Source organism: Peromyscus maniculatus, chromosome 4, assembly GCF_049852395.1.
Source record: "Peromyscus maniculatus bairdii isolate BWxNUB_F1_BW_parent chromosome 4, HU_Pman_BW_mat_3.1, whole genome shotgun sequence".
Classification (NCBI taxonomy): domain Eukaryota; kingdom Metazoa; phylum Chordata; class Mammalia; order Rodentia; family Cricetidae; genus Peromyscus; species Peromyscus maniculatus.
The window spans coordinates 9,877,193-9,945,522 of NC_134855.1; the positions used below are offsets into that span (position 1 = coordinate 9,877,193).

The 68,330-nt window shown below is 53.7% G+C and overlaps 4 protein-coding genes across 9 annotated transcripts in view; 1 reads left to right on the plus strand and 3 right to left on the minus strand.

Moving 5' to 3' along the window:
• Positions 1 to 2,520: 2,520 nt before the first annotated feature.
• Positions 2,521 to 32,095, minus strand: Ptpa (protein phosphatase 2 phosphatase activator). Of its 2 annotated transcripts, XM_006983425.4 has the most exons (10): positions 31,487 to 32,095; positions 27,328 to 27,425; positions 25,136 to 25,222; positions 19,281 to 19,406; positions 15,676 to 15,793; positions 13,814 to 13,913; positions 12,723 to 12,847; positions 11,317 to 11,417; positions 7,053 to 7,160; positions 2,521 to 3,920 (listed from the first exon to the last, which is right to left on the minus strand). In XM_006983425.4, the coding sequence occupies exons 1-10, from the start codon at positions 31,515 to 31,517 to the stop codon at positions 3,843 to 3,845; spliced, it is 972 nt and encodes a 323-aa protein (XP_006983487.1). In that variant the 5' UTR covers positions 31,518 to 32,095; the 3' UTR covers positions 2,521 to 3,842. The 2 variants fall into 2 exon arrangements, with proteins under 2 accessions (XP_006983487.1, XP_042130893.1); XM_042274959.2 differs by lacking the exon at positions 11,317 to 11,417 and having other exon boundaries at positions 2,528 to 3,920; positions 31,487 to 31,727.
• Positions 32,096 to 32,210: 115 nt separating this feature from the next.
• Positions 32,211 to 47,048, plus strand: Crat (carnitine O-acetyltransferase). 2 transcript variants are annotated; one of them, XM_076568992.1, is made up of 15 exons: positions 32,211 to 32,459; positions 33,887 to 34,024; positions 34,668 to 34,931; positions 38,102 to 38,220; positions 39,393 to 39,446; positions 39,917 to 40,082; positions 40,265 to 40,439; positions 40,982 to 41,160; positions 41,570 to 41,670; positions 42,946 to 43,065; positions 43,162 to 43,284; positions 43,387 to 43,522; positions 43,874 to 43,936; positions 45,042 to 45,179; positions 46,182 to 47,048. In XM_076568992.1, exons 2-15 carry the CDS (start codon positions 33,998 to 34,000, stop codon positions 46,395 to 46,397), a joined length of 1,881 nt encoding a protein of 626 aa, XP_076425107.1. In that variant the 5' UTR covers positions 32,211 to 32,459; positions 33,887 to 33,997; the 3' UTR covers positions 46,398 to 47,048. The 2 variants fall into 2 exon arrangements, with proteins under 2 accessions (XP_076425107.1, XP_076425108.1); XM_076568993.1 differs by having other exon boundaries at positions 32,322 to 32,459; positions 34,728 to 34,931.
• A 1,526-nt stretch (positions 47,049 to 48,574) lies between these two features.
• Positions 48,575 to 56,818, minus strand: Dolpp1 (dolichyldiphosphatase 1). Its single transcript, XM_006983423.4, has 8 exons — positions 56,620 to 56,818; positions 53,337 to 53,437; positions 53,052 to 53,136; positions 52,860 to 52,959; positions 52,608 to 52,706; positions 51,987 to 52,115; positions 51,547 to 51,636; positions 48,575 to 49,918 (listed from the first exon to the last, which is right to left on the minus strand). Exons 1-8 carry the CDS (start codon positions 56,693 to 56,695, stop codon positions 49,882 to 49,884), a joined length of 717 nt encoding a protein of 238 aa, XP_006983485.2. The 5' UTR covers positions 56,696 to 56,818; the 3' UTR covers positions 48,575 to 49,881.
• Positions 56,819 to 65,674: 8,856 nt separating this feature from the next.
• Miga2 (mitoguardin 2) overlaps positions 65,675 to 68,330 on the minus strand; it is a 29,452-nt gene continuing 26,796 nt past the window's right edge. For all 4 annotated transcript variants that reach the window (XM_006983418.4, XM_042274956.2, XM_042274954.2 and 1 more), the window contains 3 exons: positions 68,179 to 68,232; positions 67,575 to 67,691; positions 65,675 to 67,352 (listed from right to left, as the gene is read on the minus strand). In XM_006983418.4, coding sequence (XP_006983480.2) covers positions 67,143 to 67,352; positions 67,575 to 67,691; positions 68,179 to 68,232 — 381 coding nt within the window. In that variant the 3' untranslated portion in view covers positions 65,675 to 67,142. The remainder of the gene's footprint in view (positions 67,353 to 67,574; positions 67,692 to 68,178; positions 68,233 to 68,330) is intronic.

Genomic DNA, 68,330 nt, shown 5'->3' on the forward strand with positions numbered 1-68,330 from the left:
AGATCTTGTTTTTACTAGCTGGGCATGATGGTGCACAGCTCTAATCCCAGCACTCAGGAGGTAAGTAAATCTCTGTTGGGCGTGAGGGCAACCTGGTTTATGTAGTGAGTTCAAGGCCAGCCACAGGGCTATATAGACACCCTGTCTTAAAAACAAGCAAACAAATCTGTGCTTTGTCTGCATATAAGCACACGTGTGTAGTACCCATAGAGACCAGAAGGCATTGGATCCCCTGGAACTCAAGTTATAGAAAGTTGCGAGCCACCATGTGGGTGCCAGGAACTGAACACAGGTCCTCTGCAAGATCAGCAAGACTAACCACTGAGCCATCTCTCTGGATCCTTACTTTTATTTGAAAAGGTATCTTACATGTATGAGTGCTTTATCTACATGCATGATTGTGTGCCACATGCATGCAATGCACACGGAGGCCAAAGAGGGCGTCAGATCCCCTGGAACTAGAGTTACAGATGGCTGTGAGCCCCATGTGGGTGCTAGAAGCCAAACCTGGAGCTTCTGGACCTTAACCTAAGCCTTCTCCAGGCCTAACCCTTATATTTATTTATCTATTTTTATTTTATGTACATTAGTGTTTTGCCTGCATGTATGTTTGTGTGTGTTGGATCCCTTGAAACTGTAATTACAGATAGTTGTGAGCTGCCATGTGGTTGCTGGGAATTGAACCCAGGTCCTCTGAAAGAGCAGCCAGTGCTCTTAACCACTGAGCCATCTCTCTGGCCCCTAGCCCTTATTTTTAATTACATGTATATGCATGCATCTGTGTGTGAGTATGTGCCCATAAGTGCAGGTGCCCACAGACAGATGAGAAGATTGCTCCATATGAAGATATATTTTTTAAATGTGACTGTACAGCTTTCAAGTAGATAGCATTTTCAAGTAGATAGTGTGGTGGTTGACATGTAAATGGCCCCCATAGGCTCACAGGGAGTGGCACTATTAGAAGGTGTGGCCTTGTTGGAGTCAGTGTGGCCTTGTTGAAGGAAATGTGTCACTGGGGGTGAGCTTTGCAGTTTCAGAAGCTCAAGCCAGACCCAGTGGCTCTTTCTTCCTGCTGCCTGCAGATCCAGATGTAGAACTCTCAGCTTCTCCAGCACCAAGTCTGTCTGCATGCTTCCATACTTCCTGCCACAATGATAATGGACTAAACCTCCGAACGAACTTGTAAGCCAGCCCCAATGAAATGCTTTCCTTTATAAGAGTTGTTGTGGTCATGGTGCCTTTTCACAGCAATAGAAACCCTAACTAAGATAGTTTGGACATGCCTGTGTGTAACAAAAACCATCACCCCCTATTAATTTCTTAATTACAATCCACTAAATAATGCTGTTCTAGCCGGGCGGTGGTGGCACACGCCTTTAATCCCAGCACTCGGGAGGCAGAGGCCGGCAGATCTCTGTGAGTTCGAGGCCAACCTGGTCTACAGAGTGGGATCCAGGACAGGCACCAAAGCTACACAGAGAAACCCTATCTCGAAAATAAATAAATAAATAAATAAATAAATAAATAAATAAATAAAGCTGTTTTTTTCTGGTATGTTGTGGTCACAAACACACAGCTATTGCCTGGGAAACAGATAAGCCATTAATTAGTGGTTCTCAACCTGTGGGTCTTGATCCCTTTGGGGCTGAATGACCCTTCACAGAGGTCACCTAAGACCATCAGAAAACACAGATATTTACATTATGATCCATAGCAGCAGCAAAATTAGTTATGAAGTAGCAATGAAAATAATTTCATGCTGGGGGTCACAACATGAAGAAATGTATTAAAGGGCCACAGCATTAGGAGGGCTGAGAACCACGGCTCTAGACCATTATTATGGTCTATTATTATGCATTATTATGCCTGTTTTTTTTTGGACCAAGAAACTGAAGCTCCGAAAGGTGAAGTCCAGCATTGTGGTTTCCCTCCATTGTAAGCAGCTGGCCTTGGGCTTGAAAGCCAGTGTGCTGGACTCCAGAGACTAGAATTTGGGCACCCAAGGGTGTCTGGAGGAAGAACAAGGGCTGGGCTGAGGCTCCTTTTCCTGCCTCTGTGCAAAGCCTCCAGGGCCAGCTGCAAGGCTTCTGGTCTCAGGACAGGCACTCTCTGGGCTGCCCGGCGTCTAAGGAGTCCACTGTCCAGCTATACTCAGAGGATGGGCCACACCTAAGAACCACGGAGGGGCTGATGGGAGTCCAGAGCCACTGGCTGCAGGAGGGCACACACATGTTACAGTGACAACATAGCACATGTTATGTGCCAGGCCTAGACTCGGGGTCACCAGCGCCACTTGTGATTGTACCCTCTTCTAGATGACGGTGCTGGGGTTCAGAGCAGCTCAGAAACCTACCCACAACCTTGCCGCTGGGAGTGAGCAGGGGGAGAGCTGGGACTTGACTCCTCTTGTCTGCTTGAGTCCCTGCCACACATCCATTCCCACAAAGTCAACCAATGGGGAGGAGACCTGCCGGGGAACGGTCACTCAGACGTGTCAGGAAAAGATGTCTCACACAGGGGCCAGGTGTAAAACAGAGGCTTTAATCCAAACAGCAAGGGAGGCGCAGGCCTAGGGACCCAGGGACAGGCGAGGGAGAGGCGCAGGGCTAGGGACCCAGGAAGGTGGTGGCCTGGCCCTGGAAGGGAGGCTGGCACTGGGCCTTTCCTGGGGAAACTACCTGTGACACTGATGACTTGAGTCCCAGCTCTGTGCAGAGCATTGCTAAGCTCTGGCCAAGCCCCTGGGCTGTGCTCTCAGTGTCCACCCCCCAAAGGCTCCGTGGTCACAGGCACAGGGGGAGCGGTGCAGGACAGGAGAGTGGCAGGGAAGCCTGCAGGGACCAGCTCAGCCACAGCACTGGGGGAAGCTGCTGACTGGGCGAGGTCCCCCTCAGCAGTCCTGCCCATTCTGAGTCTGTGCCCAGGACCAGGGTACACTTGCCTCATCTCATAAGGGTCGGAAGAGGGCTGCCGCCTCCCCCGCCATCTCACAGCAGCCCCAGGCCGACCCACAGGAGCAGAGCAGCAAGCAAGGGCCTCAGGTGAAGCTCAAGGCCACTGAAGCAGGGAGGAGGGCAGCACTGGTCAGGCCTAAGACTGACCGGAGGAAACCAGGTTCTCCACACACAACAGCCCTAGTGCCTCCCTGAGTCTCTACCATTCTCTCCCTGCCGGAGACAGTTCTGGAAAGACAGTCCTCCCCCATGCTACAGGCTTTCCCAGGAGCTCGGGAAGTTTCCATAGCTAGGCTACCCCCAGGAGGGGAACAGTACTAACAGTCAGGAAACCCGGCAAGTCCAAGGGCCAGGGAACAGAAGCCAGAATGAGGATGGGCGCAGGTAACCTCAGGGCCTATGAGGCTACCTTGAGAAGGCCAACCTAATCATCTGGCCCTCAGCCCCCCCCAGCTGCTGACAGCCTCAGCCTGCAGCCCCACAGCAGACAGCCAGTGGAAGGAACACAGCTCGGGGAGGCTGACCAGCCGCTCCAGAGGTGCAGCATTCCTCTCTGAAGGAGGAGTCCCATCATGGGAAAAGGGAAGCAATGGGAAGAGCAGGCCGCCCTTGTCTCCACATGGGCCTGGGCAAGAGAGGAAGGAAGCAGGGAGGGCAGGGGTGGGCAGGGGCCCTGAGACCACGTCCCAGCCCCTCTTCTTGCTTGCCCAGCAGACGGACAGTCAGAAACTGGCCACACTTCGGTCAATTTCCCCGACTCAGGCCCTGTTCAGCACCCATCTCAGTAAAGAGCGTCTCATCAAACAGAAAGAACACAAGGTGGGTGGAGGGTGCCGGGTCAGAGGGGACAGGAACCTGGCCAGGGTGGCTCTGGAGGCTCAGGCTCTCCTAGCCTGATGTGACAGGATGGATGGGCAGCAGGCTCCCGAACTTGAAGTGCTGGATCACAGGGAACTTCTCCAGGCACTGGGGAAGGAGGGAGACCGGGGTGAGACTGGGCTGGCCTCGTGCATCCCAGGGACCCAGACAGAAGCCACTTCTATGGGGAATCCATGAATGCTCTGAAGTCACCCAGTCAGAGCAGCCCCTGGCCTATCCAAGGAAGGGTGATACCTCCCATTCAAAGACACACACACGGTGGAAGCCAAGACGGGCACAGAAAGAGAAAAGACCCCACACCCCCACACCCCGGTCCCGCCCCTAGAGGTGTGGGGACATCTGAGCGCGGCCGAGAAGAGGCTAGGACCCGTTCTCGGGAGTCTCTGGGTCTCTTTAATGTGACAATCGGAGTGGGGCCCACCTCTGGCAACAGCTCCTGTGGAGGTCAAGACAATAGCACTGATGGTAGGCAAAGGGCTGGGGACTTCCTGAGCCCAGTTCAGACCCCTGGCAAGAAGTAGAGAGCCGGAGCCCAAGCCTGACCCTATCTCCTCGCCTGCCACAGGCCGTCATCACAGGCCCACTCTCCCAGGCAGGAGCCCAAGCCAGGGCGTGAGGATAGGATGTGCCTGGCTGGCCTGGCCTCCTCCTATACTTTGGCCTCAGACACAACCCTCAGTGTGCTAGGGACCTGTAGGCTGTTGGGGAACAAGACTTCTGGACTCAGAGGAGTAACCTGACTGGCTCCCTTCCCTCTCCCCAGAAACCAGCTTCAGAACAAGCTCGAGGGGCACACACAGGACAAGTGGACAGGACTGAACCCCAAAGTGGAGCATGGCCTGAGCACAGCAGGGAAGTGCAGCATGTCCCTAAGGGAGGAGCAACATGTCCAGGCCTGAGGCAAGGCAGCTGCCATGGTGCTTATGTCATCAGGAAGTGGTGGGAGTTTGGAAGCCACCCCCACCCCCAGGGCTTGGAATTCCAGAAAGGGTCAAAGGTCAACCTGCCTCAAGCGCTCACAAGAAGAGAAGCCAGAAAGGCAAGTGGGGGAAGGGCAGAAATTGTCCTCATTTTGTCCACAGGACAGGCAGAACCTGAGCTTGAAAGAAGCCGCAGGGCTGAGGAAGTCCAAGACCCCAGGGCAGGAGAAACATCGAAGAGGGCCTTTCGTCCAACAATACTGGCCAGCTACTGTGCCTGGGCTTCAGAAGCTTGTCACCTCCTGACCCCAGCAGAGTCCAGGCTGGGTGGTCTGTGATTCAAGGAGAGGTAGGACTCTCCAGGTACAGTGGTAGCCTTCAGAACAGAAAGACCCCCACCACACAAGGCCCAGAAAACCCCTGATACTTCTCTTCAAAAAACCAGGTCAGGCAACTGGACAGTGAATTGCATATCCTGAGGCTGTCTAATGCCATGCCTGATTAGGCCTCTGTTGGCAGCTCAGGGTGCCATGGCCTTGTACTTCAAGTCTAGTGAGCCTTAAATGTCTTCCCTATAGACATTTGGGCTGAAAAAGTAGGTCCTTTCCTGGGCCCTCTGGGCAGGGGCTTATAGCTCTTCATAGAGATAAAAATCCCAGCAATCAGGAGGCAGAGTCAGGTGAATCTCTGAGTTTGAGGCCAGCCTGGTCTAAAGAGAAAGCCTGGTTCCAGAGAAACCCAGTCTTGAATACCACCCCCCTCAAGAAAATAAAACACACACACAAACTGGGTCCTACAAAGCCTTGAGGTCCTCACGCCTATCAGCAAGCTGAAGAATTAATTACACTACAAATCCAGCCTTGGCATAGGGGGCCTGAGCCAGGCAGGGGTCGGCTCCCACCTGCCACATACACCAGGTAAAATGTCTGGTCTTCAGTCACACTGACCTTTCCTTCAACAACTAGAGATACCTAGCAATCCCTTCAGGACTTCAAGTTCAGGTCCAGGCTGCCAAGGCCTGTGTATCATGCCACCAGCTTGTACCTTATCTGCAGATCTTCTGCCTCTGAAAGGGGGACAGGGTTGCAGGCCTTCCCTTAGAAGACAGGTTTGAAGACACACAAGGCCAGCATTTAGGACTCGAAGCAGGAGGCAGCTGGAGTCCTGCCTTTGATATAAGGGGAGCCACACACCTCCACGCTGACACTTCCCTGCAGTGGTGTGGACCAGCAGCAGGTCAGACTTTTCTGTATTTCCCACTGGGAATCTGCAGAAATAAGGCTATAGAGACAGGACCAAGGGGGTGCCCAGGTGCTGGACCTGGCCTGCTGAGCAGGAAAAACTCTGGGCAGCTCCAAGAATGGCCTCCCAGATGAGAGGTATGTGGGCTGAAGCATAAACATAGGATGTGAAGTCTAGAGGAAGAGGGTCAGGAGGGAAGACAGAAGAAAGCTGGCCAGGCCCAGACCTGGTGGGACCATGTTCTATTAACCACTGCAGGGCCAATCCAAGGGCACTAGGCAAGCGGGAAACATCTGCACTACCAAATCTGGCTGGCCTCTAGAGCCTTTCCCGCTGTCCTGCCTCTGATGATAGATAGGGTGAGCTCTGAGCCCAGTGAAACTTGACTTCTCCAGAAGAGAAGGGATGATGTCGTCAAGAATCAGAGATGGGCATCAGTAGGACAATACCAGGGCTGGGGGGCAGGCGGGGCCCGCGCAAGGTCCAAGACCAGGAGTTCCAAGGATTAGTGTGCTCAAGCTGTGGGAGGGGCCATGGGGACGGAGAAAGAAGGTAAGAGTCTTCTCCCCGTTTCTGGGGAGGAGAGGATGGAGGAACTAGGGAGGCCCCTTTCAGCAGGGGGGTTCCCCAGCCCAGACCTGTGAGCTGAAAGCAGGAGAGAAGACCTATTCCCTTCCCATTAAAGAATGCCAGCAACCACCGCTGACCACACCCTCTTCCCAGCCACCTTCTCCAGGAGGCTAGCTCAGTTCCGATAGTGGGTCTAGGATCACACCCACCCCAAGGATACCCTAGTCACCTTGGGAGAGACGTTCAGGTTACCAGCGCTTTGGGGGCCTCAGGTCATTTGACAGAAGGAGAGCCTCCGACTTCTCTAGCAGCAAGGCTGTGTCAGTCCCTAAGCTACACAGGGCTGAGGTGGGCCTCTGCCCAGTGCCTGTGACTACTGCCCATCCGGTTCAGAGGTCTCCACGGTTCCGAAAGAATTAGCAGTCCTGAACTCACCCCCAGGACTAAGTGACAGCCAGGGCAGGCAAGCTGGCCAGACCCCACTCACCTCCGCCTTATACATGCGGATGAGGCCTTGGTTCACTTTAGACCACGAGGGGACAGCACTGATGTTCCACAGCTGGTTGGAGTGCTCTGCAAAGGGGCCGGTCTTCATCTGGAAAAGAAAAGTCCAGAACTAGCGAGGCAGAGGCCACCTGCGAGTCTAGCCCTGCTCTCATGCAGCAAGGACACAAGAGCGCACGTGCGCGCACACACACACACACACACACACACACACACACACACGCACACGCACACGCACACGCACACACAGACACACAGACACACGCACACTCACACACACACACACACACACACACACACGCACGCACGCACGCACACACACACACACACAGGAGATGGGGAGGCACACTCCTGAGGGAAGGAAGGGCTGGGCCTGTAAGCCCTGCTGAAAAATATCACCTCTCCTGCCCACATCCTCCGCTTACCCTTCTTTCCTACAGACTGGACAACAAAGGCCCCAAAACCTATCAAGTTTAGCAACCCTAGGAAGACAAAATCTCCCCCCTGGGAGAGTAGGACGTGTTCCCATTCAGACAGCAACCAGGCTCCCTTCCCCAGCCTGTGCGGGCTTGGTCTGTAGCTGCCAGGCAGACCTCAGAGGGCAGGAGAGGGGCTGTGGAGGGCCCTGTGGAGAGTCGCTGCATAGCAGACAGGGGAGAAACAGGTGGCTGACCGGAAGGAGGCCACAACTCCAGAGCAGGACGGGAGGAAGGTTTGTTTAGCCAGGTCAAGAGCAAGGCAGAAATAAGCAAGGCAATAAGATCGGCAGGAACATGGCCAGTCCATCACTAGGTCCTTCTTGCTAAATAACCTGACCCCAGGAAGGCAGGAGCGCTCCAGCAAGCCCAGGAGGTTCTTGTGACATCAGATCCACCTGTGTCCTGAGTGGATCCTGTCCGTCACAGCGCAAGGCCAGGACAATTGTATTTATTAACCACGTAGCTCACCACACCCACCTTACTCCCTTCCCAGTTTACAGGCAGCTTTATGTTAGGAACAGGACTCAGCATCCAGCCCCAGGCTACAGAGAAAGACTCTGAAAAGCAAAGTAACTGAGTTTGGCAAGGAAGCAGAGACTTGGACCTTAGTGAGTGGAAGGTTCCAGAAGAGGCTCTACATGGAAGGGGGGGGGGTAGGGGTTAGTCCAAGGAGAAAGGATAAACCCATTCTTTGTAATGGGACATCACAGGCCCCTTTCGTGCTGTGGCTTCACCTGGTCCACTCCCACAGGCCTCTACTTCAGTAAGAACAACATCCAGATTTACATTAGAAACACTGCCGTCTTCCCATCTCTCCCTCCCCTGGCAAAAGTCCCCAAGGAGAGCCTGTCTCGGTGGCCCCTCCCCAGTGGTGAGGTCACCAGACTTCCAAAGCCAGCCCTGCTCTCTACCAGGCATTTGTGGAGTCTTTCCTTGACCAGGAACAGGAGGCACCAGTTTACAAGGCCCTTGCTTCCTGAGACGGATCCTAAGACCCCTGCAAAGATTCCACCCTGAGCCTCTCTAGTTCCTGCCCTCACCTTGCACACCTGCAGGCAGAGGCATGAGACTGCTGGACTGCAGACCAGGTCCCCTGCCGACAGACAGACAGACCGACCGACCCTCTGAGCCAACTGCCAACTGCTTTGTCTCAGAGCAGGTGCTCAGCAAGGGCTCTGGGGCAAAGACAGACAGAGGGACAGGAGACTCTGCCTGGAGGCCCAGCCTCGCTCACCAGCAAGGGAGATTCAGAAAGGGCTCTCTGGCAGGCTGCAGAGTTGTGAGGCCCAGGACATCTCTAGAGAGGCCACCCCACCCCCAGGCCTCAGTGCCTCAGGTCTCCCAAGTCCTTCAGAAGGAGGCTCTGCAACTCAGAGAAAGAAAGAAAAAAAGAAAAAAAAACAGATGATGGGGGAAAGGAATCGGGGGTGAGAAGACAAAAAAAAAATTAGCTCATTCTAGCCACAAAGGGAGAAGAGAGAGAAAGAGCGAGAACGAGCAAGCAACTGCAGTCCCGCAGTGACCCCAGGGGAATCGTGTGAGTCAGAGCAGCCATATTGAGCAGGAAATTACTCACAGACGCTGCGTTCCTGCCTCTCCACTCCCCAGAGAATCGGCCTTTTGTAAATGGTTCCTCTGTCAGTAACTGAGGGGGATGGGCGGGGTGGGGGAGGCTCAGCACAGCGCCTTCCTGTCAGCTCCTTCCCTTCCAGCTGAAATCTGATCCCTCCCTTCCCAAAACTCCAAATTTAGAAGCCAGATTGAAACTGAAATTCTTTTCCTGCCTGCCCTGGACTCTTAAAGGCGCCAGGGCTGCATTTCCTGGAGCAGGAGGAGCCCGCAAGGTGGGCTTCCTCCGCTGCCCTGCCCTGCCCGGAGCTAGCAAGGCAGTCCCAACACAAGGCTGGCCAGCAAAGGGAAGCCGCTTCCTTCCCCACTTCCTTGGGTTTGTTTTACCAGGAGGGATTTCAGGTCTCCAGAGGCAACCGAGCCCTGAACACCTCGCAGACTTCCAGGGCGCTGGGCGCCAGGGTCTGGGTGATCCTAATCAAGCCACTCACTCACTGATCAGAGCTCCTCTGAAACGCATGGGGGGGGGGGGGGCTGGTGGAGGGCGAAGACTGTCAAGCAACAGAATGCTGCAACAGCAACCAGCCAAGCCAGACAGGCAGAAAGGCCCTTTGCTACCACAGTGCCTAGCAACCAACCAGAGCTTGACCTGAGAGCCTGGAACGAAGGGAAAACCAAGCCTTGCAGAGAAGGTGCACACCAGCCAAAAGCCACCCCTCCCGCGTCCTCCCGCGTCCTCCCACCTCTGTTACTGAAAGCACCGAGTGCAATGCGCTTTTAGCGCCACCTCGCGGTTACTTTGGGCTACCTTCTATGGGGTCCTCTGTCCCAAACTTTGGGAAAGCTTTTGGGGCTTTATACCAGAAGAAACAAACAAACACACTAAGTTTTAGTGTGGGATCACTTCCCAGTCCCCGAGCCCAGTCTGGCTAGCCTCCTTGTTAGAATTCCTGACAAGGATGCAAGGGTCTGGCAGGCCGCCAGGGGAAGCAGAAACAGCTTAGGCTTTTGGCCTCAAGCAGCAAGCTCTGCAGAATGTGCGGCTCCTTCCCATCCAGATCTTCCCCTCATCCTGGAGCTCCCCAGCCCCGCACTCCACTCCGAAGGAGCCCTGCAGAGCTGCCTCTCAAGGCAGTGAGCCAGGCTGCCCCCAGGTCCTCTGACCTTGAGCCCGCCACTCTGCTGAAGACAGCACATCTCTAAGAGCCAAGCAGTGCTCTGCGGCCATCAGGCCTGCCTCCATCTGCTGACTTGGGAAAAATGTGTCATTCCCCTCTGGCCCCTGAGCTTGGCAGAAGCCTGAGGCGAATGCTGACCAGAAGGAACTTAAGAGTCAAGGCTGCTAACCAGGCTCTTCCCTACTCAGAGGCTCAGAACAGGAAGTTGAGCGCAGCGTCCACAGGCACGAGTCCATGTGTACTTCCGCAGAACAGACATGCAGGTGGGCACGGGAAGAGGAGGAAGACAGGACTTTAAATTTGGGGGGAGAGAGTTTACAGGTATCAGTGGGAGAATGAAAGTTCCAACACCTGCTAGAAGCAAGGCCCTGAGAGTGTAGGCCCCTTGATGAGCTCCTGGCTCTTGTCCACAAGATTCTAAGTGAGAAAGCTGGCGTGGGCCCAAGGCCATCAATTTTCAAAGGCCCAAAGCCACTTTGGGGAATGTTCCAGCAACACACTATAGGGAATCCTGCCTTGGTGAGACGAGAGCTTCCCGTCAGGGAATCTGCCAGGTGGTATAGGGCCCAGTGACTGTCCCCGGAGGCTGCCTGTGTCACCTCCAGCACACTGCTGAAGCACAGACGAAGACAGAGAGCTGACCACTCCCGTCACTGCAGCTCCTCTAAGCACAGCTCTACAGACCTGACTGGGCCCGGAGGGACGAGGCCGCCCCCCACACACACTGTCTGCCACCCGTTCAGGCCTGCCGCCAGTCACCAAGTCTAGCTAATAACTACAACTTAATCGTTAGCTCAAGAGCCCTGTGGGAGCTGAGTATGGCTGCTTATTTTGTAATCCCAAGCAGTTAGTAGGTTGGGCAGGAAAATTATCATGAATTTAAGGTCAGCTTGGGCAGCAGAGTGAGGCTGTAACTCAAGCCAAACCATGAAAGAGTCCTCCTGGGTCTGGGAGAAGGCTGGCATGGGCAAGCAGGCCTTGGTAGCCGAAGCTGCCCACCAGAGGCTGCTGTGGCTCTCACCTCAGTGATGAACAGGATGCACTGAAGGAACATGTAGTCCTTGTGGTTCTCGCTCACCGCCTTCTCATCCACAAAATGTCTGGGCTCCAGGTGGGGGTGGTCTGGGGAGAGCAGAGGCCTGGCCTTCAGAACAGCCCTGATCCAGCCTGAGCACAAGGTGCCTAGCACAGTACTTTACATCCGTTGTCATGGTGTGCTGGGGCAGAGCTGTGGGGGAGCGCTTGCCTAGTTGCACAAAGGTCATAATGGGACTGAGAAATCTCTGCCACCTAGTGAGGTGTCCACGGTACACAGCCAGCCACCATGCATGTACCTATGGTGACGCTGGTGCACACAAGCCAGCCATGCTGCCAATCAGCAGAGGTAACAGACACAGCTAAGTACCGTGTGCCCCCGTACCCAGGACAACAGTTCTGCTCCTGGTTTGTCAGCACCATCAGAGTGGACATCTACCTTCAAAGCTATCTCAGCTGGGTGTGGTGTGGTAGTATACACCTTTAGTCCCAGCATTCAGAGACAGGTGAGTTACAGACTAGTTAGTGGAGTTAACTGTACACACTCACTCTGTCAAGAAGACACCATGGTGTAAGAGGCACACACTAAGTGCTTGTGCAATGAAACCACGCACAGGGTATACACGGGTGATACAGGAATGTGTCCTAACAAATCCAGCTCAGCTCAGCATATGGCAGTGAGGCCTTGGATGGATGAGTTCAGCCTTCAAGGTTCTGCATCTATGCAACAAGACTGGAACAGGATCACCCTCTACCCCACCAGAGGCTGGGGTCACACTAGGTATGGTGCCTGCCCTTAAATCTTCCCGGGGTCCCTGAAAAGACTGTGGTGGAAGTGTCTAGAATGGCAAGTTCTCAGCCATTAGGCATTTGTGAGTATTAATTAGTAGCAGTTCGTTCTCCCCAGAACTAAAGATGATCACTAACCCTGCCCAATGGCAGACCCCAAGATGCTGCCCATGCCTGGATAACCATTTCAAACTGAGAAGCTGCACACACAGGGAACGGCATTGGCAGCAACTCCTCATATGCCCTGCACAGATCTCAGTACCAACAGTGGATGACACTGATGACCGACAAACCCAGAGGCCCTAATTTTCAAGTGAACCCCACAGCTGTTGCCAGGAGGTGCATGCATGCACACCAGTCCATTATGCACCAGGCACATGCCGCTGCTCCAGTCCATGTCACTACCCATCATTTTGTGGCCCTCCACTGTCACCTCCTCCAGCTGGCCACACTGGCTGAAAGCACTGAGTCAACAGCGATCAGCCTCCATCACTGGTGGTCTAATGTCCTGCTCTACAGGCTGTCACTGTGTGCCCTGGGCAGGAGGAAGGACAACGGGGAGACTTGGGGGTTCAAGGTAGAGACGTGACCACCCACTAGTACCTATGAGCTGTGAGCTGCCCCAAATGAAGGGCAGGAACTGGAAGTCATCCAGACCCCACACGCCCTGGCTGCCTGCAGGTTCCATCCTGTATGTCTTCTGCAACTTCCGCATAACCTCAAGGTACCTGTGTTGGAGGAGGGTGGGGGGAGGAAGGGGAGAGAAAGGTAAGAAACGGTGTTCGTCAGCACAGGGAGGGTAGGGAGAAGAGCAAGGCTGGGAGAGCCACAGGGCTGCTCTTTCCTTTCTGCTCATACATCTTCTGTGAGGGAGACCAAATACCACCTGGAAACCAGGCTTAGTGTCCTCATCCCTGGCAACGTGTAACCTCAGGCGGGAGGGAGTCCCTTTCTCTAACCTCAGGCACCACTGGAAAGTGGGTGAAATCCAGGAAGTCAGACACACCCCTGGGTCCCCTGCAGAGCTCTATGTGCCTCAACTCCAGCACACCAGTATGCCCTGGGGCCGCTGCAGCTCAGAGCAGGTCTCTGCACCCTTAACCATGCAAAGATGAGTTGCTGTTTGACTGTGCCTGCCTCAGGCACCTGACTGGTCTGATAAAAAGCTGAACAGCCAATAGTGAGAGAAGGTATGGGTGGGACTTGGCACAGGGAGAGTAAGTGTGAGGAGGAAGTTAGGCTTGGGAAGAAAGAAAAGGAGACACCAGGGGCCGGCCAGCCGGACACAGAGGAAGCAGGAAAGTAGGACAGACAGAATGAAGAAAGGTGAAAGACTCACAAGAAAAATGTAGATGAATAGAAACAGGTTAAATTAGAAGAGCTAATAGGACAAGCCTAAGCTAAGGCCGAGCTTAATTAATAATTAATTAATAATATCTCCCTGTCTTTATTTGAGAGCTGGTTGGCAGGCCAAAGACAATTCCAACTCCACTGTACACTTGTGTTGCCCAGGAGAACCTGCCTCCTACCTTTGGTGGACTGTGATCTCAGCAGAGACCTGTTTCCTCTTCTCTAAGAGGGAGGCAGCTGCTGTACCACAGGGAGTTAACTGAGTTGTACCAGCCACCTCAGAAGAGCCTCCCCACGGTGAACCCAGGGACAGCATCATCTCTTCCCTTCGAGGGGACCCTCACCTATCAAACACCTTGAAGACAATAGCCACCTGGTCGTCTACCCGGAGCACCCCGATCTTGCAGAGACAACAGAGGAAAGCGGCAAAGGCAGCCTCATGCCCTGGGGAAGAAAAACATCTCAAGCTGAGGTCTTCTGGAAGAACTCCCCAGCTCCTCTGAGGAGGAAGGCCCATACTGAGGTGGAGCCTCCCCCTGTCCAGAAGATCCGGGCCTTTCAGTATTTACAAGCACTGGTGTGTGCGCTCCCGATGGGCCTCATGTCAATTCCTGCACAGGCACTTGCCTCCTACTTAAGAGTTTGACACATTAGCAACTCCAGCTTTCTGAGCACCTACTATGTGGGCACTCACTGTCCATGCTGGGTCCCAGGGACAAAGGAGTCCTTGCCTCAAAGATTCATGAACTGTCAGAAACCAGACATTAAACAGACAGTTACTACTGTGAGTCTAGCTACGCAGGAGACAGGTAGGTACCTGAGGCACATCCCAGGGGAACCCTGATTTCAGAGCTCAAGGTTTTCCCCTAAGGAAATGAAAGGGGAACGGCTACCGGCTGGGAAAAAGGACAGGAGGAAACAGGCAGAAGTAACAGCACATGCAAAGGCCTAGGAGTGTGTCTTCGGCAGAGGGTGAGGGAAAAACCTCTCCCCAGATGGCCTCAACAGCCACGGTAAGAAGCTTGGATGCGGTCCACTGGGACCATGTGGACAGACTAGAAGGCTAAGGTACCCTTTTCTCTCCCTGTCACATCCACAGCAACAGGCAGCTCTCAGAAGGCGCTGGCTGGCCCTTGGGCCCTGTTCCTTACGTGCTAAGACATCAGGAAGGAGGGGAAGCCGGTGTCAGGCTATTTCTGTAGACTGGAGAGCCAGCCAGAAGCTGAAGCACATATGCTCAGTTACTTTCACCTGTCAATTTCCAGATGACCCTTTTGCCCTAGAAATCTTGTCCTTGCCAGGCAGTGGTGGCGCACACCTTTAGTCCCAGCACTCCGGAACCAGAGCCAGGCAGATCTGTGAGTTTGAGTCCAGCCTGGTCTACAGAGTGAGTTCCAGGACTGCCAGGGCTACACAGAGAAACCCTGTCTCGGGGTAAAAAAATTTTTTTTTTCCTAGTTGGGTCTTTTTTTTTTTTTGGGGGGGGGGGGGCGGAGGGGTTGAGCTAGAGATCTTACAGAGATCCACCTGCCTCTGCCTCCTCTTACTTGAGTCTTAACGCCCCCCACATCCATGGTCTCAGAACTGTTCCCAGCAACAGAGCCAGCAGAGAATGAAGCTCCCCCAGGTTCTGGCTCCAGAGAAGCCTTCTCCAGAGCCTGCTCTGAAACCAGGCTCCCTCTGGCCCTCCTTCCTCAAGCAAGTGGGAGGCAGCCTATCTCTCACATGCCAGCTTTGGGGAAAGCAGGGTCTCCTGGGCTATAGGGGCCATCCCTGACCTAAAGAACACTTCTCTTTAAGTTACCCACAACAGCTTGGCTGAAATGGATGACAGAGCCAAAGACCATCAGCACAAAAAAAGGGCTAAGAGACAAGCAATGTCAGGACAGAGCAGGCTAGCAAAGGTCTTTCTTTTCTCAGCGTCTATAGGCAGCTGCCTTGAGTAAGTGCTAAATAAACTATCACAGAGTGATGAAGAGCTTAATTGGACACCAGCTTCACAAAGAACTGAAACAACCTAAACCAACTCCCAGCGCACAGCAGGCCTGTGGCATAGCGCCACCTGGTGGAATAAACTAGAGCACAGAGCCCCCCCCCCCTCACACACAGGCCCTGCTGGACACACACACACCCAGGGGCCTGTGCGGAACATGAAGAAAGCAGCAAGGCCCCCGTCATCCGAAGCTGTGCAGCAGCAGCTGGATACCTGTGCCATAGTCAATGCGAGTGGAGTTCCCCACAGCCTCCTTCAAGTAAACTGCCACTTCAGGCACAGCCGCCGCCAGGTGGGTGGGAACCACTGTGGCCACCAAGTTCTCTGCTTCCTGATAACATAAGAGACACACAGTGGTGGCAGCAGATTAGGCAGCGTCTGAGGGTACAGGCACTGAGGGGCAGCATCTGCCGAGGGTCCATGCTGCCAGCCTGCCTACTTCCCAGTTCTGACTGAACAGAGAAAAGGGGAGGGGATATAACAGAGAGACACCTGGAGTGCCTCTGGAAGCAAGACAAAAGATCAATTCTCCCATGGGTAGTTCACCAAAGGCCCACAGAGATTATGGGACATCCAGCCTATTATCCCCATAGTTGTTGGTTCCATTCCCAGGGCAGTAAGAGTGTAGGCCATAAGTCTGCCATGACAGACATATGAAATATCCCCGAATAGCACTATTTATAGCATCTAAAACAAAAAAATTCAACTAGATGCCTGGCGGTGGTGGTGCATCCCTTTAATCCCAGTGTGTTTCTTCTGCAAATATGAGCAGCACAAACATGCATTTTTAACTCCCTCTCCCAACTCAAAGGATATAAGGTCTGCACATCAGCACCCCGGGCTTGGGCTCTATTTGTTCGCTTGTCTGAGTTTGTAACCCAGACTAGCTGAGAACAAAGCTCCTTAACCTGTGGGTGGGGGTAGCTCAGTGTGAGGGCAGCAATAGTATAAACAACAATCAGAAATTAATTAAAAATCAATTGCAATTGTGAGTCTAAGGTGTTTTGGGCAATGCTCTCCTCTGCTGCAACACTTTACTGCAGCCTTGGTTCTGAGCATACGACATGCACCTGTGCACTGTGAGTACGGCCATGTATACCATCACGCCACACGGTACCAATGAGCCCTGACTGACACACCCAGATGCTGGGAAGGAACTGTAGGGCTTTCTCTGCATTGTTCTCTAATAGAGATAATAATGGCTTGCTGGTAGAGGTGGCACACACCTTTAATCCCAGCACTCAGGAGGCAGAGGCAGGCGGATCTCTGTGAATTCGAGGCTAGTCTGGTCAACAAAGTGAGTTCTAGAACAGCAAGGAGTACATAGAAACTGTCTCCAAAAACCAAAACCACAACCAAAGAACTATAAGTGGCTTAGCGACAGAGAAACAAAGATTTCTGATGTCCCTGCTATCACTCCTCAGCACCAATCAAGTTAACGTATCTCTAGATTGTACTGGGTATGCCTCGAGTGCACACATGTGATACACATGCACGCAGTGCCCTTGGCATCCACAAGAGGGCGCTGGGTCCACTACAACTGCAGTTGCAGGTAGTAGTGAACCAGCCAGTGTAGAAGCTAGAATTGAACTCAGGTTCTCTGCAACAGCAGCCCATGCACGGCTGGGCATGGTGGTGCAGGCCTTTAATTTCAGCACTCAGGAGGCAAAGGAAGGAGGATCTCTGAGTTTGAAGCCAGCCTGGTCTACAAAGCAGGCTCCAGGATAGCCAGGGTTAACTAGAAAGCCTCTGTCTCAAAAACATAGTAGTACATGCTCTTAACTGCTGAGTCATCTCTCTAGCCACAGAGAATGCTTGACTTCAAAAACTGCAATTTGAGTTGCTAACCTGAGTTTTTTTGTTTTTTGTTTTTTAAAAAGCCAAAGAAACAAAACAAACTGGTGAATGAATTCTGGCTTTGGATTAAAACAGTTTCCAATTATTTTAGATTGCTTCTCTGTTACTGCAAATACACACCATGACCAAAAACCAGAAATCGGTACCAGGAGTGGGGTGTTGCATCAGTGGATCTGATCATGTTTTGTTGGAAGATTGGGGAAGTGTTTGGAACCTGAGCTGGAAAAGACATGGCTGTTCTGCGGGAGCCCGGAAGAATGGTGAGAAAATGCAGACAATGGAGGCCTGGCTAGTGAAGTCTCACAAAGAAGCAGATTCTACAAGGAGCTGAGAAATCAACTGCGAATAATACGAGATCAGCATTGTCCAGGAAAACTCTTCTGGGAAATATTTCACCAGACAAGCTGTGTAGACAAGCTGTGGTCTGGGCAAGGCTGTAGCTCTAGGTGGAAGCTGAACTGGGCAACGTGTAAGAGTCTCCACGTAGTATGATTTTGAAGGCATGAGGAGTCATGGAGGAGAAGCTGAGGCTTGACATCAAGTGGCGAGGTCAGAGTTCCTGAAGAGAGGCCAGGGTGTGGGGGGCTGTTAGTGATGGTGCGGCAGAAACCACAGGACACTGGATGTGCAAGGACCACGGAAAGAGTGGAATGGAGCCAACCTGAGCCTACGAGACAAGCTATGTGAGCTGCAGATGGCAGAGCTGGAGACACAGGCTGCCCAAGCACTCTGGAGCCCAGATCATGTGTGAATTCCAGATGTGAGAAGCTGAGATTTTCACACTGTTGAATTTTGGTTCTGCTTTGCCTGATCATAACCATACTTTCCTTGATCATCCTCTCTTCTGAAATAAGAAAGTATTTAACTTGTTTTCTGTTTTATAAGAGCCCAGTTACAACTCAGATTTTAAAGAGAAGTGGAACCTTTTAGGTGTTAAGAGTTTTTTATTTAAAGACGATGAAATTTTTTTAAAATTTCTTTATTATGTATACAGTGTTCTGTCTGCATGCCAGAAGAGGGCACCAGATAACATTACAGATGGTTGTGAGCCACCATGTGATTGCTGAGAATTGAGCTCAGAACTCTGGAAGAGCAGCCAGGGCTCGTAAGCTCTGAGCCATCTCTCCAGCACGCCCCCCCCCCCCCCCGCCCCCCCCACACACACATACTTTTTTTTTTTTTCTTGGAACTTTTTTTAAAGTTATATTGTTTTTCTTGGTTTTTGTGTTTTTTTGTTTTGTTTGTTTTTTTGAGACAGGGTTTCTCTGTGTAGTTTTGGTGCCTGTCCTGGATCTCACTCTGTAGCCCAGGCTAGCCTCAAGCTCACAGAGATCTGCATGCCTCTGTCTCCCGAGTGCTGGGATTAAAGGCGTGCACCACCACAATAGGGTCTCACTATGTAGCCCTGGCTGGCTTGGAACCTGTTATATATGTATCAGGCTGGTCTCAAACTCACAGGAATCCACCTGCTTCTGCCACCCAAAATTGGGATTAAGGGTGTGCACCCACACCCAGATTTTCCTTATTCTTTTTCTTTTTGGAGGGAGTTTTTTTCCAGCTGCCTCTGCCTCCTGAGTGCTGGGATTAAAGGTATGTGTCACTACCACCTAGCTTCCTTATTCCTTTTCACGGTTGCATAGTACTTCACAGTATGGTCTAGCAGAGTTAACTTGTCCTCTTATGATGGGTACCTGAGTCACTTCCAATCTGCTGTTAATAAAAATGACTTAACAAGCAGCCTCATACAGGCTCATGCAGTAGCCACACCTGCAGTTCCCAGAAGACTGGCTGGGACAGAGGATGAATTTGTAATTTAAGTAAATAAAACTGCCATTCTGACAAATTACCTGATTTTATGTTTGGAAGCTAGACTGGCCTACTTTGAACACAGACCTTGCCCCACCTGGAGCCACAGTAGTCCTCCCGCTGGCCCAGCCCAACCTGGGCTCTGACGGTCTTACCTGATCAAGTTTGGCATACCAGGTCCTGTAGGCCTTGTTCCCAAACCGGGAAGGCTGGTCCACCGGCGGGGTCTCATCAATCCACCTATCCAGTGTATCAAGAAGAGCTACCAGCTTCTCAATGGCCTGTGAAGGGGAGACAGGAACCACACCAGTGACAGGTGGCCCTGCTTGAGCCACAGAAGGAAGTCTCAATTGCTGTGGGAGGTGGCCCCTAGGCTGGCCTAGCTGTCACCCTCATTCCCAACTGTCCTGAATAGGAAGGAGGGTCAGGAAGCGACCTTCCCTTCCAAGAGAGAATCACACCGGCTGACAGGACAGTGTCCTGGGTAGTTTCAACTGTTTCTTCAGCCAGCCTACCCAGGAGGGGTCACTAGAGGCACAAACCCCAGCCCCTTCTTTGTTGAAGCAGGCAGGACTGAAGAGCAGAGAAAGGCAGTGTGGTGCTTCATCTCTGCAAAGCCAGACAGAAGCTAGTGTCACTAGGGAGAGGAACCTAACTGAGAAATGTCCCACTACACTGGCCTACAGGCAAGCCTGGGGTGCACGCTCTTGACTGACAACAGATACAGGAGGGCTCTGCTCACTGTGGGCAGTGCTGACCCTGGACAGGTGGTCCTGGGTTCTTCATGAAAGGCTGAAGCTGGGTAGTGGTGGCGCATGCCTTTAATCCTGGCACTCAAGAGGCAGAGGCAGGGGATCTTTGAGTTCTCTGAGTTGAGACCAGCCTGGTTCTACAGAGCGAGTTCCAAGACAGCCAGGGCTAAACAGAGAAACCCTGTCTCAAAAAACAAACAAACAAAAGAAAAAAGAAAAGAAAGACACAGGCTGAGCAAGTCATGAAGAACCAACCAGTAAGCTGCCCTCCTCCACGGCCTCTGCCTGGGTTCCTGCCCTGACTTCCTCAGCGGTGGACTGGGACGTGAGATGGAAGCAGAAACAACCCTTTCCTCTCCAAAGCTGCTTTTGCTTATGGTGCCCTTTTTTGTTGTTGTTTTAAGTTGTTTTTTTTTTTGTTTTTTTTTGAGACAGGGTTTCTCTGTGTAGCCCTGGCTGTCCTGGAACTCACTCTGTAGACCAGGTTGGCCTCGAACTCACAGAGATCTGCCTGCGTCTGCCTCCTGAGTGCTGGGATTAAAAGCGTGTGCCACCACTGCCCTGCTGGCTATGGTGCCTTATCACAGCACTAGAAAGAAACTCTAAGACAATCTTCACTGTCACCATGCTCCATTTAGAACCGCTGTTAAAGCATCCTTCTGCGTATGTCTAGGGCATTTTCCAGATGGCTTAACTGAGGAGGAAGACCCACCCTGAATGTGGGTCGTAGCACCCTACAGGTAGGATCCAGACTGGATAAAAAGGATAAAAAGGAGAAACCCAGCTGAGCACCAGCCTTCCTCTCTGCTTCCTGACTGTGGGTGCAAAGTGAACAGAAGTGAACCCACATCCCTTCAGCTTGTTATACTTCCCTGCCGTGAACTGTACCTCAACTTAGTGCTGGAATAACCCCTCTCCCTTAAACGGCTTCCAAGACATGTAACTACTACAGCCAGTAATCCTGACCCCCCAAAACAAATACTGCCCACATCTTAACACCCTGGCTAGTTCTCTAGAGTGCTCCCCAACACTTGAAGAACTCCACAGGCAGACAGGCAGACAGCCTGACTCCAACCCTCTACTACAACAGCACTGAGCTACCTGGAGACCTGAGCTTCTGTTTCTTCACTCCAAATGTGAGGGCAAGGATCTGTACCTCCTAAGGTACAAGAGCCTGCTACCGAGCAATGAGATATACTTAATGCCTGCAGACCCTGAAATTGGACCATGGACAACTGCCCCAGCCAGCCGGCTCCTCTCCACTAAACCTCATTCTACACCAGTGTGTACACAGAATGCTGTGACCCCCTTAATAGCCTTCAACTGTTGAAATGTCTAGGCTTTCTTCATATTTCACCACCACAGACCATATGCAAATCTGGGGTCATCAGTACAAAGCTTTGACAGCTGGCAGCCTAAGAACCCATCTCTTCATGCCATCCCCACAAACAGTACCAGGAAGCAGAGTCGGAGTCACAGGTGTGGGAGGCATCGGCACATTAAATGTTATTTACAGAGGAAATCAGGTCAGGCATCCATCCACATGTTCCTTCCAGGCCAGGATTAAGGGCTGGAAGAGTACATGATACTGGAGCAACTTAAGGCCAGGAAACCTTGGGAAGAGAGGCCCTGCCAGGAAGCAAATCCTGTCTGTGTCAATGGGAATGCACAGTATAAAGAGAAATCTCCAGGAGATCCTGGAACTGGGTAAAAACAGGAGCAACCCCGAAGAAAAGACTTCCGTTAAGTGCTGTGTACCTGCAGTGAGGACTCGCTGCAAGGACTCTAGCTGTACAGCAAGACAATGGCCCTGGGTGCTGAGATCCCCTCCTCATGTATGCTAGGGGCATGGAAGGAAGGGAAGGTGCTTGTAAGCTGAGGCGGTGGCTGGCGTGGCCTAAAGATGTCTTGCTGAACTGTAACAGCAAGTGCCGTCAGAGCCAGGCTCTGTGAAGAACCAGGTCACTAGGAACTGCTGCTGAGTACAGACCAAAGCTCATTTCACATGGCAACTGGGGTTTGCAGGAGGGTGGGACGTCTTAGCCCCAGGAAGCACCAGGCTCCCTGGAGATCTCAGCTTGAGGCCCCGACAAGGGGATAAAGAATGTGACTCCTGGCCAGGCAGTGGTGGTGGTGGTGGTGGTGGTGGTGGTGGTGGTGGTGGTGGTGGTGGTGGTGGTGGTGGTGGTGGTGCACGCCTTTAATCCCAGCACTCGGGAGGCAGATCTCTGTGAGTTCGAGGCCAGCATGGTCTACAGAGCGAGATCCAGAACAAGCACCAAAACTACACAGAGAAACCCTGTCTCCAAAAAATAAAAAAATAAGAATGTGGCTCCTGAGGCCAGCAGGAGCCTGGACCCAGCAACTAGCACAGCTGGGCTGATAAATAATTAAAAGACTCACAGCTCCTCCTTCTGCCTCCAATATCTGGCCCGCTGGGAGAGAAGGGCTGGAGAAGGAAGCAATCCTGGGCTGGACCCACCCCACCCACCCCACCCTAAGGCAGAAGAAGAATTTGTGTCCCTCCTATTCCTATAGCAGTGTCTCTTGAACTTCATGGACCACTAAATCTTCTCTACAATTAGACTTGCCAACTCCTCATTCTGCCTGGGCGGTGGAGGCAGAAGCAGCTGATGAGTTCAAGGCCAGCCTGGTCTCCACAGTAAGGTTCAGGCCAGGCAAGGCTATATAGAAGGGCTCTGTCTCAATAACAAACACACAACCCATCTCCCTCTCTTAAATAAACACCTCTCCAGTACTAGCACAGTACAATCTGAAGGACAACTTGTCATCATGGGTCTAGACAAACTCTACCATGCTATGGCTTGTCCTCTGCTTCAGGGCGTATGGAAATCACTAGACTAGGTCCCTCCGTTTCCCGAGTCATCTGGGCTGTACTGAGAGGACACAGGAGCTCTGGCAGCTGTGCGGAGTGGCACAAGGAAATCCCTACATACCGCCAGGTGACACGCTATGACTGGCACCTTCTACTGCTCCTGCCAACACTCAGGAGACTCCTGGGGACCAAACTGGCTCTGGCTGTACACAGCTAATGTGGGCATGGGGATGGATCCAGCTCAGGACGGGCCCAGCTGAAGCAAGAACATCTGACAGAGCTGAATGAACCTACTGAGACAGAAAGCTAAGAACAGCAGAGGCTTTCAGCACATACTAACCCTGTACATGGGATCCCAGTGGCTCCTCACCTCATGTCCCACACCCCGAGGGCCCACTCACTCTACAGAGGGCCAGTAAGGACAAGAAGGAAGCCGAGTTCCGTAATGAAAACCAATAATCCTGGTACTTGGAAGGCAGAGGCAGGAAGATCACAAGTTGGAGGCAAGCCTAGTAGTTTAAACAGTGAATTCCAGGCCAGTCAGGGCTATAGCAAGACCCTAGCCTAAAAAAAAAAAAAGGAAGGAAGGAAGGGAGGGAGGGAGGGAGGGAGGGAGGGAGGGAGGGAGAGAGGGAGGGAGGGAGGAAGGAAGGAAGGGGAAAGAAAGAGAAGATGCAATCCCAAGAGACGGACCTGATATGGTTCAGTGCAGAGAGCTCTTGCTTAGCTTGTGCAGTGCCAGGTTCTATCCCCAGCACTAAAAAAGAGGAGGGGAGCGCAAAGCCACTCGGCTGGGAGGTGGTGTGCTGGCAAACCCTCTCCAGCCTGACCCACCATATGATCCTGCCAAAAGAACAGCCCTTCAGCCAAGGCAACACCTGATCAGTGAGGACAATTCCCACAGAAACTTGGGAGCAATTGAGGAGCCAAGGGGATTGGTAGCTCAGTCCTCGCTGGAGTAATCATAGCATTCTCCTTTAATTAGCTCCCCCTCGATGTTTCCAGCACACTGGGCAGGGCTGAACTCATCTTCCCAGCCAGCCTATGCTCAAAGCCACAGCCACAGAGCCAATCCAAGGAGTCACTTGGGGGCTAGCTCCTCAAGGGACAGTCTCTCCCAGTGCTGCTTTAGCTCCCATCTAGTAGAAGGAACCAGACTGTCACCCAGGAGCCAACAAGGGCCAAGTGGCTGTACCAAGGACCTGGTATGAGGGATTAAAAAGGGCAATGTTAGCCTGGGACAGATGAAGAAACCAGGCCAGGACAAAGCCAGACCTTACCCAACAGGCTCCAGCTGTAACTAGAGGGCAGAAAGCCAAAGTGTTGAGAGGCCACTCAGCCGCTGGTGTCTGAGATAAGAGGCTCAGAGTGGCTCTGGGCCAACTGGGCCATGAACCCGAGAGGCCACTGGAGGCCCGGGACCTAGTTCTGGGAGACGGCCTTGCAACAGCACGCAGCCTGGGAGACTCCCCTCCAGTGGGAGAGGTGGCTGGCCACCTGGTTCCCAGCTCAGACCTTTCCTGCACAACCAAGCAAGTCTGCCTCTAAGACAACCAGCACACCCATGACACAGCGGGACTCCTAAAGCAAGGGCCTGTCTGTGCTCTCTGCCCGGCATTTCTACCAGGAATGGAGGTGAGGAAATGGGGCCCACAGAGCTCCTTGACAGATGCTCAGAGCCGCAGAGCCTGGGGACACAGCTGCAAAGTTGGGACTGTTGAAACAAATGAGGGAATGTCTCAATGGGGTGGCTAGTCAGGCCAACAGATAGGAGGCGTGTGTGTGTGTGTGTGTGTGTGTGTGTGTGTGTGTGTGTGTGTGTGTGTGTGTGTGTGTGTACACTGTTCCCAGGGCTGTTGAAACAAATGAGGGAATGTCTCAATGGGGTGGCTAGTCAGGCCAACAGATAGGAGGCGTGTGTGTGTGTGTGTGTGTGTGTGTGTGTGTGTGTGTGTGTGTGTGTGTGTGTGTGTGTGTACACTGTTCCCAGGGCTGCCCTGGAAAGTGCTGGTGCTGGGGTTTGAACTCAGGCCATAATGCACGTCAAGTATGTGCTGAATCTCCTAGGGGAGATCTAACCCTGTTCTGGTCTGCATTGATGCCAAACGTGCTTCTGCTAGCGACCTCTCCACAGAACTCATCTACCTCCTTTTTTTCCAGCTCTACGCATTCATATGCTAAGCAAGCACTTGGCCACATCTCCAGCCCCTTTTGTCATCTTTAATTTCAAGTTTAATAAAAATACCAATTAGAAAAAATACAGACTATAAGACTGCATATTTACCTCAATTTCAGTTATAAATATTATTTTATGCACAGACTGAAAACATTAGGAGCATGGGCCACAAATTCTAACTGCACTGTGCCGGGGTAACCATCGTCTGCACCTGCCTGCCATGGATGATCAGCCTGAGTGGCCTACCTCAGAGACTTTGTAGTCGAAGGTCAGCTTCTTCCCTTTCACACCTTCGTTGAGGGTGAGGATAAAGCCGATGTAGTCAGCATATGCCTGCCAAACAGGGAGAGGAGGGAAGGAAGAAGACGTCAGATCTCATCTACCCCAGCCCCACCCAAGCTGCCCCTGCTCCCACTCCCAACCCACTACCAGAAGTAGACAGACAATACTAAATACACATCTGCCCCATCAATAAAGCCAGCAATGCAGAGATCACAACCACACCCAACCCCCAGCCAAGGTCTAAAGTGCTCACAACTGCTGTAGGTAGTTTCTTCTTTTTGTTTCTTTTGATTGTTTTTTTAAAGATTTATTTGTTTTTAATATATATACAGTATTCTATCTGCAGGTATGCCTGGAGGCCAGAAGAAGGCATCAGATTCCACTATAGATGGTTGTGAGCCACCATGTGGTTGCTAGGAATTAAACTCAGGACCACTGGGAGAGCAGCCAGTGCTTTTAACCTCTGAGCCTTCTCTCCAGCCCCTGTAGGTAGTTTCTTTAGACAGCCCCACAGGAAGACACCACTGTCACCATCTTACTAAGAGAGAAAGCAAAACCTCAAGGAAAGAAGTCATCTGCCATGGTTTTCCAGGACCGAGATCTCATTAGACACAGAGCCAGCCTAACTCCACAGCTGAACAGCCATTCCATGTCTGACTACTACCCCGGTACCAGCAGGAAGGAGGTCAAGGACTGCCCCACCACCCTCCCCAGGTCAGGGTGGCAGCCGCAGTGAGACTCTCAGCCCCACTTCCCACTGGCCTTTCTTCCTCTGTGTTGCAGGTTACTCTAGCCCAGGGAGAAGGAAACACTGGGATGCAGGCCACGGGGAAGCGGCTTCTGAGGGCAATGCCTCCATCCCATCTGTCTGCTTCTTCTTCGTTTCTCCCTCTTACCTTCTCCCTCCTCATTCAGCCTATGGGGGGTGGGACACCCATGATAAGCCATGACAACCAACATTTGGCATCTAGAGTGGGAGAGTCCATACTAGAGCCCCCCACCAGCCTGTAAGATGGCCTCCAGCAGGCCAGGGAAGTCAAGCAAAGAAACTTTCCCCACACAGGACAGGACCAGGCCCTTGTCCTGACCAGAGCCAGTGTTTGCCATGGAATGCAAAAGGTGGTGTCACAGACAGAGTCAGACAAATAGCTAGTTCCAGATAGAACAGTCTCTCAGCTGGAAGGGTACGGATAGGTGTGGCGACCTTCAGTGGGTAGAGCTAGGGTCAGAGCCTACATCCGAGGACTGGCCCTACAAGACACACAGTGCTGCGACTGAGAAACTCAGAGACAGAGCAACTGAGATGACGAAAGGACTCCAGCCATGGCTTCTGAGCAGTGGGAGGGGCTTAGCCCGGTGAGAACTCAGAAAAGGACACGATAACCATCTGCAAACGTCAGAGGGCAGGCAGGCTTGTGAAAGAAGGGGGGGACGGGCTCCTGTGACCCTTCCAACCCAATGAAGTAAGGCATATGGCTGCTCAGCCTAAGTTTGGCAGACTTGGCATGGATGATCTGTCACATAAGCAAGGGCCCTTGTGCCTGCCGTCTGTGCAAATGACACTTTCCATGGCAGCTGCAGACCTGGCATTAGTGCCTGACTGGAGCTGGGCCCAAGGCCCTCTCTCTAAGAATTCCAAGTGGTCTTTCTTTTCCTCAGTTCTGGATTGGAAGCCTAAGAGGCACAATTAGCTTTCTTCTGCCCACCATCTGGGCTGAGCAGCAGAGAAAGCCAGCCTACTGCCAGGGCGCTGGATCTCCAGTCTCAGCTATTTTTAGGGCAGTCATGTTTCTGGCTAAGGTATCCACAAGCCAGTCTCGTCTCCCTCTGTTGCACTGGCTCCTACATATGTAGGTTCTTGCAAGCAAGAATCAGGAGATCCATGCTCATCCAGTACACCACTAAAGGAGCAATGAACGCTTTAACCAGAATGGGACACTCCAGACTTAGCAGGGCCCCAGCCAGACCTTCCTGACAAAGCACCTCTGTGCACTGACTGGGAGGGAGGGAGACAGCTACCTTCTCACCTCCCTCCTAAGCACTGACAGCTCAGGTTCCAAGAGCAGGAAAGTCAAGGGACATAGAAACCTACCCTGCCTGGACAGTCTCAAGTTCTCACCCCCGCTCCAACCCTCACATGTGGGTACCACTCGTACCTGAGAGCGCTTCCATTTGCCCATATCTGGAACTGTGTGGATCTCCTTTTTTGGAATGATAAAGTTCTGAGTAGCTGGAGGGGTGTCCTCAGAAGAATCTTGACAAAGAAAATGAAAGGGTAAACAGGTAAATAATTTCTCCCTCCAACCCCTCCTCCCTTTTTGGAAGCAGGTTCTCTTCTCTCTATGTAGCCCTGGCTGGCCTAGACCTCACTAAGTAGATCAGCCTGACTTAAACTCAAGAGAGCTCTCTCTCTGTTTCTCAGTGCTAGAGTCAAGGAGCGGGACTCCACACCCAGACCTCTCTCTCTCTTCTTCCCTTTTTGTTTGTTTTTCAAGACAAGGTTTCTCTGTGTAGCCCTGGCTGTCCTGGAACTCACTCTGTAGACCAGGCTGGCCTCAAACTCAAGAGCTCCACCTGCCTCTGCCTCCTGAGTGTTGGTTTACAGGCGTGCACCACCACTACCCACCTCTCTCTCATTTTTAAAGCAAGACTCCAGTCTTTGAGTCCAAACCAAACCCACCAGCTTCGAGTCTTTCATTTCATAAGGAGTGAAAAACAGAGCAGGCCAGCAGGTCAAGTGCCTGCCACAAAAGAACGAGCACCTGAGTTCAGACCCTAGCACACACATGAAAGCCTGGCACGTGACACACGTGTACAGTTCTAGTGTTGAGGAAGCATTCGGGTGGACCCCTGGAGCTCACTGGAGCTCACTGGAGCTCACTGGCCAGAGCCTAGCTGAGTCCATAGTTCCTGGTTCAGTGAGAGACCCTGTCTCAAAAATAGGAGGACACCATCCAATAACCACCTCTGGCCTCTGCTTCTATACATACCTGTACACAGATGTATACACACACACACACACACAAAGTGACTGGTTCTCTAGTAACCAACCACTCTCTCCCTGATCCCTAACTGGACAAGACACTTAAAAAAATCAAACCAAGCCAGGCACAGTGGCAGACACCTGTAACCCCTGCACTTGCCTACAGTCTCAAGATTTGGGAGGAGGGGATAATCATCAGGTGGGAAGCCTGTCTGGGTGAAACAGTACGTTCTAGGGCAGCCGGGGTCTGTTTCAAAAAAAAGAAGGAGAAGGAAAGAAAAAAGGAAAAAGAAAGAAAAGGAAATCAAGACCCACAGAAATTTTAAAAATAAAAATTGTGGCTGGGCGGTGCTTTTTTTAAAATTGTCTTTATTATTTTGATTTTTTAAAAGATATTTTATTATATTAATCATGTTAATTTATATTTATAGACTAATATGTAGACATCCATAGGCTTTGTGTATCCTGCTTAGTGAAGGCATTAATGTACTGCTGAAATGATTCTGCTTGGTTAGGAGTGTACCTCCTTCAACACGAGAAACTGAATTCCAAACACACCTGCCACGGGTTTCGGAGAGCGAGCTCAAGCCTGAGTCTGCAATTGGAAGTCTCAGGAAGGAGAAAGGGGACGAGACTCCAGATGACACAAACCTTCCCTGCTGTCTTCCTCTCAGACCCAGTCAACACTGCACGCTGACAAAGGCCTACAACAGTCCTGTGTGGCTTGTGCAGGGACCAGAGCCCGCCTGGAGAAGGTATGAGGGAACTAAAGTGCCAGGGGACTTGGAGACCTAAGGAGAAAGTCAGAAAATGAGATAAGAGCAAGATAAGCTTCCCAGACTTAGCAGAACTCAGAAGGAAAGCAGAGTGAGGAAGGGAAAGGTCGCGCAGAGTCCAGAAGCTCCCTCCGCCCCTACTTCTGATCCCACACATACACTGTTCCCAGAGCCCCACCGCAGGCCCTTCCTACTAGGAAATTGCTACTGGAAGTAAGATGCTAAATAAAAAGCTTTGAAGCCAGCCCGGTGAGCCAACCGGTTTATAGGGACACATTTTATGTGGGAAATGTCTTCCACATTCCAAATAACCAACCTGCAAATGAAAGAGACCTATTCCCTGCAACAAACTGTGCCCCCTCCAGATACTATTTCACAGAGAAGAAGGCCTCCAGAGCTGGCGACATCCCCAAGAGCAGAGGCCGCCTTATGTGAAGCAAAGCAGTAAGTCCCTGAAGAAACACAGTCGACAGAATACACAACCCCAAATCAAAACCAACCAAACAAGCAAAGACTAAGAAGGCTTCCGAGACAAGACGACAAGAGAGCACAGCCCCAGCCTCTCCAGTCCCAGGTTGTCTGGTAAAGGACGCAGACACTGGGTCACCTGTATTGACAGCTAAGATCAAAACATGAAAAGTTTTACAGACGTTCCTTGAAAAACCCCAAAAGTAGCCCAGGTGCAGTAACACATCACTACAGTCCCAGCCCTCAGTGGCTGGAGGCAACAGGACCCCCAAGTCTAGCCAGCCTCAGCCACATAGCGAAACCCTGCCTCATAACAGCTGAGCATGGTGGCCCACACCTGTAATCCCAGCTCTTGGGGGGAGACAAGATCAGGTCATTCCTGTCTATAAGATGATTTCCAGGGCAGCCAGGGCCAGTGACCTTGTATAAAAAGCACATGCTGGATATAGTAGTGCAGCCTTTAATCCCAGCACTCAGAAGGCAGAGGCAGGTGAGTTCTGTTCCAGTCTGGTCTACAGTGAGTTCTAGTCCTAGAACAGTTCTGTGTGTATGGCATGTGCAGAGCACAGAACTTCTGCCTGGAGAAGTCACGAGGAAATGAAAGTGTTAGAGGATTTGAAGACACACAGTGATACCCTGTCTCAAAAAACAAAAAACAAAAACAAAAAAAACCAACCCAGAAACAAAAATACCCACCAAACACTCCAAGAGTGTGCTGGTTATCACCTCCAATTTGGAGGTAACATGTTTGTATCCCCTGTGTACCTGTCACACCTCACACTCTGCTCACATCTGACTGTCCACATTATGAACTCAAATCTGTTTTACTCCTAAAACATAAGTCAAAACTGATAAAAATTAATTTTAAAAAATAAATAACTCCTCTGAGCATGGTGGCATACACCTGTAATCCCAGCACTCAGAGGCAGAAGTAGGCGGATCTTTGTAAATTTGAGGCCAGTCTGTTCTACATGGTGAGTTCCAAGACAGTCAAAGCTATACAAATAGTGAGACCTTGCCTTCAAATACATCAATACTATTTCAGACTTCAAAGGAGCTACCTCCAAGGTCCTGAGTCTTTCCAGAAGTCACAGATCACCTCCTTGAGGTTTTGTTGTTTGCTTGTTTTAGTGCACAGGTTCTGATCCCCAACATCTCCTCCCTACTCATTTTCAGGGACACTCATTTCAAAAGGAGTCAGTCAGAATTGATTAGAACACATTCATGGAGGTTTGGGAATAATTTAAAATAAATGTCTGGTTTTGAATTCCACTGTGCTCATCTACGTTAGCGGGGCACAGAAATGGTGCCTCTTTTGGTTTTCAAAATTTCTCCCTACTGAGTGAGACTCTCTTTGGGGCCACGAAATACGAAGTGTGGCAGAAGGATCATCAAACACTTTCAAAACACGAGCCGTGTTTTTGCCAAACTATCCATTCTCTGTAAGAATTTTCCGGACCTTCTTAACTCCATGGAGTCAGCAAACGGCTTTCTTCTCCAGGAAGGGGGGTCTCTTCTGGAAGAACCGGCCTGTACCTCTGCCCTAGTTACTTGAGATGAACTATAATGAGGCCACAGTGTAAATAAAAGTTACAGACGGTGATGCCACCAACCCTCTCATCTTGCACCAACAGCTTGTTTAAATTAGTGGTTTAGACACCCCAGGTAGTTTCTCTCAACTCTATAGATACTGAAACCCCAGAGCCGGGCCTGCAGGAGGGAGGGCGAGAGGGCGGGCGGGCGACGATGCAGGGTGGGCAGGGCATGGAGGACGCTGGCGTGTGTGTGTGTGTGTGTGAGCGAGGCCCAGGCCACCCGAGCAGCCTCCTACATCCCTGTCGCCCCCGACCGCGGGCGACTCTGCTTTACCTAAGCACGCTCTGCCCTTCCCCACCGCTCTGCCCGCCCGGCCCTCGGACAGCCCCGGGCTCCCCAGTGCGGCCGCCCTCCCCGCCAGCCGCCCGCTGCCCCGGGTCTGGCCTCCAACTCCTCCGAGGCCGTCGGCTTCGCCTCTCCATCTCCCCCAGCCCTGGGACCCCCGGCCACACCCCTTTGCTACCCGCACGCCGGGGCCTCCAACCGCCCTACCTGGCGGCGGCTGCCGCTCGCCCTCAGCCATCTTCCCGGTGAGCAGCCGGCGCGGACGCTCGCAGTTCCCTCTCACCGTCCGCGGCGCACCTTTCCCCGGCTCCCCTAAGCCTCCCGAAGAGAAATGAGCGCCGGCCGGCTACGACCGGAAGCCGAGAGTTAGAGTCACTCTGGTGAAGGCGGCGGCCATGCCAGTGCGGGGCACGCAGGGAGCATGCCCAGCAACTGCCGTCTCGGGGCCGCCGGGCGGACGGACGCACGCAGCGGCCATTTTGGTGCGGGGCGCCGCGAGCATGCGCACTAACGGCCGCCGCCCGCGGGCCAACTGCAGGCGCGGCGGCCATGTTTGTGCGGGGCGCCCGGTTCCGTGGGGAGGGTGCGGCGGCCATATTTGTGTGGGGCAAGGCCACCTGTCATCTGTGTGCGGCACTGAGCCTGGCCCAGAGCGTCTGAGACAGCCCTCTGTCGACAGAGTTATGTTTCCCTGCGACTCCAGCAGTGACGTTCAAGGACACCCGTCGGCCTGGATGGACGCACACAGCCGCCTCGGCAGCTCCGGCGGCGCTCGGCGGCGGAGGGCGCGAGCGGGACCGTGGCCCCCGCTGTGACCCGTGGCGGAAGCCCGGCGCCTGGCTTCTAACGGCCGAGCCGGAGACCGGTCGCCGCAGGCCCCTCCCCCTGTGGCCACGTCCCGGCCCGGGCCAGCCCCCGGCTCGCGCCTAGCGGCTTGGAACTGCGGCCCGCCGAGGCTCCGCCCCGTGAGTCCTGCTCCACCGGCCGCCCGCCCGGCCCGGTGGGCGCGGGGCCGCCTCTCCTGGCTGGCGGCAGCGACTTGGTGACCTTGAACCCAGAGCCCCAGAGGGGAACCCACTGACCCCACAAGGGTGCAGACTTTGCCCAGCGCGAGGGGCGGAGCGGACCGGGTGTCCGCAGACAGACTGGGACGATGTTAGCCTTTGCTGCCAGGACCGTGGTGAGTACGGCCCGGAGGGTTCGGGACAGGCTAAGGTAGGCGGGCCGAGGGCCGCGGGCTGCAGGGAGACGGCGGTTCGGAATCCCACACTGGCTGCTAGGGTGCGATCCGCAAGGTGGGCAGAGTAGACCGACCAGATGAAGGGCGGGATTGAACCCGAGACCTGTGGTGCTCCTTGTCAACGACCCAGGAAAACGCTGGGAAATCTAGGTTCAAGTCTCTCTCACCTCTACACCCCGCTTCTCCGTCATACTCTGTTATTCTAACCCAGACACCTGTCAGGAGCTCCTGGCTAGGGCTCAGCCTCAGGCCCAGTTGCCCTTGTCCCGACCAGAGTCACTTCTCCAAGCCTACCCAGTTGGTCATTCTCCTTGAGTTCATCAGGTGCTCACCCTCCCCCACTGTATGTGACCAAGAACCTCAGGTGGAGGCTTGTCCTGGAAGTCCCCAGAACAGGCAGGAGGTGGCAGGAAGGTCCTTGCCATTCTCAACCAATGCTCCTTCCTCTCTGATTCAAGCGAGCTGTACAGCTGTGAACTGTGCCTCCTCCAACACTGGGTTGGCAGCTAAGGGTACCTTGTCAGCTCAGACTGACTCTTCTAAGAGTGCCAGCAGCACCTGAGACCTGCCTCCCCCTTTTCAAAAGCTGTACGCCGTCCACCAGACTGCTTTTACATCGTCGTCCTCTGGGACCACCAACCATACTGGCACAATCACTTTAATGCCAGGGAAACTGACACAGGAGAACTCAGATCCCATGGCTCTGCTAATCAATTTAGCCCAATCCCCAGACTAGGGTCCTTTGGTTTATTGTTCACACCCAAAGTACTCCTGTCTCCCCCGCAACACACACCCCATACCCCTACCCACAAACTCTTGATCCCAACCTGAATGATCTAGAGTTCAGAAAAACAAACAAACAAACAAAAAAACAGATTTTGTTAGAGGGGTGACCACCCAAAGCCCTCAGGTCTAGAAGGGAAAAAGGTGGGCACGGTTTGTAGCAGTCACTGTCCACTAGTGGCCCCTTTCCACCGTCTCCTGTCTTGCACAGTCCCAAACGGGACCGATTTCAGGGCCACGGGTTAACAACCAGTGCACCCTCCAGCCAAGTTTTCCCACATCAAAAAGATCACTGAAGATCTTGACAGGTGGATTTTTTAATACCTCTTGGCTTGCCTCCCTGGCTCTGGGCCCATCCAAAGAAGAAAGGAGAAAGTTCCAGGCTTCCTCCTACTCCGGTGCCTACTCCCAGCCCACTCAGCTGCCCTACCCCTCCTCCTCTGGAAGGTCGGGAGAAGTGGAGGGTAGCTGCTGCAATCCTGTAGCCACCACGGCTACAGCCTTAGATGCCACCCCGTCCGTCAGTGGCTACTGCCTCGCTGCTCCCTCAGCCCTGAATTGTGGATCTTGTCTTCTCTTTCCAGCCCAGGCAGGTGGCTGCCTCTTGGTAGTTTCTGCTCGTCCAATTGGTAGCACAGTTAGGCTTAGAGATCCAGCCAAGGCAGACAGACAGGGCTCACATCCTCAGTCCTGCCATGGAGGACGAGCAGCAGAGAGAGAAGGTATGGAATGGAGCTTCTGCCACTTGCCTGCCACTGTGCCAGCAGCCTGGGACCTTCCTACCTCGCTTTCTGCCACTTCCGAGTCTCCTGGACTCTCCACCTCTCTCTCTGTTACCTCTCCCTCCATGCCAGGCTACTCAGCTCTTGCTGCAGCATTGCCCCACACCCTTACCATCACCGCACATTGAAGAGAAAGCCCAGAGGTGCTGTCCCTGTCTGGTTCTCCCGTTTCCAAGTCCTTCCTATTTCTCAAATGGAAAGGGTGGAGGGAAAGGAAGTTGGGGACCTCAGCTTAGAGAGCTGGCTGCCACCTCTCTGCTGGCTGACTTTTCTGCCCAGGGCAAGAAGGATGATGGGTCTCGTGCATCCTGACAGGCATAAGGCCCCCTTACAGTGTAGTTCATCCCTGCCCCACCCGACCCCACCCCACCCCACCCCACCCCACCCCACCCCCGCCCTTTCCTAGCACCTCTAGGCTCCTAAGAGGCGGGACTCCTAAACCTGAAGGGCTGGGCATCCAGAGCAGGTACCACCCATTAGACTGTCTTTGCCCCTGGGGATGGCATATAAGCGCCCAGGACTGCAGTTTGGAGAGAGCTGTGCTTAGTCTGAGAGAATGAATAAGCTGTTCTGCCTCCCTCAGGTGAAGCCCCTGGGCCTCCTCAAGCCCTCCTCCCTGATGAAGGTTTCTGGTCGCTTCAAGGCCCACCAGGATGCATTGCCGAGGCTGCCCGTGCCCCCACTCCAGCAATCCCTGGACCATTACCTCAAGGCACTGCAGCCCATCGTGAGTGAGGAAGAGTGGGCCCACACCAAGCAACTGGTGGACGAATTTCAGAGCTCAGGGGGTGTAGGGGAGCGCCTGCAGAAGGGACTGGAGCGCAGGGCCAAGAAAATGGAGAACTGGGTAAGTGAGATGGCGGTGTCTTGATGGTCCCCGGGCCTGGGTCCTCCGGAGCATCCTTCAGGTTGCTTGTTGCTGGCTGCATGCCCATAGTCTCCTCTTCCAGTCGCTCCGGCACTCCTGTTTGTTTGCTTGACAGGGTTTCTCTGAGTAATTACCTTCAACAAGAGCAGGGTGGGCGCGAAGGCCCTGGTTGTAGCCTCTCAGCTGATATTCAGTCTTGAGGGTAGAGGGAGAAGGGCGGAAACGGGACTGTAAAGCAGTAGGTGAAGTCATGGTAAGCAGAGAAATTACATGGAGTTTTTTAAAGGTCATGCTGGCTGGGGTTGTGGCTCTGTGCTACAGCACTTAGCCAGCATGTATGAGAGCCTGGGTTCCGCTCCCAGGGCTGCGGGAAAGAGGCACAGATATAGATGGCAGTGTCTGTCAGAGGGAGGGCGGGAAGGTATTGGGTCTGAGGGCCAGGGTAGCAACGATATGGCCTGCTTTGTTTGGGACAGAGTGTGTTCAGAGCAGGATGGGCAGTCAAGGGGAAGGAATGTAGACTTGACCTTGGTGGGATAGCCTGAGGCAGGGGATTTGTGTGAGCCTGAGGCTGCTGTACATGCTCCCGGTTCTGGGTCTAATCACTTAGATTAGTTCAGTTTGCAAAACACAGCTACACTGTTACATGGTACATATTTCTGTATTCACATTATACACAAAGATTTGTAAAAACCCTTAGCCCAGCTGCTAAGAAGAAAGCAGGGCAGGAGCCAGAGGCAATGAAGAGACCCACACCTTCACCTAGAGGGGATGTTCAAGGCCGGGCCTGGCACAGGGAGACAGGGTCATGAGCTCCAGGACTGGTGGCATTTGCTAACACAGTGGGGCTGAGGGTGGGACAGTCCCTGTTAAAGCACCTGGGGAGAGAAGAAGTTCTAATATGAAGCCCAAGGAAGGAGCTGGCTATAGGGACAGCCTGAACTGGGTGAAAAGCAGTCACCCTCAGTATCCATTGGTTCCATGACCCCACAGATACCAATATCTACAGATGTTCAAGTCCCTTAGGTAGTTCAGTATTTTGTCTCACTAAATACCTGCTCCCATAGACCTTAAGTCATTTCCAGATGATGTAATATCCAACACAGCGTAAATGTTGGGTTAATAAGTATCCTGTATAGTTTAAGTGATAATTATCAAAAAATAAGCCGGGCGGTGGTGGTGCACGCCTTTAATCCCAGCACTCGGGAGGCAGAGCCAGGCGGATCTCTGTGAGTTCGAGGCCAGCCTGGGCTACCAAGTGAGCTCCAGGAAAGGCGCAAAAGCTACACAGAGAAACCCTGTCTCAAAAAACCAAAAAAAAATTAACAAATAATAATAATAATAAAATAAAAATAAAAGGCCTATGTGTTCAGTATGGATACAGTTTTGTTTTTCAAATTCTCCACCTGAGCTGGTGGGATCTGTAGATACTGAATCTGTGGAGGCAGACCCACAGATTCAGTCAGATCTGGGCTGACTGGAATAGGAATGGGAAGTACCTGGATGGGTGGGCCTCAGTGGAGTCTGGAGCCCCGTGCAGGAAGTAGGAAGTAGTTAGGGATGATCACTTGCTGAGTCGTAGCAGGCCAGGGCCTTAGGCTCTTGAAGTCAGGACCTTAGGGATTCTGGGTAGAGTGGCTTTCTGACTTTGTTGAGCCAGCTAGGGTTAGGCCACCCACTCTCCACTCACAGGGCCCTTGAAGCATTGCTGCTGCTACCAAGGGCACCTTCTTCCTTGTCTTCTAGACTGCAGCCAGGGGGTCCTGCAGTCCCTGCCTGCGACGTGAGGGCCCCTGGCTGAGAGGGAGCCCTTGTCTGTCTGTCCCCTTCCTACAGATGAGGGAACTCTACAGAGAGGCAGACCAGGGTCCAGATTCTCAGAGTAGCTCTCAGGAAGACCCTGAGATGCGCAAGAGGGTCTGGATGCTTCAGGGGTCCAGTCCTTGGCTATGAGTCAGCTGGTGGCAGTCATGTGTTAGCCAGCCTGTGCAAGTCACCTTCCCTTCCCTCCTGCCAAGGGCCCAGGGCGAGTGGCCTGATGCCACCGGCCAGCCACTCCACAAAGAGTCTGTGTGCTGGGTAGATACATCCCGCTGCTCTTTGGGGTGGGCGTGGAGCACACTGAGAGGTCGAGGTCTCGAGAGGTTTAGCAACCTCCAAAAGATCGTTGTATCTGCTGTAGCATGGTGGCACATGCCTAGCACATGGGAGACAGAGGTGCAGATCTCTGTGAGTTCAAGGTCAGCCTAATCTGCACAGTTTTAGGCCAGCCAGGGGTACATGGTGAGACCTCTGTCTCAAAAAAAAAAAAAAAATTAAAAAATGAAGGGGGGCTAGGTAGAAGTTGTTGGGGACAAACACCTACTCTAAACTTACTGTAAGTTGTAATCAGCACTGAAGGCTAAAGGGTGTCGCTAACACCATGCCAATGGTTGATCCCCTGTGAGACCCCATCCTTGGGGCAGAAAAAGAACCCATGCACATGTTCTCACTACTACAGTAACTTACCCTCGGGGAGGTCCCTGACAATTGCCAGTGTCCATCTCCTAGTCTAAGGCCACTGAGAAGGACCAGTTCCTGTGGGTGGCCCTGATGCAGGTTGCTGGCTCCTCGGACAATTACCAACTAGAGATAGTTGAAAACCTACTTGCTGGGCATTATTATTATTGTTGTTGTTATATGTCATTCCTTCTATTTTATTCTGCATATCGAGGGATGCATTTTTATTTACTAGTGTATTATAATCATTGACAGGAAATTTGAAAGATAAAGGAAGGGTATAGTTCAGTGACCAAACTTATTATTATTGCTTATTATTAGCATGTGTGTGAGGTCCTGGGTTCAAACCTCCCCAACACACATACACACAGAAAGAAACTAGAGAAAAGCTACTCACTCGTTTATTCCCTGGCCAGGTTTGCTTCCAGTCTTTTCTCCCAGGTCACTCTGTTTGGCAATGCTGTTTGCTCAGGCTCAGGGGAAGATGCTGGGTAGAAGGAGGTAGGGAAGGGTACTGTGGACCTCAGCATTCGCTGGGAGACTGTCCTGCACAGAGGCCGAAGGACACAGGGTCAGCTAGGCCCGTAGTCCTGGGCAGGAAGGGGCACCGGGACCGTCTCCACTCCTGACAAACTCTGCTCCTTGCCCAGCTGTCGGAGTGGTGGCTGAAGACGGCCTATCTCCAGTACCGCCAGCCCGTGGTCATCTGCTCCAGCCCAGGAGTGATGCTGCCCAAGCAGGACTTCGTGGATCTGCAGGGGCAGCTCCGGTGAGTGTCTGAGACTAGCCCAAGGCGGGGCGGGGCCAGTGGTCAGGGCCCTGTGCATTGCCAGAGCCCTCCGGTCTGTTCCTTAGGAAACTGGGAAGGCCTCACCCCTGTGCTTTTCCCACCACAGCCTCGTCTTACAGACGGGGAAACTGAAGCTCAGAACGGTGAAGGGACCTTCTCCCTGGCCACAGCTCAAGTTAAGAGGCCAGGTTTCCAGTGCCGAGGTTTTGGAACCATTCACCCTCCAACCTTGCCATGAGTCCCTCCCACTTTTCTTAGCTAGCCACACAGTGACCTTTATACACAGTCCCCTTTTCCACATTCAGCCATGTCACCTGCCCTGGCCCCTGTTCCAGTCCTACCAGAGATAAAAATACTAGCAGCAGGGATCTCCAGGAGCCTGCCACTCACTACTGCCACCAGCTTCTCTTAAAGAGACCAGGGCAAGAATACAGAGAAGCCAGGAGGGGGAGCAAGAGAGAAGTGTGGCTCAGTGATTGGCTGATGGCCTGGCACGCATCAGATCCTGAGCTCCATCTCGCAATGCACACACAATGATAAAGGGACCAGTGCCTTCTGGTTATAAGTGGGACTCAGCCGGGAACTCCAGCCAGCCCATACTGGGACCAGAGATGGCCTCAGGCACTGGGGAATAGTTGGTGTGAGCCAGGAAACCCCTCTTCCTAGCCCAATAATCAAGGAGGCAGAACGGGTTGACAGCAGTGTCTGGGAACTTAGGCTCAGAAGAGAAGGGTGCTCAGCAGCAGGAGACTTGGACCCTGGAGGGACCCTACCCATCTCACCGAGGGAACAAATCTCCACATAGAGACCCTTCAGACCGTGGTTCAGGCCTTGGTGGGTGTCAGTCACCGCTGGCCTTTTATCCAGCCATAGTGTGCTGCTGCTGAGCATCGCCGGGGTCCTTCCAGGTCCTCTCCCGCCAGCGCTTCTCAGAGACAGGTGCAGCCCTCCCACTGGAGGTGAAGAAGAGAAGCTCAGAAGGGCCTCCCACTGCTGTGGGTCCACCTTGAACTCCTCAGGCCTCAGTACACTGAGTGGGGAGCACTGATTCCATAGGAGCTACCCTTGACTCATCCCCCTACTCAGCACGTATCCCTGTCCCAGCGTCCTCCACTGGATGGCCAGTTTCACATCTCTGCTTCATCCTCTAGGTTCGCTGCCAAACTCATCGAGGGTGTGCTGGATTTCAAGTCCATGATTGACAAGTGAGAAGCCCCACTCCCACCCTGATGGCCTTGCCCACACCTGCCTAATGCCAAAGCCGCCCAGTGTGTCAGCCAGGGCACTGAGCAGGCCCACGTCATTTTCATTCCTATTGGCCCAGCCTTGGAAAGGGTTGAGGACAGTCATCATTGAGAGGGGGGACACTTAAGTCTTCTGCTGCAGCTCCTAGGGCTCTCCTGGTGACCTTGTCATTCCAGCCAAAATGGATCACAGTTGCCTGTGGCAACCTGAAGCTCAGAAAGGGAGAGGGAGGGAGTCTGTGGGAGACTCATCAACAGGGCCCCAATACTTAGAAAGTACAGGCCTCAAGACCTCCTTACAACCCCAACGGCTCTGCTCATGCTAAAGAGAAGGCCCCTCACCCAGTTCCAAGTAGAGCTTGCAGGTGTCTGTCTACCCCAGCCTCTTCCCGATCACTTGCCCAGCAGCCCCTCCCTGTGTCCTCCCACAGCGAGACCCTGCCGGTCGAGTTCCTGGGGGGAAAGCCGCTGTGCATGAACCAGTACTATCAGATCCTGTCCTCTTGCCGTGTGCCGGGCCTTAAGCAGGACTCCGTGGTGAATTTCTTAAAGACAAAGAAGCCGCCCATGCACATAACCGTGGTGCACAACTACCAGGTGAGCGCCACTGCCTGCTCTGCCCGCCCCCCCAGTGAAACTCCAGCCCCTCCACTGGCCCTGAGCTGCACTGGTTGTGACCGCCACAGCCAAGGCCAGTGGGGTGGGGGGTGGGGGTGCTGGTGGGTACTCTCGGTCTGAGGTCACCCAGCCCTTCTCTTCTGTGTCTGGGCCTCTCTCAGTTCTTCGAGCTGGATGTGTACCACAGCGACGGGACGCCCTTCACCTCGGATCAGATCTTCGTGCAACTGGAGAAAATCTGGAACTCGTCACTGCAAACTAACAAAGAGCCCGTTGGCATCCTTACCTCCAACCACCGCAACACCTGGGCCAAGGCCTACAACACCCTCATCAAAGGTGCCTCCAGGGCAAGGGCTCCCTTACACGCCAGACAGATCCAACATGAGCCTTGGCAGCCACTGTTTCATTGACCCTCTCAATTTGGAGCAGGTGTACTGGCCCATTTTAGAGATGAGAATACCAAGGCTCAGGTTGGTGAGGGTAGCTTCTTCCTGTGAAGTAGCAAGTTGGATTCAGACAAGTGTTCTGGCTGAAGGGCCCTTCTCCATACTCTCTCTGCTCCCAGAACCACTCCCATCAAATCCCATACTGGCCATGGACACTGTCAGAGATTGCTGGTATTAGATCCCTGACTGTCACACCAGCTGTCCATGGGACCCTGGGCTTCTGTTTTTCTGTGTCTGTAGTGTGCCAGGTATTGGGCCCTGCCCTTTGAAGTATGGGGGGATACCTGTAGAGCTTTGTTGAGAGCAAAGCTCTGAGCATACATCTGAACTCCAAGCATGGCCCCAAAGGTGGCCAGAGGGGTAGGAGGCAGAAGAGCTCAGGGCAGGAGGCAGCAGGCTCTGAGGCTCCTTCTGTCTACCCCAACCCCACAGACAAAGTAAACCGGGAGTCGGTGAGCTCCATCCAGAAGAGCATCTTCACCGTGTGCCTGGACAAGCCAGTGCCCAGAGTCTCAGACGATGTCTACCGCAGCCATGTCGCCGGCCAGATGCTCCATGGCGGTGGCAGCAAGCTCAACAGTGGCAACCGCTGGTTCGACAAGACGCTGCAGGCAAGTGTGGACTGGAGGGCCACCGCCCGAAGCTTGGTCACTCAGGCCCTAGACTTTCCTCCCTCCTTCGGCCCAGCCTCCTGCTTGTAAAGGAGGCTGGACGCTGCTGTAATTACCAGGCAACCAGCCTGTCATTACCAGGCCTGCATGCCACTGTCACCCCCAGCATAACCCTTGAGCGTGTCAGAGCCAGTCTGGGTCAGTCAGAGTGGTGCAGTCTGGGTGTGACTTCCGCTGTGCTCATAACACCGTACAGCAGAATGGCTGGCGGGGCGGGGCTTCTGAGGACCTGCTTCCAAATACGCTGAGTGGGTCAGCACAGGGACTGGCGATGGCTTCAGGGACCCTCCCTGTGAGAGCCACCCTCCAGGAGCTAGGGCTCATAGGACGGGTCTTCTCTCACCCACAGTTCATTGTGGCAGAAGATGGATCCTGTGGGCTGGTCTATGAGCATGCAGCGGCAGAAGGGCCCCCCATTGTCGCTCTTGTGGACCATGTCATGGAGTATACGTGAGTATGGTTTCAGCTTCATTCCCCAGTTCCTGGTGGCAGGTGGTATGCAGGTGACAGACCTAGCCTACGGAGGTATATCACTCTCATTTGCAACAGAGTCAAGTCAGGCCAGTCTGTCTGTCCATCTCGTCTTTTAGAAGATTTTTTTAAATATAATCTATGTATTTGTATTTTATGTACATTGGTGTTTTATATGCATGTATGTCTGTGTGAGAGCATCAGATCCCCTAGAACAGGAGTTACAGACAGTTGTGAGCTGCCATGTGGGTACTGGAAATTGAACCTGGGTCCTCTGGAAGAGTAGCCAGTGCTCTTAACCACTGAGCCATCTCTCCAGCCTCCCCCCCCTATTTGTTTTTTGATAGGGTTTCTCAAGTCGGGCCGTGGTGGCGCACGCCTTTAATTCCAGCACTTGGGAAGCAGAACAGGTGGATCTCTGTGAGTTCGAGGCCAGCCTGGTCTACAGAGCAAGATCCAGGACAAGCACTAAAACTACACAGAGAAACCCTGTCTCTGAAAAAAAAAAAAAAAAAAAAAAAGATAGGATTTCTCTGTGTAGCCCTGGCCATTCTGGAACTTGCTCTATAAACCAGGCTGGTCTCAAACTCAGAGATCTACCTGCCTCTGCTTCCAGAGTGCTAGGATTAAAGGTGTGCATCACCACCACCCATTTTAGAATATTTTTTTAAGGTTTGTTTATATATTTTATGTATATGGGTGCTTTGTCTGCATGTATGCCCGCACACCAAAAAAGGACATTGGATCCTATTATAGATGGTTGTGAGACACCAGGTGATTGCTAGGAATTGAACTCAGAACCTCTAGAAGAGCAGAGCACGCCAGGTGTGGTGGCGCACACCTTTAATCCCAGCACCTGGGAGGCAGAGGCAGGTGGATCTCTGTGAGTTTGAGACCAGCCTGGTCTACAGAGCAAGTTCCAGGACAGCCAGGGCTATGCAGAGAAACCCTGTTCAAACAGGGTCTTCCTGTAGCATGGTTGTCCTGGAACTCACTTATGATCCAGGCTGGCCTCAAACTCACAGAGATCCACCTGCCTCTGCCTTCTGAGCTGGGACACTAGGTATGCCAGCACACCTGGCTTCCATCTGGCATCTTGAAAGCTAGAGTGAAATCAGTTTTCACAAGAGCTAACCTATGATCTGTGAACCTCCTACCCCCTAGCTTCAGGAACTCATCTTCTCCACCTCAATCCCAGGGACAGTCGGGCTTCAGTGACACCACCATGATCCTGAATCCCCCTCTCCCATGCAGGAAAAAGCCTGACCTTGTGCGGTCTCCTATGGTGCCCTTGCCCATGCCCAAGAAGCTGCGGTTCAACATAACCCCTGAAGTCAAGAATGACATCGAGAAAGCCAAGCAGAACATCAGCATGTGAGTGCACGCTGGGTCTTGTTAGGGGAGGGCCAGCCGCAAGGCTGCCTGCCAGGTGCCTGCTTCTCACCCGCGCCTCCTGCACATCCACCCCAGCATGATCCAGGACCTGGACATCGTGATGCTGGTATTCCATCACTTTGGAAAGGACTTCCCCAAGTCAGAGAAGCTAAGCCCGGATGCCTTTATCCAGCTAGCCCTGCAGCTGGCATACTACAGGTGCGCCCTGCCTGACCACCTGCCCCACAGAGGAAGAGGGGAGGGGAGTTGCAGGCAGCCTGCTGTGGAGAGGGGACATACTAAGACCTACCTCCCATCCAGGATCTATGGACACTCATGTGCCACATATGAAAGTGCTTCTCTGCGCATGTTTCACCTGGGCCGCACTGACACTATCCGCTCAGCCTCCATGGACTCACTGGCCTTTGTCAAAGGCATGGATGACTCTAATGTGCCGGTGAGAGGTCTGGGACAGGGTGGGTAGGCTGCACCGGGTCATCTTCCTTCCTGTTCTCTCTCTGTGCAAATGGATTGCACCTCCATGGTATTTCAGCCCCACACTGGGCAAAGGGCACATAACAGACGATGGAGCCATGAATTTAGTTCTGAGCTTTCTGGCAGCCAAGGCAAACCCATGTATCCATCCATTCATAAGAGAAGCCAGCCAGCCAGCTGCCCACTCTTAGCCCAGCCAATACTGGGCTCTAGAGAATGAAGAGTTCAGTACTTGCTGTGGTGCTGGGTGCAGAGTGAGCTGCTAACGTGGGAGAGACAGCCCTTCAGCTTCCTCTGTCCCCCACCCACCCAGGAGCACGAGAAGGTGGAGCTGCTTCGGAAGGCCGTGCAGGCCCACAGAGCCTACACTGACCGGGTAAGTGAGCCCTACCCTCCTTCCTTATTGTCCATTACCACCCCTGCCTGCCTGTCCATCTTCCCCTCCATTCCTGGTAAGAACTGCCTCTTCCCAGAGCTCTGGAGCCCCTGGGACTCTCTCCATTTTAAATTAATATTGTCAGGCTGAAGAGATGGCTCAGGGGTTAAGAGCACTGACTGCTCTTCCAGAGGACCTGGGTTTAATTCCCAGCACCCACATGGCAGCTCACAACTGTCTGCAACTCCAGAGTCCAACACCCTCACACAGACATACATGCAGATAAAACACTAATGCACACGAAATAAAAATAAATTTAAAAATTAATTAATGTCACCATTTGAAGTTGGTGAAGCCAGGGTCAACCTAGCCACTGCCCTGCTCCCAGTTCCGTGATCAAATTGAGCACTAGCCGTCAGGTCTGGTGTTGTGCATTCTCCCTGATGGCCCGGCAGATGGCATCTCTCCTGTTCTCCAGCAGCTAACACCACAGCCAGGGAGGAGGTGGTCTGGGCACCAGCAGGCACAGTGTGCCCATGCTACAAGGCACGCACAGATACCGCCTGTCATGTGAAGGGCACACTGCTCCCTCCGTATTACCCAACATGTAGACGGCCTATTCCACGGCCTGTGCAGGCCCTGGCCTTGTTACATGGTAGATGCAGCTCATCTTACATGCAAACACTGTCTAGCCCTCACTGCACTACTCATTACCAGAGCTCATGTTTTGTTGGGTTTTTGTTTGGTTTTCGAGATGGTTTCTCTGTGTAGCCCTGGCTGTCCTGGAACTTGCTCTGTAGACCAGGCTGGCCTCGAACTCACAGAACCACCTGCCTCTGCCTCCCAAGTGCTGAGACTAAAGGCGTGCGCCGCCACCACTTGGTGAGAGCTTATGTTTTACATCCTTCACTGTTCTGCCGCCCTGGGCAGTTGTCTGCTCCTCTCTGGCCCTGGTTTCCCCATCTGGAGGTGAGGACTCCTCTGCCTGGACACCTGGGCCTCGTGGTTCTGAGAGACCAGGGGCTGGAAGGGGCAGCACCGCCACAGACCCGAGGGAGCGGGGCTGTGACCTGCAGCACCTGCCCTTACACTTCCCCACCCACAGGCCATCCGAGGGGAGGGCTTTGACCGGCACCTGCTGGGACTGAAGCTGCAAGCCATTGAGGACCTGGTGAGCATGCCCGACATCTTCATGGACACCTCTTATGCCATTGCTATGCACTTCAACCTTTCTACCAGCCAGGTAGGCCACTGCCTCAGGTGCCCTGGGGAGGGGGATTAGCACCCACTGGCAGGGAGGGGCTGGAGAGATGGCTAAGAACACTGGCTGCTCTTCCAGACGACTCAGGTTCAGTTCCCAGCACCCTCGTCAGGTTGTTTACAACCACTTATAACTTTGGTTCTGGGTGATCTGATGTCTTCTTCTGGCCTCTGTGGGCAAACACATACACGTGACACATATACCTACACTCAGGCATACACATATATAAAATATACATAATCTTTAGAACCCACTGGCAGCTGGACCTTAGGGGTAGTGTGGCCCACACAGGTCACCACAGGCTCACTGCCAAAGCACCTGAGTTAGTTCCCAAGCAGGAGCTCAGGGTAGACACTGCCGTGACAAGCATGGGAAGGCTTAGGCCTCTTAGGAGACTCGTCCACTCTTCCGTCGCCGTTTGTAAATGACTGCCTGATCAGGACCAACTAACGTGCGCCGGGTGCTGGGGCGCAGCTGGGGACAAGCCATAGTCCTAGGAAGCTGCCAGTGTCTATGGAGCACAGGCAGCGATGGCCCCAGGGCGGTGCTAGGGGCCAGAGGAGTGCAGAAGGAGCACCACGCTCCTCCAGGAACGTGAAGGAAGGCTCACCCCACCCACGGAGAAAGGGGAAGGGCACAGGGAGGAGTGCAGAGGGAGCACCACTCCCTCCAGGAATGTGAAGGAAGGCTCACCCCACCCACGGAGAAAGGGGAGGGCACAGGGAGGAGTGCAGAGGGAGCACCACGCTCCTCCAGGAACGTGAAGGAAGGCTCACCCCACCCACGGAGAAAGGGGAGGGCACAGGGAGGAGTGCAGAGGGAGCACCACGCTCCTCCAGGAACGTGAAGGAAGGCTCACCCCACCCACGGAGAAAGGGAAAGGGCACAGGGAGGAGTGCATGCAGAGAGGCAGGCTGGTACGACCAAGGGGCAGGAGGGCCACCGCAGGCCTGGGGGTGACCGCTTTGAACCTGCTGTCCCCAGGTGCCTGCCAAGACAGACTGCGTCATGTGCTTCGGACCGGTGGTCCCAGATGGTTATGGCGTCTGCTACAACCCCATGGAGGCCCACATCAACTTCTCCGTGTCGGCCTACAACAGCTGTGCTGAGACCAATGCCGCACGCATGTCTCACTACTTGGAGAAAGCTCTGCTGGACATGCGCACTCTGCTGCAGAACCACCCCAGGGCCAAGCTCTGAGCCCAGGCCAAGGCCTGCCAGCACCACAGCCAAGCCCTCTTTGGGATGGACACCTGCCATGGCTCAGTTCCTTGGCTCCTGTGCCCTCCAATTTCACTGAGCCAGGCAAAGTCTCTAGCAGGGCCCCAAGGTCCAAGCCAAGTGCCTTTCAGGTCCTGTCCTCAGCACCTGCCATAGTCCAAGTGCCAGAGTTGAGTTCAGAGGCTGAACAAGACTAAGGCCTAGGTCCTCAACATGTCATCCACCAACATGAGTCCCAGGGAAGGGAACCAGTCTAGCCCATCCCTCCTCACAGCAGGAGCCGTGAAGAGTTCCTTTCCTCAGCCCTGACCAGTAGCTACCGTCTCCACAGCCCATCTGAAATCTGTCTTCATCCATAAACGCCCAAGGACCAGGAGTCAGGATTATCTAGCGCTGAGTGGCTCTCAGCCTTCCTGAGGCTGAGGGTCAAGTCTTTGTAGCCAAAGGGACACTGGAGGCCTCGCCTCCATCACTCCAGCTCAAGGTGCCATCTCCCAGCTGCCACGCTCTTTCTGGTGACTTGCCCCAGCCTTCTTGCTTCCGTTCAGCTTGACTCCATCCAGAACTACATCCATGGTTCCATAATGTGACTATTCCAGGTGATCAATAAAGGCAAGAAGTGCTGGTGAAGACAGTTTCAACTGGGGCAGGTAGAGGACAGATGCCCGGCATGGCCATCCTCTGGCTGGTCCCGAGAGCTGCTGTCCAAATAGCCGATGCTTTTGCTATGTGCTCCCGGGGAAGCCAAGAGAAGTCCTCAAGCAGGGCTCAGAGCTGAGGACCAGCCCCCACCTTGGTGCTGAGCCAGGGATGGTGCCCGACCCCAGTGGGTCTGTTTGTACAGCACCCTCCCACTATCCCGGCTTTCCCAGTCCATGCACAGTGGGGGGGGGGGGCTGCAGCTCGGAGGGCTGCACTGAATTCAACAGGGGGGCTAAGCAAGCAGGGCCCTGTCCTCAGAGAAGCAAGTGCTTGCTGGAGGTGGGCTAGGGAAGCAGTGCACTGTCCCCAACCCTGACACCTGCCCAAGTCCCTGGGTACACATGTGCTTGGAATGGGGGGCTCTCACATCTGTGAAGGAAGTGCTTCATGGCCTGACCAACCTGTGGTCACCTGGCAGGGCCTGTGGCATGTACCAGTTTTCACACGAAACCTGCTCAGAGGAGCTGATGTCACCATACTACTAAATAGCAGGCTCCCAAGGGTCCATTAGTCATCTTCAGGCCAGGAGAGGTCCGAGAAGGTCCTGAAGCTCAACTCAGCCCAGCTTCACACACCCATCAGCTGACCTACAGCAGTCGGGATGCAAAGGAACTGTACCGGGTGAGGCCTTGGGCTCTGACTAGGCCCCGGTTCAGGCAGAGCTCACTGTAACTTAACACTGTGACAAAAATTTGAAGTCCAAGCTGGGCATTGGTGGTGCACGCCTTTAATCCCAGCACTCAGGAGGCAGAGGCAGGCAGATCTCTGTGAGTTCAAGGCCAGCCTGGTCTACAGAGTGAGTTCCAGGACAGGCTCCAAAGCTACAGAGAGAAACCCTGTCTCGAAAAATCAAAAACAAAAAATAATTTAAAGTCCAAGATACATTCCTTTTCCTGGGGTCACTACTAGCCAGCAGTCATACCTGTCAAGATTCTACCCCCTCCCCCAGTACTTCACCCAGCTTCCCACCACGTGAGGAACACGTGACCTCCCGTGTACCCTCACCCAGAGAGTGTGGCTGTGTACCTTGGCATAACCTGCCAGGAAAGGAAACTATCTGCTTCGGGCCAGCCTGTGCTCACTCAGTCCTGCAAGGCCTCTGGCTACCAGCCTGGCGGACAGGCATTCCTGCCAAGGCAGAACGCACAAGTGAGTAGATCATGGAACCCCTGTGAAGGGCAGGGTCTCCCGAGTCCTCAAGACTTCTGTGGAGGAAAAGCTGGCCAGGGCTAGCCTCTGCCAGGCAGGGGGGGCGTCTGACAGGAGCAGAGACACGAGTGGCAGACCCCAGAGGCTGGCGACCTCCTGTGGCAGATGTTGAGGCCACTCAAACCCTCACTTTGGGGGCTGGCGGGGACTAAGTCCCCTGGAAATGCTTGTGGCTTCAGAGGGCCACCTGTGCCCCGGCTGTCACAGCCTCCTCTCCTGAGCTCAGTTAATGTGTACTCAGCCTCCAGAGTTTCAGATTTTATTTTAAAACAATAGTAAACAATTTTATTTTCTTAAACCACCTCACACTTGGCTTGTCTCAAGCAAAAAGTCAAAAATAAAAATCCTAGGGGAAGGGGAGGGAATGTGACTGACTACCTCCCTAGAAACCAGCCCTGGCCCTGGCATCTCGAGGGGCTTGGACACGGCCTTTAACAAACACGAAAGGAAAGCACCAAAAACTTGTGCTTCAGCAGCAGGTTAGGACCTCCACGAAGAAAGGGGGAGGGTTCGAACACAGTCCCCAGGGGCTGCTGCAGTTCCGGAAGCATCTCCACAACTGTGGCAGGCCGACGCGGAGAGAGGCCCTAAGAGGGACTCCTTGCAGCCGGGCAGGTGGGGGTCGAAGAGCCCACACCCAGGCAGCCTCCAGGGCAGGCCAGGGAGGACAGGGACAGATCCAGAGCACACAGGACAGCTGATGGGGGGGGGTGTCAGCATTGCCACACGGCCAGAATCCTAGCTCCTGGTTCCTCTGTTTGTTCAAGTGGGGATGAAGACGGACAGACTGCCACTGGATGGCCAGACAAAAGCAGCTGTAAACGCTTGGGTGTGCTCACCCCTGTGTGCAGGCTCTTTTGTCAGGAGGGACAGAGGACCAGGGAAAGCCCTTGTGATGTTGGGTGGGTCTAGGGAAGAACGCGATGACAGCAGCCGACAGACGGGTGCTCGCCCTGGGCCCCGCCCCCAGGCAAGGAAACACTGACAAGGTTCTGGAGTGGGGGCAGGGAGGGCAGGGGAGGCCTCGCTCGTGGGCCCCAGGCCCCAGGCCCCACTCAGGTCCAACAGGAGGCAGGCCGCCCCAACTCAGGGCACGGGGCCTGGGAGCTGACCGGGGTCCCTTTGTACACAGGGCAGCCACCGCGGAGCAGCCTCTTCAGCCTGGACTCCACAGTCCCCAAAAATAAATAGTGTGCGCTCCACCACCTGGAGTGCCTGGTCTCAAGACCAGAGGACCGAGCCCCTGTGCTCTACCCAACCCAGGGCCCATGCCAAGAGCACTTCCACCCAGTCAGGAGCCGGCAGCAGCAGAGCCAGGGTCTCCGGCCATGTGACCCACAGACAGCAGGCCCTCCCAGGGTCCTCGCCGAGGGCCTGACTCAGCCCTTTGGTCCACCATGTCCATTAAAATTAAAATAAGAAAAAAAAAGGCTCCACTTGGTGACTTGGGTCTGTCGAGGTCTCTGCTTCACCCCTCCGTCCATCATCCTGTCCATCCCGTGAGGCGTGGCGCAGGCCAGATTCGGGGGCTTGACCCAGCCACGCCCGCCAATCACTGCAGCTTTGTCCCCAGCTTGCGTTGTCTGTTCCTGCAAAATGGGGTGATTTCTATGTGGGGGTGCCTGGTGTTGAGTGGCCAGCCCTACAGCTCTCCTCTCTCCCTGCTCAGTCTCAACGAGACAGGCAGATGCCCAACCACAGCCACCCTGACCAGGGCCAGGCCAATCAGAGCTCCTGCCACGGACTGGAACCCGAGGAGGGCCAGCGTTAGCCTGGGCTGTGTCATGATGACCCAGGTTTGGAGCTCAGGAAGTGAGCAGGGGATGGCAAGATGAGGCTGGGACAAGACAAGGAAGGTCAGTGGTTCTTGTCTGGGCCTGACTAATTGTGGGGGGTTCTGCCGCTACGGCCAAAGCAGCTAGAGAGGTGGGGTGCTCTTCTTGGAGGAGGATGCAAGCAGAGGAAGGCACACTGAAGGGGGCTGCCTGGGACGGAAGCGCCTACTTGGAGGGGCGCAGGAGGAGTCACTGCTCTTCTCTAGAGGGGCTAGCTGAGGCTCAGAAGGAACGGTGCTGTGTAAGGTACCTGTAGAACTAGAGAGCTAACCGTGGCCCACAGGGTCCTGCTGTGATGGCCCCAGCCCTCCAGCTTGCACCCCAGGCTCTTGCACACCAATCTGTCTGTCTTGAGAGCTTCGTGCACGCTGTTCCTCTTCTCAGACGCCTCTGGGGGGGCCCCCCCGCTGTGAAAGGCCTGCTCATCTGTGTCACTCAGTGTCACTCAGGACTGGCCTGCTCTACTCTGGGAGCCTGTCACTCCCGAAGCCTCTGAGCTGCACTCCTCCGTGTGGATCACGTGGGCTGGCCCTTCCGTCCTCATGGACCCCCGCTGCTCTGAGCACCAGGAGGGGGAGAGCATGGCTGTCTCACTGTGCTCAGGCCCTGCACAGCCTGACGTGGAGCAGGTGCCAGGGAGAGTTAGTGAATGAAGGCAGGTGGCAGCTGGCTGAGCAGGGCCGGGCAGGGCTGGCTACTCTGGGAGCCAGGTGGGGAGCTGAGCCCAAGGCATCTGGGGCCTTTCCGTCACTAATGGGATTGCCCTGCCCTAACCCTCCAATCCCCTTTCCTCATGGATCCGAGGCTTTGCCCTTAAGCTCATTAGGATAATGTGGACCTTGATGTCCTGACACATCCCCTAGCTGCTGGACACCCGCCCTGCTCAATGGCCTATTACCCCTCCTGGAAATCTTCCAGGCATCCTCTGGAGCCTGACCTGACTTTCCTCAGAGCTTAGGGAGAGGCTAGCCTTCCCCCACCCCTGAAGAACTCCACCCCAGACTGAGGAAGAGCTTTGCCCTAACTTGCACGTGGCTTCAAGATGGCCCCCAGCTCAGTGTGCCTCAGCTTACCCAGCTAACAAAAAGCTACACAGTTCTGAGGATGGCCACACTCATATGCCCTGAAAACCCCAAGGCCCAGCTCTCTGTATCTGTGCTGTAGAGGGTAAAGGTACACACTGGGTCAGCAGTTTACCACCGGCTCCCTCATCCCCTGACACACAGAGCTCAGGCAGGTGATTTCCTTCTCTCTAAGCTCACTTTTCCCATCGGAAAAACTGGAGCACAGGAGAATTCAGTGTCAGAAATGGAAGCAAGTATCTAGCTTTTGAGGAGCCTTCCAAATGGGGGGCAGCGTTGACTACTGTCCCCTGAACTCACCTGGCTTCTGCCCTGGTTACTGTGTACTCAAACCAGAGCACATTGGGAATGAGGCTCGTGTCCCGGATGAGGAAAAACTCGGAGATGGGCCTGGAGAAACAGATACCCAAAAGCCAGGGCCATGGTGAGGGCATGAGTCTACCACCAAGTCAGACGTCCCAACAGTTCCTGGGCCCCTCCAGCCTCCTCCACTGCTCCATGAGACTGGCTGCCTTCTAAGTCTCTAAGTGCTGAAGCAAGGGCAAAGGATGGCACTCTGGCTGCTGAGCCTGAGATACCCATAAGCCCCTGGGGGAGGTGGTAGCCAGGAGAGTAGGCACTACAGCCTCATGCCACCAGAGGCCCAGACACTGGGCCACCCAGGACACCAGGCTCTCCAAAGATGGTCATACCTGTAGGGGGGCGGGGCAGAGTGCTGGAAAGGGATGGGGATTGGTTACCAGGCTGCTATCCTGGGGAACAGTGGGGTGAGAACTTCCTGGGTGAAGATGAACCAAGCGATGGCCATGAGGCTTCCAGCAATACCTCCATAGAGTACCTGACTCCAGGTGTGGTACAGCAGGTAGACCCTACGACAAGGCCAGAAGGGAAATTCAAGAGAGACAACCAGAGACAGGCTTATACACTACCCCACGCCCCAGGGCCAGTTCCACAGCACCCTGTGTGTGTGTGTGCAGATGTGAGGACACACACAGAAGAGGCCCTTCCAGAGGCAGGAGGGATGGATGCTGGAGCAGCCCATCTCCAGACTTGCCTCCTTCCTGGCCAGCTCTTACACTGGAGCCCCCCCCCCCCCCCCGGCCCCATCCCCACCTGGCCAGGAAACTGGGGACAAATGGCTAATACAAGAAGCTGCTGTTACAATTGTGGGCTTAGGCTGCTATGTTAACAAGAGCAGCTAGAGCCCTGTCTGTTCAAATTAGAGACCATGTCCCTTTCCCAGTCCTACCATCCAGTCTCTGGGCCCGGGGTCCACAGGGACTGTTCAAAAGACACCGAGATCCTAGCAGGACCCCAGATGGGCAGGCTGCAGGGTGGGGCTCCTCCTCCCCCCTCCATACCTGCTATAGGAGACGAGAAAGGCTGCGGTGAGGAGGCCTAGGGTGAGCACATGCCTCCACAGCAAGTCCAAGAACCTGGCGTTATTTGTTTGATGCATTCTGGAAAAAGAGGTGCATCACACAGTCTCAACCCACAGCCTGAATAAGGGCCTCCCAATAGCCCTTGGTCCCATCCCAAATCCTAGTGCAGCAGGTCCCAGCAGGACATAGCTCCCACAGGGTGGGGTAGGGGTTAGGGGTGCAGAAGCTCACCTTAAATACAGGAAAAGGAAGGAATAGACGGAGAAGAACCACATAAACTGGGAATGGCTGGAGGGCATCCCGTACTTAGTGCCCACTGCCGTGTGTGGGCCTGGGGAGGAAAAAAGAACGGCATCATGGGAGGACATGGGCTTCCTCATCATGTCCAACATGAAGCCCTGGGTCCTTAAGTCCCAGCCCTACCTCCACAGGGCCGAGGCTCCTGGATGACGTGTTTGATCAGCCAGTTGACACCTTCATTCAGTGCCAGGCCCCCGAGGAATGAAATCTGCTGGGAAAGACGGGCACTCAGTCAGGCCTCTGCACACCTGCTGGCCGCTACCCAGTCCCCATGACTGTGGGCTCCGAATGGACAGCCTAAACCGATGAGTGAACAACCTAGACCCAGCCAGGAGACCCTACAGGCTTTGCAGGGTAAGGCGCTGCAGACCGAAGGAGGGTTCCGGGCAATGTGGGGCCAGAACTCACCGTGTGTAGCTCCCGCTTGAAGATGATGAGGGTCACAAAACCAACAATAACAAAAATAGGGCTGAGACTCAGGTAGGCAAGGAGGTGGCCGGAGAGATCACCTGCAGGGGCAGGGTGAGACAAGGGCATGGGCATCAGAAGACGGGCCTGAAAGCCAACAGGGCCTAAACAGAACAGCAGGTCCAGAGCCACAGCCACGGACACCCAGTTACGTACCAACTCCCCCACAGCTGGAAGGGTGCACCACCAACCACAAAAGCCCACACACCATGCGTTTTGAGAAGGGGCCTCTTCGTCTCCATTGCACAAAAGGAACTAAGTCTCAGCATGGCTAGGTACTTGTTCAAGGAGCATAACCAGAGAGAGAGGGAGCCCAGATGAACCCCAGTCTCTGGCCTGGTCTAGATACTGTAACCATGGCTCTGCCGGAGGAGAAGTCTGAATCCCAAGGTCGGATGCCGCACAGCTCTGGGCTGCCCGTGGGGTGGGGCCTCTGGAGAAGGAAGTCTGTGCTCTTCCAGACACCAGATACAGAGCCACACTCAACGTGGCCACCCACAACAGTTAGCAGTTTCTCAAAACTTCTCCACAGGCAAGGCGCTGGCTTTTCCCCTTCTACCAGAGCCTACATGGAAGCAGTGAGGACCACGGGCCTCTCTGAGACACAGAAGCTGGAGTTCAGAGCCATGCTGTTCCCTTGCTCACAGGCAGGGCTCCAAAGGCCACTCAGCACACACAGAGACAAGGTGGTGACTGAGAAGCTACTCTGGGGTCAGAAGCCACCATTCACTTCCTGTAGCAGCTTGGGCTGCTACAGGAACTCAGGTAAGGACTTTACCTCCCTAGACGGCCACACTCTCTCCTCTAGGGTGGGGGCAGTAGTATCCTTCCCACGGCTGTGAGAAACAATGTAAGATGCCCGGCATGGTCTCTGGCACACAGGACATTCCCACAGTGGTGCTCCCAGAGGCTGGGGGAACCCAGTATGGGAAAGAGCCCACACCAGCAGCCTGGCCTTACACAAGCAGGCAGGTACCCACAGAGGCCAGAGAGCAGATCCCAGGCCTAAGAGTCAGCTGCACACACACCTTATCCGGTCCTCCCAGAACAACTGACGGAGCTGCCCAGCGACCAGGTTCAGATGCTGATGTTGCCACAGTCCCACTAAGGAGCACTGAGTGAGTGAGTGCCCGCCCTTTTCTGAGCCCGTATCTGCCCAGCCCCGAAGCTCTGGCTCTCAACTCCACTGATAACTGCTCGCTACGAGGACAGGGCATGGCAGGGCCCCTGAACCTTTGGCCAATTCCTCAGGTTGTCTGACAGCAAGCAAGCCCCTCGGGCTTTCCTGTACACGTTGCTAGGGACTCTGGCCGTCCCCTCTCGGCTCCACACCCCTCCCGTCCTTGGGATGTGTTTCCGTAGGCCCTGCTTACCAGGCTCCGTGCAGTCCCGGCCCGCTTCCCTCCCACCCACTGCCCCAGTTGCAGGGACGGCTCTCCAGCTCCCTGAATACACTGTGCTGTCCTACTTCTGGATCCACGCACACGTGGCTCCCCCCCCCCCCCCGGGGTATTGCCTAGGTGAACTCAGCAAACCAAAGCCAAGACCCAGCACCCCTACAAATCCCACCAATGGGACCATCACAAAACTCTCGGCCTGATGGGAGGATGTGACTGGGCCGTGGTTCATGGCAGTTGTGGGATGGGCGCTTCTCTTTGTCCCCTTATACTTCGGGTCCCATGAGGGGGTGACAAAGTCCCTGCACCCCACTGTCCTCCAAGTGGAGTAATGTATGACACTCCACAGGGCCCAGACACCATGGTAGACAGACAAAAGGAGCATGTTCACTATACTGAGGGATATGTAGTGCAGGGCTTCCAGAAGGGTATCCAGGGGACTGGACTTCACCAGATGCCCCCAGGCTCAACCGGGTCCCACGGCACACACAGCCTGTATATGTCATGGTGTTCTTTCTCAGCGGCAGGTGCCTTCTCCCCTGTGAGGTCATGAGCCCTCCAAGAAGCTTCTCTGAAGCCAGGGAGGGAAAGTCAGGAAGGTGCGGAGACCTCAGTCAAGCCTCTCCCCTTCTCCAGGCCTGGTTTCCCTCCTCTGGAGCAGAGACTTTTCACAGAGCAAGCGTGCAGACACCTCACCATTCCAAACCCAGAGGCAGCTCAAGGCCTAGCCCCTGGGAGATGCTAAGGGGATGCAGAATGAATGAATGAGTGGAAGGATGCATGGTGAACAGGCACTTGGATAGGGCCCAACGCTGGGTAGGATTGCCACACCTTACGTCTAACCCACAGCACCCAGAGGCCAAGTTCTCCCTGCCTGTGGCCCTGTGCTCTCAGCAGCACCGAGCTCCCCCTTCCTGGACAGCCAGAGGTCGGCATGGGGCCTCCAGCGGCTCAGCAACAAACATCCATCCAGGAGGGCGCTATCACGCTAACACGCTGGAGACAGACGGAACTTCAGGGGTTTACTGGGTGTTCCCTGTGGGCTAGGCCCTGTGCCCAGCACCTCTCAGGCCTGTGGGCATTTGATTCACACACCATTGCAGAAAGGAGACACTGTACTTAGAGCCCCTTAGGAAGATGGAGCGACTGGAACGGTGGTGCCTCCCCTGAAGCCCGGAAACGTCTCACCCCAAGGCCTAGGCTCCGCACCACTCTCCGGAGCCGGAACTTCAGAACCGTGGCTAATGGACCTTCCCACCCGAGAGGCGGGCACTCCCAGAGGCGTGTCGGATGGAAGCTCTTACAAGTCAAGCTCCCGGGGGCTGTGTGCCCCCTTGGCGACTAGCCTCTGCCCCGCTGCTCAGGGCGTGGCGCCGCAAATCCTCCCAGACCCGGCCTAGACCTGTACACTGCCTGCAACAGAGAGCTTTCTCCAGCAAGCAGCCCTCCGCATAGTGAAGCAAATTGGCACTCCCCGGCTCAGGGGAGGGCGGGGCACCAGGGACAAGGTCCAGGACCAGATCTCTGCCCGCCCCACCCAGACCTCTGGCCCAGGACAGCCCCACCAGCACCCCGGGACCCCGGAGAGCGACTTGGCCGCGCAGCCGCAGAGTGCACGAGCGAGCGGCTCACAATTTCGCCCAGCTCATCGCCGCCTCACTGCGCCTGCGCGGCGCGCGCGCCGGCCGAGCCCCTCCATGGCTCGCTGTTTGACAGTTCCCACCGCGGTCCTTCGGCGGCCCCACGCCGGCCCACGCGGCCCCGAGCGCCCGGGGCTGGGGCGCCGGCCCCCGGAGGACGTCCTCGAGACCGGGGCCGCCTCTTACCTGCAGGGTATTCGACGTGGGTGAGGGTCACCGGCCGCCATGAAGCGGGGAGCGAGCACTGTCCGTCCGCTGCCATCTTACCCGGAGACCGGGCTTCGCCGAGCAGCCAATGGGGAGCAAGGGGGGCGGTGGTCCTGACCTATCACGCCGGGGAGGCGCCACGCACCCAATCCGGGCCCGATTGCAGGTAGTGGCGCAGCCATTCAGGGTGCAGGCCGTGAGGCTGGGCCGCGCGGCGAATCAGAGAGCGGGGACCCTCGCAGCCTTGCCAGTGTCCAATCCCGGGTGAGCGCAGGTAGTTGCCTAGCCAATCAGGAGGACGGGGGGCTCCATCGCAGGACAGAGTGCAGAACAGCCAATCAGAAGGTAAGCCTGGCTCGGAGTGTGGACAGGGCGAGCCAATCAGGCGCTATCTCGGGGGGCGTGTTGTACTTTGGTGGGAGCTTTGGTTCGGCTGGCACCTGCTCCCAGAGTAAAGGCTTCCCGCAACCCCGAGCACGATGGAAAGGGAGCCTCAGCACCACCGGGTCTGAATCGACCCACTTTGAAGACAAAAATTAGTGCGTCATTATGAATCCCAGGCTTATCTTAGCATCATTTTCCCTCACCCTTTCAGGTTCCGGCTTCCTGTCCATAAACGTAAATTGAGGCCTAAGACCCACAGCGAATTTTTTCTGTCTTTTACTGACATACAGAAAGCACAGTTCTGCAAAGGAGCCTTTTTGTTAAAAGATCATGGGTCCTAACTCCTGAGCACATACTAGGCATCTTAGCTGGAATGCTACTGGTTCCATCAATTACGCTATGTAGTGAGGCCACTTGGGAACATTTTCAGTAAGTCCAGATGTTCCATCTTCCCTTCTCTGTTTTCCCAAAACATTCTTGAAACAGCCACACCTCCCACTCACAGTCTAGGCCAGGAATTCTGCCTCCAAGCCTTTACCTGTGTAGTTCCTCTGCTTGGAATGGGCACACACACTCCGGCCCCATTTCCTGACCCAGGCTGGCTTATCAGTTCATACTTACAGGCTCCCACTCTGGGATGCCTCAAAAACAAAACAAACAAAAAGCCCAGGGGCCTCCAGTGCTCCCTGACAGTTGCACCCCCTTTGCCTACCTCATCTCTGGCTCCATTACACTGTATTTCCTTGTCCGTCTCTGCCAGTAAGCAATCGTTCCCTGACCTCACTGAGCACTGCAGTATGTACAATAAAAATGGTTATTATTCCATTATAATGGAATATAAGGTTCCTGGGTCTGTGTGGGGCCTGGGTCAACCCAGTAGGTCGGGATTTGAGCCTTGTCCTCCATATTCTATGTTCTTGGGTTTCTGATACAGGTGGTTGTAACTCCACCTAAAAAAAAAAAAAAATAGGCAACTTACATCCCACACCTGGCCCAACCCAGACCTATCATGTTCTTGATAAATGACATAGCACAGGTACCTGATAGGTGACCTAGAATAAATACTCAATAAACAACATGGCACTTGAGGTGGAATGGGGTCATTAGCTAGAGTGGCTTAGTTTGGCAGCCTACAGAAGCCAGGACTGAGGCTTCTCACTAGGTTGGGGACTTGCTGGTGACTCAGAATCCAGCTGTGGATCAGGAAGACCCCTGCCCCCAGCTGTGTTCAGCTTCCCTTCCATCTCCCCAGCCCAGCCTGAACTTGTCGGGGTCAGCTGGCCTCACTCCTTCATCACCTGCCCTCAGCTCTCACAGGCAATGCCATTATTAGCCTCTCAGAGAAAGAGGTGTGAAGAGTGGCCAAGAGCTTCCTAGAATAGTTGTCTGAGACAGGGCAGCCATGGGAGCTCAGGCCGCCTAGCCTCTCCTCAACAGGCCCACAGAGGCAAAGTCCCTGACACACTGGGAGAGCGTTCCTGAGGAAGTGACAAGATGAGGAACTAGCAAAGTGTGGGAGTCGTGGGGTGGGTTTCTGGCAGAGGAAAGAGCATCACTGTCTTGTGGTCCAACCTGGCTGTGTAAAGGAGCCCCAGGATGCTGGGGGAGGTGAGCTGGGCCACTGAGGCCTGAGAGCGTGGCTGGGGCTGAGGAGAGGGAAAGCACTAGAGGATAAGTAAGTTGGTTTCTTTTTTCTCTTATAAAGGCAGGGTCTCACTATGTAATCTTGGCTGGCCTGGAACTCACTATGTAATGGTATGTAGGCTGATCTGGAACTCAGAGACCTGCCTGCCTCTGCCTCCCAAGTGTTGAGACTGACGTTGTGTGCCACTACACCCAGTTTACTTTTGCCATTTTTAAAAAGATTTACTTATATACTATATATACAGTATCCTGTCTGCATGCATGCACGGCAGAGGGCACCAGATCTCATTAGATGGCTGTGAGCTACAATGTGAGTGCTGGGAATTGAACTCAGGTCCTCTGGAAGAGCAGCCAGTGCTCGTAACTGCTGAGCCATCTCTCCAGCCCCCACTTTTGCTATTTTTTAACTAAATAAAATATTTAACTGGGTGGCATGTCTTAAAATTATAGCACCTGAAAGGCAGAGGCAGGAGGATAGAATTCCAGCCCATGCTGCATAGTAAGTTCCAAGCAAACTTGATCTACATAATGAGACTTTGTCTCAAAAAAAGAAAAGATGAGCCAGATGGAGCATGCCTATGACCCCAGCCCCTAGGAAGAGGCAGGAGGATCAGGAGTTCTAGGTCATCCACAGGCTACATAGTGAGGTCTTAGCTAGCCTGGGATACATGAGAATCTGCCTCAAAAAATAGAAAGAAAAAAACCAACTAAACTAAAAACCAAATTGTGTGTGAGTGTGACTTTATGCTAGTCCTGGTGATGTACACTTACAATCCCTTCTCTTGGGAAGCTAAGCCAGGAGGAGCCAGAGTTCAAAATCATCCATATATGTGCTCATATGTGACATTCTAAGAAACCAGAAACCAGATGGATGTGGGTCAATGTGTTTCAGAAGCTAAACATTCTTGTGTAAGAATCCCCTAGAGAGCTGGGCAGTGGTGGTGTACGCCTTTAATCCCAGCACTCTGTAAGCAAAGGCAAGTGGATCTCTGGGATCTCTGTGAGTTCGAAGACAGCCTGGTCTACAAAGCAAGTTCCAAGACAGCCAAGGCTATGAGAGAAACCCTGTCTTGGAAGAAAAATAAAAAAGAATCCTCCAGTTAAGGATGGCCTGTGCAGCCACCCTAGGTGACGACTGATGCTCTACGTAAGACATATCTGGGTTTGCACCTGCTGTAAGCAGGACCCCGCAGTGCACATCCGGCACACTGGGCACTGACTGTGGAGTTCTTCATGCTGTGGCCTACAGCTGACCCTGCTGTGTGCTAGCTCATGGTATAAACTACCGGTTTACTTCCCATTCGACTCTTGGAGAGCATTTGGGACCAGGGCAGCCATCTCAAGTACAGGCTGAGCTGAAGTTCCCGTACGGGTCTACAGAGGCAAAGTAAACCCATGGGTACATCTCTGGTGTGCTTGAGTGTGTTGCTGAAAGAAGTGTGCCCAGGAGACACTGCAGGGTCCCCTGGCATGGCAGAGGTGACAAGGTCAGACCAGCTGTGTAAATGAGGGGCTCTGCCTCTAACTCCCCCATCTAAGAGGAGAGTTAGACCAGTGGTATATGAAATCCTTCTGCTCATCCCATGAGATGTTCCTCCTTAGTCCCAGCAGCCCTAAGAGACAGCCTTTGTTTTGTTCATTCTTATTTAGTATGTATGGTGTTTTGCCTGTATGTCTGTCTGTGTACTGTGTGCATGCAATGCCTGTGGAGGCCAGAAGGGAGCATCAGATTTACCTTAAACTGTAGTTACAGATCCTTGTGAGTGGCCATGTGGATACTGGGAATCAAACCCAGGTCCTCTGGAAAAGCAGCCAGTGCTCTTAACCACTGAACTATCTCTCCAGCTGTTTCTGTTTGTTTACCGGGTCTTATGTAGCCCAGGCTGGTCTTTAACTCACTGTATAGCCAAGGGTGGCTTTGAAGTATTGAGCCTCCTCCACAGTGCTGGGATTACAGGCATACTATGCCGCCACGCTTGGTTTACAAGGCAGATCTTCATGTGTCCAGTTTATGAATGAAAGCAAAAAGACTCAGTGCATTCAGCTATTTGCCACGGACACCTAGCAACTATGTAGCAGTGTTGTTTTTATACAAAATCCCAAACATTCATTTTTACCAATAAAGACTCGGGAGCCAGATGCTGGGGTGAAAACCTGCTAGCTCAGAGAGGCAGAGAAAGCATCCAGCTGATCTTCCTCTTCCACCGACATCCCAGAAAGAGGGCCTTTCTCCTAAGCCATCTCAAACAAAATTCCTCATACTGAATGTCCCTCCCTTCTTCTTCCTGTGCTCCCTCTTACTCTCTCTTTTTCCTGTCAGCTGATTGCTTGCTCCGCTTCTTGACCTAGGACTGACTTTATTTAATCCTGTTTACAATAACCAAGCAGAAAGCTCTTGGATTAAAGGTGTGTGCTAGGGCTGAGCCACACCACAGCTAGAAACTGGTTTTTCCAGTAAGTAAAGCAATCTTGGGGTTCACAGTGTGATCAAACATCCTACAACAGAGCAGAGTGGGAACTTGTGCCCTGGACTACCTAACAGGTTCAGAACCACCCTGCCTTATCGAATCAAAGTACTGGTTGCCTGGAGAGATGTCCCATGGTCAAGGGTATGTTCTGCTCTTTCAGAGGCTCCGTGATGCCCACGGCAAACAGGTCACAACAGTCTATAACTCCAGCTCTAGGGGACCTGACTCCTCTGACTTCTGTGGGCACCTGCACTCTTTGCTGGATAGTTTTATATCAACTTGACACACACTAAAGTCATCTGTGAGGGGGAACTTTCAATTAAGAAAATGCCTCCTGGGCTGGAGAGATGGCTCAGCAGTTAAGAGCACTGGCTGTTCTTCCAGAGGTCCTGAGTTCAATTCTAGCAACCACATGGTGGCTCACAACCATCTGTAATGAGATCTGGCCCTCTTCTGGCATGCAGGCAGAACACTGTATACATAATAAATAAATATTAAAAAAAAAAAAAGCCAGGCAGTGGTGGTGCACGGCTTTAATCCCAGCACTCCGGAGGCAGAGCCAGGCGGATCTCTGTGAGTTCAAAGCCAGCCTGGTCTACAGAGCAAGATCCAGGACAGGCGCCAAAACTACACAGAAAAACCCTGTCTCAAAACGAAGAAGAAGAAGGAGGAGGAGGAGGAGGAGGAGGAGGAGGAGGAGGAGGAAGAGAGAAAAGAGAAAGAAAGAAAGAAAGAAAGAAAGAAAGAAAGAAAGAAAGAAAGAAAGAAAGAAAGAAAGAAAAAAGAAAAAAGAAAATGCCTCCTAGGGGGCTGGAGAGATGGCTCAGTGGTTAAGAGCACTGGCTGCTCTTCCAGAGGACCCAGGTTCAATTCCCAGCACTCACATGGCAGCTCACAACTGTCTGTAACTCTAGTTCCAGGGAATCTGATACTCACACAGACATACATACAGGCAAAACACTGATGCACATAAAATAAATACATAAACAAACAAATAAATCTTAAAAACTATTAAAGAAAAGAAAATGCCTCCATGCTGGGTGGTGGTGGCACACACCTTAAATCCCAGCACTCAGGAGGCAGAGGCAGGCAATCTCTGTGAGTTTGAAGCCAGCCTGGTCTACAAAGCCAAGAACCAGGATAGCCAGGGTGATTATGTACACTCTGTCTCAAAAACAAAAACAAAAACAAACAAACCTTCCCCCCCCCCCCAAAAAAAAAAAGAAAGAAAGAAGAAAAAGAAAACACCTCCATAAGATTAGGCTGTAGGGAAGCCTACTGGGCATTTTTTAATTAATGATCAGTGTGGAAGGGCCCAGCTCATTGTGGGTGGTGCCATCCCTGGGCTGGTCATCCTGGGTTCTGTAAGAAAGTGGGTTGAATGAGCCATTGTGAGCAAGCCAGTAAACAGCTCCCCTCCACAGCCTCTGCATCAGTGTCTGCCTCCAGGTTCCTACCCTGACTTCCTTCAGTGATGGACTACGATGTGGAAGTAGAAGCCAAATAAACGCTTTACTCCCCACGTTACTTTGGTCATGGTGTTTCATCATAGCATTAGAAGCCCTAACACACACACACACACACACACACACACACACACTTAAAAAATAATAAAAATAAATCTAGAACAACAGAACCAGGGAAGTGGGTGTAGCTCTGCTGGCAGAGTGCTTGCTTAGCATGCATGAGCTCTGGATTGGATCCCCAGTGTGAAATGAGTTTCTCTCAAAAACATTATTCTACCAGAGAAAGCACCAACTCAAAGACCACATATAACATGATCCAATTCACTGAAGGTCCAGAAAAAGCAAGGAGTGGAGAAAGCTGGTGACAGCTTGGAGAGAGCACACGAGGGTGATAGAAACACTCTAGACGTGTATTGTAGGAGCTGGTACGTTCTGCGTCCTTCCTGAAACCCTTAAGGAAATGCACGTACGGGGTAGGAACTACACTCGACAGTGCTGCTTACACAAACCGCTGGCCTTGTTTAAAGCCTACTTATTTCCAGGCACTGGAGTGACATGTCACAGCTTCCACCTCTGCAGTTGCTGAAGGGGACTCAAGCATGCGCCCTTCCATTTATTCGGTTGAGGTCTCCGGCATCCCAGCTGGCCTCGAACTGGCTATGGAGCTGAGGACAATCTTGTCCTTTTGAACCTCCTATTTCCACCTCCACAGTGCTGGCCCCACAGTTGTGCGCCATCAAACCCAGTTTAGGTGGTTCTACAGAGACTGAAGCCAGGGCTTCCCGCATGCCAGGCAAGTAGTCTACCAGCTGAGGCCCCCTGCCCTGTCTCGTTTCTCCTTTTTGAGAGAGGGTCTCATGTAGAGCCAGACTAGCTTAGACTTACGTAGTAGCCAGAGGTGGCCTTGGACTCCTGGTTGTCTTCATCTCTACCTCAGTGTGCACCACTTCACCTGTCCCCTTTTGAGTCGGGGTCTCTTGAAGCTCAGGCTGCCCTTGAACTCGGTGTAACCAGAGATGGCTTTGCCCTTCTGATCTTCATGCCTAATCTCTCTCTCCTTTCCCAGGATTGCAAACTGTGCCGCCACACCCACGTCATTTTCAGGTAGCCCTGGAGTTAGGTTCTGCCAGAGCCCCAATGCAGACAGGACAGAACGCTGCTCCGGATGCGACTGTGATAGGCCTCCACCCACCGGAGCCCCGCCTCAGATCGCTCGCTGCTGCGGTGCTTCTAAAGGCAGCTCATGCCTGACGCTCCTCTAAACACACTGGAAACAAACATGGCAGAGTGTTAATTGCCAACTCAAGGTATTGGTTTTGTAGTGTACTTTGTTGGGTTTGAATAGTGTGGGGCTGGACTGAATGCAGGGCTGTGTGGGTGCTGGCTAAGTGCTCTGCCATAAAGATGCACCTTCAGTCCTTGAAAAAGCCTGTCAAGCTCAATGTGGTGGCACAAGACTTTAATTCCAACACTGAGGATGCAGAGCCAGATAGATCTCTGTGGGTTCAAGACCAACCTGGTCTCCACAGCAAGGACCAGAACATTCAGGGCTACCAAGCTACAGAGAGATCCTGTCTCAAGAGAGGGAGGGAGGAAGGGAGGGAGGGAGGGAGGGAGGGAGGGAGGGAGGGAGGGAGGGAGGGAGGAAAGGAAGGAAGGAAGGAAGGAAGGAAGGAAGGAAGGAAGGAAGGAAGGAAGGAAGGAAGGAAGAAAGGAAGGAAGGAAGGAAGGAAGGAAGGAAGATCTGGCTACACAGAGAGACCCTGTCTAAAGAAAAAAAGACAAAAAATCTGTGTGTGTATGTGCACATGTTGTACAGATGTGGGAACAAAGGTAAACGAGTGTCTTCCTTTACTGACCTTGACGTCATGTTTTAAGGCAGGAACTCTCACTGAACCCAGATTTGTGATTCAGCTAAACTGGCTGGCCTTCATAGCCCTAAGGATCTCTGCTCCAGCTGGAATTACGCTGCCACATCAGGATGCTGGGGACGGAACTCCCATAGCAAGCACTTTATCTACTCCATGCCCAGTCCCCCGCCCTTAAAAAACTTTTTCCAGACAGGGTTTCTCTGTGTAACCCTAGTTAGCCTAGAACTCACTCTGTAGACAAGGCTGGGCTTAAACCCATAGAAATCCTCCTGCCTCTGCTGCCTGAATGCTGGGATTAAAGGCATGCAGCACCACCAAATAGCTGTATATTGGCTGTTTTTCTGTCAACTTGACAGAAACTAGTCATCAGAGAGGAGGAAGCCTCAACAGAGAAAATGCCTCCATAAAATGGGGCTGTAGGCAAGCCTGGAGGGCATTTTCTTAGATGGGGAGGGCCCAGTCCATTGATGGTGGTGCCATCCCTGGACTGGAGGTTCTGGATTCTATACAAAAGCAGGCCAAGCAAGCCAGTAAGGAGCACCCATCAATAGCCTCTGCCTCGGCTCCTGCCTCCAGGTTCTGCCCTCACTGCTTTTAATGATGAACTATTATAAGGAACTGAAGAGTGATGCTGGGTGGTGGTGGCGCACGCCTTTAATCCCAGCACTCAGAAGGCAGAGACAGGCGGATCTCTTGAGTTCAAGGCCTGCCTGGTCTATAGAGTGAGCTCCAGAACAGCTTCCAAAGCTACACAGAGAAACCCTGTCTGGAAAAACAAAAACACACACACAAAAAGGAACTATGAGTGAAATAAACCCTTTCTTTCCCAAGTTGCTTTTTGTCATGGAGCTTCCTCACAGCTATCGAAACCTAAGACGGATGCCCATAAAGACCCAATAGACTGGTCACCTGGCCCACCCTTCTCAACCGCTGCCTGGATGCAATGCCTATGATTTACAGATGTGGAAATGGAGGACCAGAGGTACAGGCCACCCACTTCACATCTGCATCTTGCCATCCCAGGGACATACAGAGCTTGTCATGCTGTCACGTGGCCCCAAGAGGGTTCACAGCCCACATCAGGCTGATCGTGACCTTGTTCCTCCTGGAACCTCTACCCATTGCACCCAAGGGCAGCTTTCCAGCCACTGCTCCCAACCCACCACAGCCCAGCCCTACACCCAGCAAGACACAGGAAGAGGCCGGTTCCATCATTTATCTGATTCACAGTCGTCGCCCACGCTCTACATCAGGGTTTGGAAGTTGAGACAGATTGAGTGCTAGAGGCCAGTGCATGAACACATAAACAAGGACAAGACGAAAACGCCACTGCTGTGGGATCTAGGGGTGAATCAGGTGGGCCTTGGCCCAGGGTTACATTCACAGCTCAGGGTAAGTGCAAATGAATGGAATGTCAAGACAGTGCGGAGGGCTGCTCCCTTCTGGGCAGAGGCCTGAGAGGGGATCTGCAGCCAGAGCCATGGCCGCCCTATCCTCCCTGTATCCTCCCGACACTGGGAAGCCCTTGCCCCTTCCAGAGGGACTGGGTCCCAGAGCCAGTGCTCAACTCCAGACCGGAACAGGAGTCTTTTCTCCTGCAGGTCTCACCACCTGGGATGGGTAGGACATCCAAATAAAGTGTTAAGGCAATAAATAAAACTTCCCAGTTCAAGCGAAAGGAGAGGGCTGCCAGGACCCGGGCAGCTGCCACGGCAAACGCTCACGGAACTGTCTGCGGGCCCCTGGGTGGCAGCTGCCGGAGGTGGGCTCTGCTGCTGTGCAGTTCCAGAGTATGTGTGCATGGAGCTGAAGGCAAAGTGCTGAGTCCAGCTTCTTGTCAGAAGTTGGGGGGGGGGGGGGGACGGGGCCCTGCTGTGCATCCTGCCAGCCTCTGCCCTCCTTGCCACGGTTTCTAGGTCCTCGCTTCTAGAGCAGCAGATGGTAACACAGGGATAGGCCTTCGTGAGCTCTGGTCAGAGCCCTCAGCTGGAGCCCAGCACTGACCAGGGAGGGAGCTCCAGGGTCATAGGCTGGTAGGAAGTGCCCAGTCTCACCTCCTCCATCTTTGGTGGTGGCAGAAGTGGGGTATGAACTGAGTCTTTGGCAGGGCTTGGGACTGTGGGAGGACAGGGTCCTGGGTTGTTGGCGCCTGGTTTGTGAAGGGCTAGTTCCCTGCTCAGATGTGAGCCCAGGCGGGGCGAGCCCACCTCTGGATGGCCCAGATGGGGCTTTCCGTACTGGCCAGAAGCCTGGGTGCTGGCTATCCCCGGACCCTGTGACTTGTCACCACATAGCCCTGCATGTCCTGTCCCCCACTGACATCCTCCTCGTGCTGTCTGCAGCCCAGAGGGGTTGGGGCTCTGTGGTCCATACAGAGAGCCTTTTCCTAACACCTTCCGGTCTCACTGTCCTCTCCTTACCACACCTTACTGTCCCTGGCCTGTCTCTGCTTCCCAGGCAGCCCCGAGGGTTCCTAGTGGTTCCTCTCCGTGGAAATTTGTCCTCTGGGTGTTGGGATTCCCAGAAGAGGAGGTAGAGCAGGCTCAGGGACAATGGCCCTTGGCCACCTGGCCCTCGGATGCCGACCTAAAGGGAAGGGCAGCCTTCTCTCTCCCATCACCCTTGAGTGAGGTCCAAGCAGCCACCTCTCCCTGCAGCCTGTGTGCCCATTACTGCAGCTCTCCCAGGGGCCCGTTCTCCCGAGGCAGGGGCCCATTCAGCCCAGTGCTGCTGCTGGTCACTGGGGCCCCCAGGTAGCCCAACAGGATCTCGCTGCGGCGCCGGGACAGCTGCAGGATGTCCTCTGCCAGGGCTGGCACCGACGTGTACCGCACGTTGTCCAGGTCGAACATGTCCCTCAGGTACTGCACAATCTGGTGCTGGGGGGAGGAGACGGGTGTTGGGCCTGGGGCCTGGGACATTCCTACATCCTACAAAGTCCCTTTCTCAATGACCAAGCCCCAGCCCACTCTCCCATGCTCAGGCCCTGCCCTCCTGGGGCCCCTTCTACATCCTCATCTAGAGCAGCCCAGGCCCCACCCCTCTTCTGGCACTGAGGGTGCCTGTGTCAGGAGCAGGGAGGCAGGGTCGTCGTCATATACCTTGAAGAAAGCACAGACTTCCGCGAGCTGGGGCTTGGGTCCCAGGAAGCCAAAGGCCAGCACAGGACTGACATGCTCCGATACGGAGTAGAAATGGGAGATGAAGCCATCCGGCACCTGTGGTGAGTGGCAGGACTAAGGACCAGACCAGCGTTGGGGATCGGGGTCATCGAAAGGCCGACTTATGTCCTGGCTAGCTGACCCTGGGCTGGTGTGGCCCTGACTTTCAGTCCTGCAGAAGGGGCCAGCAGACTGTTCTGAGAGGTGCCCGTGCAGGCCTCAGTGGGCAAAGTCTGCCCAAAGCCCTGGCACAATGCTGTGCTGAGCGGGCAGGAGGAAGTCTGCCCGTCCCCCTAGCCTCCCTCCTTCAGTGTCCTCCTCCGCTGAGTCCTGGGGTATGATGGCCGCTCCCGAGGGAGGAAACAAGGTGGAGCTACATGCCCTCTGGGGCACCTGGCTGATTGGGGTAAGGTGGCAGGGTGGGTGGTCAGTGTGGGAGGGGGGACTCCGGGTGCCCTGCTGGGCCTTCCCTTCCTAACTGGTCAGGGGAATGCTGGGAGTCAGGACCCAGCATAGCCCCCAAGGGGCTTCAGCCATCACTCACCATCAAGAGCCTCCTCTTGGCTTTCAGGACAGACCAGCAGGCAGTGGCTAGGGCCTAAACACAGAAAAGATCCCAGCCTAGGGTTAGAACACTAACTCACAGCCCCAGTCCTGGCCCCAGGATGGGCACTGCCCACAACTCACCAACACTCA

What these genes read in the sequence shown, in the direction of transcription:
- Ptpa (XM_006983425.4), bottom strand. Translation starts at nt 31,517, where the DNA reads ATGGCTGAGGGCGAGCGGCAGCCGCCGCCAG. An exon ending in CGAGCGGCAGCCGCCGCCAG is followed by an intron (nt 27,426 to 31,486) that starts GTAGGGCGGTTG and finishes TTCTTTGTCAAG; the next exon opens with ATTCTTCTGAGGACACCCCT. An exon ending in GCAAATGGAAGCGCTCTCAG is followed by an intron (nt 25,223 to 27,327) that starts GTACGAGTGGTA and finishes CCTGTTTGGCAG; the next exon opens with GCATATGCTGACTACATCGG.
- Crat (XM_076568992.1), top strand. Translation starts at nt 33,998, where the DNA reads ATGGAGGACGAGCAGCAGAGAGAGAAG. An exon ending in CTACAACACCCTCATCAAAG is followed by an intron (nt 40,440 to 40,981) that starts GTGCCTCCAGGG and finishes CCAACCCCACAG; the next exon opens with ACAAAGTAAACCGGGAGTCG. An exon ending in ACAGAGCCTACACTGACCGG is followed by an intron (nt 43,937 to 45,041) that starts GTAAGTGAGCCC and finishes CCCCACCCACAG; the next exon opens with GCCATCCGAGGGGAGGGCTT.
- Dolpp1 (XM_006983423.4), bottom strand. Translation starts at nt 56,695, where the DNA reads ATGGCAGCGGACGGACAGTGCTCGCTCCCCGCTTCATGGCGGCCGGTG. An exon ending in GGAGCCTCGGCCCTGTGGAG is followed by an intron (nt 52,960 to 53,051) that starts GTAGGGCTGGGA and finishes TTTCCTCCCCAG; the next exon opens with GCCCACACACGGCAGTGGGC. An exon ending in TTCCTTTTCCTGTATTTAAG is followed by an intron (nt 52,707 to 52,859) that starts GTGAGCTTCTGC and finishes CTCTTTTTCCAG; the next exon opens with AATGCATCAAACAAATAACG.